General features: G+C 36.8%; 2 protein-coding genes, 1 non-coding gene and 3 pseudogenes across 4 annotated transcripts; 3 read left to right on the top strand and 3 right to left on the bottom strand.

Annotated features, from left to right (window-relative positions):
* The first annotated feature begins 12,200 nt into the window (after positions 1-12,200).
* LOC143572700 (peptide-N4-(N-acetyl-beta-glucosaminyl)asparagine amidase A-like) lies at positions 12,201-14,421 on the top strand (annotated as a pseudogene).
* Positions 14,422-15,902: 1,481 nt separating this feature from the next.
* Positions 15,903-18,289, top strand: LOC143572704 (peptide-N4-(N-acetyl-beta-glucosaminyl)asparagine amidase A pseudogene; annotated as a pseudogene).
* Positions 18,290-18,627: 338 nt separating this feature from the next.
* TRNAK-CUU (transfer RNA lysine (anticodon CUU)) lies at positions 18,628-18,700 on the bottom strand. The gene has a single exon. It is a non-coding gene; the product is annotated as a tRNA-Lys (tRNA).
* Positions 18,701-20,973: 2,273 nt separating this feature from the next.
* On the top strand, positions 20,974-24,370 carry LOC143572703 (putative apyrase 7; annotated as a pseudogene). The gene is made up of 3 exons (XR_013142309.1): positions 20,974-20,999; positions 21,916-23,970; positions 24,061-24,370. The product of XR_013142309.1 is annotated as a putative apyrase 7 (transcript).
* Positions 24,371-24,520: 150 nt separating this feature from the next.
* Positions 24,521-29,291, bottom strand: LOC143572701 (uncharacterized). Its single transcript, XM_077057780.1, has 11 exons — positions 29,164-29,291; positions 28,419-28,506; positions 28,043-28,336; positions 27,791-27,949; positions 27,462-27,602; positions 27,318-27,374; positions 27,084-27,222; positions 26,913-27,017; positions 26,633-26,823; positions 25,001-25,042; positions 24,521-24,868 (listed from the first exon to the last, which is right to left on the bottom strand). Exons 1-11 carry the CDS (start codon positions 29,283-29,285, stop codon positions 24,707-24,709), a joined length of 1,500 nt encoding a protein of 499 aa, XP_076913895.1. The 5' UTR covers positions 29,286-29,291; the 3' UTR covers positions 24,521-24,706.
* Positions 29,292-31,031: 1,740 nt separating this feature from the next.
* On the bottom strand, positions 31,032-33,493 carry LOC143572702 (ferritin-3, chloroplastic-like). Its single transcript, XM_077057781.1, has 8 exons — positions 33,216-33,493; positions 32,391-32,474; positions 32,239-32,299; positions 32,069-32,156; positions 31,886-31,947; positions 31,726-31,791; positions 31,590-31,653; positions 31,032-31,205 (listed from the first exon to the last, which is right to left on the bottom strand). The coding sequence occupies exons 1-8, from the start codon at positions 33,479-33,481 to the stop codon at positions 31,171-31,173; spliced, it is 726 nt and encodes a 241-aa protein (XP_076913896.1). The 5' UTR covers positions 33,482-33,493; the 3' UTR covers positions 31,032-31,170.
* Positions 33,494-72,089: the final 38,596 nt, after the last annotated feature.

The following is a 72,089-nucleotide window of genomic DNA, read 5'->3' as shown; positions in this document are numbered from 1 at the left end:
GCTATACAGTTAGTCGTGCACAGCTCAAGAAAGGAATAACTATAAACGGTGAACGTAACCGCATTCAGGTGAGTTTCTAGCCCCATTCCTTGTTATGTTTTCGGGGCTGTGTGCATACTCGATGTGATTAGTTAATACACTTATCCTAAGTGATAAGTCTATGCCATATATGTATTATGTGAAATGTATGAATGCTTTCTTGTCGATACATGAACGATCTTCGGATATTGCATGTACTGCCAGGTAACGGTTGATGTTATATGTATGTTGTAAGATGACGAATGAATGATGTATGTATGTGTGAAACTTACGACTATGTATATAGGAAGTATGTTAAGGAGGTATGGAAGAAAGGGTACCGGACCCTAATAATATCCGAGGATGAAGGGTGACCGGACCCTAATAATATCCGAGGATGAAGGGTGACCGGACCCTAATAATATCCGAGGATGGAGGGTACCAGACCCTAATAATATACGAGTTATGTAGGGCGAATGCTCTTTATAACGTAAGGTTAGTTATGTATGTGTATGAAAGATTGATGGACAGGTTAAGTATGTAATGCGTACCTTCGGGCACGTATATGTGTATGTAAAGTAAGTTATGTGATTAACTAGAACTCACTCAGCGTAGCTGACTATTAGTATGCACGCAAGCAAATAGGTTGAGGCAGCTCGCGTGATTGAAGACACATGGCATGGAATCGAAGATACTGGCATCTCGAAGAAATGTTGTGATGTTTAAAGACTAGGTTTTGTTTTAAATGACTATGAATGTTTTATAAGACAAGATTTGGAGGTTATGTAAGATATTATGGTTGAAGTTTTATATTCCGCGTAAAGTTTTAATTAACTCTGATTTGTAGAACTGTGTTTATGAGTAAATCCAACACCAAAGTAGGGCTACCGGTAACGAGGCCTTACATTCTACCATATTATATTACCTAAATAGTCAAAGTAATGCCTCTTAAAGAATTTTGTGGCATGGAGTTTCAATATTTATCTATACCGGTTATCACACTTGGCGCGTTGCGCCGAGCTGGTAAAATAGTGTGTGTTACGGTGGTGCATCGACACGAATTAAGTCATTATTGGTTTATGGTAACAAAACTAAACAAAAAGATAAACTTAACAACAAAAATGAAACATGGTTATCGGTTACTTTCATTATTGTACCCGAATTAAACTCAAAAAAGTAAATTCGTCAAATTAACACTTTAAAAAATAAATATTTAAACAACGTTCATTCGGTCGGTAATACCTGGGCGTCATGGCAGTGTGACGCGAAAACTTTTCTTAAGATGCTTGTACACATCCTTGGAAACTCATAATTGGAAAAAAAAACTAGTTCATAGGTCCACTGCCGAAAAAAAAAACCATTTAAACTCAAAAAATAAATTCGTCAAATTAACATTAAAAAAACAAATATTTAAAACAACGTTTATTCGGTCGGTAAAACTCAGGGGTTGGTAAAACCTGAGCGTCACGGCAGCGATTCGACGCAAAACTTTTCTTAAGATGCTTGTAAACATCTTGGAAACTCATAATCGGAAAAGAGCCAGTTTATAGGTGCACCGCTGAAGAAAAAAAAACATGGCAGAAAATAGAAAAAATAGAAAAGAACACCAACAGCATGATTCGAACTTGAGGAGAAGAGGATGGCAAGTGCTTTACATCCTATGCCAAAACCACCGGGGCAATGTATTAGATTTGTAGACTTTTGGCTATTGTTTCATTTAAAGTGCTAAATAATAGTATTGCGAGATTTTGTGGCACCGACAATCTAGTTTTTATCTTATACTAAGTGGCAAACTTGCCGCGTTGCGGCGCGGGCACATATTCGGTTGGTATCAGGTAGGTTTCGTACTGGTTCAAACATTAAACCTAAAAAACAAATTAGTAAATACCCATAACACTCGTATTGTCTATGATACAAAAAAAATTACCATATTTAAACGACGTTTATTTGGTTGGTAAAACACGGTTGTTGCAACATGGAGTCAAAGCGAATTTGGTAGGTATCGGCTATGTTTATTACGGTTGATAAGTAAACCCAAAAAATAGTTCCATCAAGCTAACATATTTAAAAGCAAAACATGGTCGTTCGACAATTAGTTGACGCGAATTCAACCAGTACCAATTAGGTTCATTATGGGTACGAGAAATTTACAAAAAAAAAAAGAAAATCGTCGGTGTATCATATCTACTATTATAATAAACAAAAACATTGTTGTGCCACATGTCACCTAATTGTTCTATTTTTGTGCCAAGAGACATCATTATTGTTTAACATTGAAAGTCAAAACTATCTAATTAAAACAATTATTAAATATTTTAAATCCATATTAATGATTTATCTATGATTTAATTGTAGTAAAAAAAATAAATAAAAGAATGCATGTAGAACTTTTGAAACTCATTTTATTGTGTGTAAATTCGTGTTGTATGTTTTTAGTGTATTAGTGATCAATTTAGAAGGTGTCACTATATGTCTTTACTCTGAGCAATACGAAAAAATGGTCCATCTCACTTGATTACTTTTTTACTTTTAATTCTAAATAATAAACTTTTTTACATGTATTGATAATTTTTGCTATAGTGACATGATTCAACATTCAAGGAGAATAATTTATTGATGATGGAGCATATTAGTTCTCTTTATTTTATATCTAATTATTATGTGAATTTTTTATGTCACATGTTAACTGATAGTGAAATTCATTGTGCTTATTATATTTTATTTGCAGGAAAGATATTATACAAACTTTGTATGAACTAGAGTTTCGGGCCAAACTGATATAATTATAGAGTTGTTTTAATCACCATAATACAGTAGTACCATAGTGAGTTTTTGTCTATATTCATAAAGCAAAATTTATATCTTCTTTGATGACTATCTGTGTTGTCTATTACTGGAACACTCACTTTTTTTGTTTATTTTTATTTTAAATCTTACAAGTTGAGACCATAAAGTATAATTGACTACTATAAATGATAGGGAAATTGTTGTAATTGCGGGTGTAGCAAAATTTATATCTTCTTTGATGACTATCTGTGTTGTCTATTACTGGAACAACACTCACTTTTTTTGTTTATTTTTATTTTAAATCTTGCAAGTTGAGACCATAAAGTATAATTGACTACTATAAATGATAGGGAAATTGTTGTAATTGTGGGTGTTGCATACCGATTCTATACAAAATCATTGTAAGATCATGAATAGGGCGTTTGAAATAATAATTAGTTTCTTTTAAGTTGGTTGTTTAATATTATGATTTATTTGTATTGTATCTTTCATACAAGAATCTTGAAATTGTTTGATATAAGGGAGGAGTGATGGTTTGGATTTTAGTGAGATACTTATTTGTTGTGAATAAAACATTTGCAACAATTTTATTACTCTGATTTACGTATTGGATTACAACAAATTCCACTTGAAACAGACCCACTATTAGTATGACTTGGAATACGTTAGGCAAGTTCAACTTGTATTTGACCCTTTAAGTAAACGGGTCAAATTTGCTACTTATGTTCTCTTATAGCTAGCAAATGGACGGGTCGTGTCCGTCGGCGCAACGCATAAGAACTGATTTGGTTAGTACACATTTTTTTTTAGTTTTACACACAAACATTAAACTCACTATAACCGTTAAGTTTCTTATATATTGCTGGATTTGAGTAAAATGTGTTAAGGTCATCCGAAGTTATAAGTTTAGTAAGATGACATGTTTGAAGTTGAAAAAAAAATTTGTTATAAAATACCTATCACTTTATTGGTATTACACTTTCTTTGCCGGTATTACCAAATATGTAGTTGTCATACTTATAAGTTTATAAAATAAGGCATGAATTATAAAAAAAAAAAAGACATGAAGTAAGCCACACAAGTTTATTTTTTATTAGTTATGGATGGTTAATAATTAATATCATTAAACCCCAAATTTGAATATTTTGGTAAGTTTTTTTACTAATAGAAACTATTGTAATTGTTAGTTCAATAGAAAGATATGTTAAGACTAAACGTACCACCCCTCTTCTACTTGTCATACCCTCTCCTCTAAACTTTTTATTCTTTTAACAATTTTATTTGACATATTACTTTCCTATAACATTTTTTTTACATTTTATAGTTTTCTTTTAAAATATCAAACCAAAAATTATAAAGTTTTTATTTTTATATTTTTTTTTGTATGTCACTCTTTTGTGCTTATTTTTCTTAATCATAATAATAATATTTTATTATTATCAGTGTCCATATATATATATATATATATATATATATATATATATATATATATATATGTGTGTGTGTGTGTGTGTATGTGTGTGTGTGTTTCGCCATATTCATGTAAATTAAAAAGCTACATTAGAAAACTTTCATAATATGAAATTTAATTTAAAAAAATACAAACTATCTCTAAGAACTATTAAAAAAGCAACTACCTTGATTTGACATGAGCGTAAAAAGGGTTCAAGAATTGATTTTCTTCTTATAAAGAAATAAAACAATTATTGAAAAACATATTTTTAAATAATAAGGAATATTTATTATAAATAAAAAAAGTGATGCTTGCTAACAAAATCATTTCTAAATATTAAAAAAAATAATAATAAAAAATAACAAAAAGACAAAAAAACACAAAAAAAAATGTTTGAATTCTATTAATGAAATACTTGAGAGTTACATTTAGTAAAAATGAGAGGGTATTGTACGTTTAGCATGACCCTTTGCAATATAAAGGACATAATTCATATAGTAAGATAATGAAAGAAATTTAATTTTTCAAACCCGTGTATTACACGGGTTTCTAACCTAGTTAGAAATAAACAAGGATGATGATCAAGAAAATAAAGTGGTTTAAGGATTGATTAGTTTTCGTTTTTTGTTTTTTTTTTCTTTATTCGGTAAGGAGATTAGTTTCGTTTTGTCCTCAAAAAATGCTATTTTGTTCTTTTGTTAAGTCACCAAACACTTATGTTTATATCAGTTTTAATTTGCTAGATAATACTGGATTCAACTCAATTTTACTTCAATTCCCTGCCTACTTTTTAAAAAATCTAGTAAAATTTACCCGCGCGTTGCTCGGCGATTTTGATCGTTAAAACTTAGACGTTGTAGTGACGAGTCAATGAAAATTCGGAAGTTACTGGCTACGTCCATTATGATACCGGAACTAAACCTAAAAAGTAAATTCTTCAAATTAACATATTTAAAACAAAAAAAAAGTATCGGTTATATGTTGTTTATTCGGTCGGTAAAACCTGAGCGTTGAGACCCGGACGTGGGTAAAAATCAAGCGCTACGACGGCGAGTCAGCTCGAATTTTGTCGGTATCGGTTATGTTTGTTACAATATCGGAATTAAAAAATGTATATATAGATTGAGACGGACCGACGGATAACGTCGGTCAATAAAACTCGAACGTTGTCGGTCCCGTATATTGAAACGGTAAGTCTACGTGAAGTTGGTCACTTACGTGAATTTAAAAAAGAAAATAAATCCAAGAATACCATAAAACGTGTTTAATATTCTACAAATACCAAAACTCTCTATTATATTATATATATATATATAATATTAAAAAGTAACTTTTAACCCACACACATAATTACTATTCATGAAAATATTGGTTTGCCTCACGGCAAGTGTCTCTCTTTTTTGTTTTTTTATGTGTTTCATACCTTATCTTTATTTATGGGGAAAATTTACAAAATGATTCAAAAGTGGAGAGAGAGGAAAAAACTGATTCTAATTAAATCAAGATTCCCAAAACAATCCAAGAAATATGTACTAAGGTGACGAATTGATAAAATAAACGACGGGATTTTTTAACCAATCAAAAGGTGACATGTGTAAAGCATCTGACATCTCCGATGAGATTTTTAAAAATCTCGGGGTTTCCGTCAATATTTCTAAGTTAAATAAATTTGAAAAAAACAATCATTGCAGACGGTTTTAATATGTTTCTTATCTGTTTCGTTCAAATTATTATTTTTTCTAACTTCATCTTCTTCGTCCTTATCTTCTATCTTCTTCATATTCTGTTCTTTCTTCAAGATTCCTCGTTTAGCAACAACTTTGTGTGAACACCATTCAAGATCAGAAGCCACATGCCCAGTTAGAAAAGACATCAAACCCATCACAAACAACATCACCCCACACACCACCGTCCATGAGATCCGCCACCTGCTACTTTCCGTGTGCGTCCATAACAAACAATGATGAACCTCAGCAGCAGCTTGTTTATTATTATTATTATTATTATTATTATTATTATTATTATTAGCCAAATCCAGCATTCTTCCAGTATATATCCAAGATTTAGCTTTAGCTACCCCCATTGAACAATAACAATAATAATGATTGGTTCAACAAGGAACTATATGGCATGTGATTAAGTATTCGTTAGTGGCCAAGACCCACCCCAAGACGAAGAAGATGAAGATAAAGATGAAGAAGATGAAGTTAGAAAAAATAATAATTTGAATGGATCAACATAAAAAAACTGTCTGGAGAGACTGTTTTTTTCAAATTGATTTAACTTAGAAATATGGACAGAAACCCCGAGATTTTTATCTTGTCGGAAATGTCAGATGTTTTACACATGTCACCTTTTGATTGGTTAAAAAATTTCGTCGTTTATTTTTCCAACTCGTCGCCTCAGTACATATTTCTTGGATTGTTTTGGAAATCTTGACTTAAACGTGGATAATTTTTTTTTCTCTTTCCACTTTTGAATCATTTTGGAATTTTCCCTTCTTTATATCTTAGTCAATCAATGGATTTCACCTTTTACCGTCCAACAACTCTCTCTCTCTCTCTAACCAGGTATGTTCCTCTGTCAAACGGCCACCTCCATCATTTCTTCTCCTCCGGCAACATCTAATCATCTTAGCTGTCTGCGGTAGTCGATGGCTGTTGTTCGACCTAGCCTAAGGTAGTTAATTGGGTTATCCAACTTTAATCTGGATTTGTTACATGTTACAGCAACTACTTTCTGAATATTATTTATACTAAAATATATTCCATCCATTTTATGATTTTAATAATAGAGGTAGCATGGCAGTGGCAAAAGAAAATCAGGTAATAGAAAGTGGACCAGTGGCAGTAATTTTTTTGTCTGCATATAACTAGGTCTAACAACCAAGACGTAGCCGCAATATACATCTTTGTTATCTACACGGGTTATCTATTTTAAATCATGAAGCTTCGGCTGTGTTAGTCATGTATCAGGTTATAAACTGAGCTACAAAGGCAATTGTGCTTTACTTTGATCTTACCATACAAAAGGCAAATGATACGAACTGTAAACACATAATAACCTCGCCGCCGCAACGCGCGGGTCAAAAAGCTTGTTTATCTACAAATGTCAAATAAGAAGCGGTATGAATTCTTTTCACCAGTCATCAAAGGCCAAAACACCAACTATAATGCTAATTAGCTACTTAAAGAAATACAGTATTTTCTTAAGAAATGTTGTACACAAAATAAAGTTGAAGTTGTACACATGATCAGACTTTTGTGAAGGTTGATTTGGATCGGTAGGGTTGGTCGGATGGGAATTTGGATCCGCATGTGTAGGTGGTGAGAAGTAGGAGACTGGTGGTGATGAGAGAGAAAGTAAAAAACTAAAAGGCTAAGCACATGATGACAAAGAATAAGAAATCAACAATTGTAACTCAAGCTTCAAAAGTTATACTAGTTTTGTGAGGGGAAGTGGATCTACTTTTTAATATATATAATAATTAAAAAAATACTTAAAAAACTAATAAAAACAAAAACCAAATATAGCTGACAAAAGTGGCAGAAGGTAAAGTTAATATTAAATTACATAAAGTCATAAGCGAACGTGGGCAGTCAAAGGAATTAAGGTGCTGTTTGTTTTTCCTCAAAATCACTTCTCTACTTATTTTGTCTGCACTGAGAAGAGGGCGCACAGACGTTGGACTCTGCAGTGTGTTTGTTTTACCGAAGACGTTTCATTAAAAAAGGTCTGCGCGCCCTCTTCTCCTAGAAGTGTTGGTATTGTTACTTCTCACCTCTTCTACCCCATTTTATTCCATAGTTCTTCTTCTTCATTCATCAGAGACTCCCAAATAACTTCTCCTCCTCCACCACTCCACCGCTTCCGCATCCGCTCTTCCACCGCCTCCTCCACTCCTCCACTGCGCCGCCTCCACTCCTCCACAGTCGCCGCTGCACACCACGTCGCCAACCACCAACCCTGCTGCACACTACCCTGTCACCGACCACCAACCTCGCTACACACCATCCTGTCACCGACCACCCTGTCACCATCCCGCCTACTCCGACGCCTTCTCCAGGTTTAGTAACTGTTAATTAGATATGTTAATTGATTAGTTTTTTTTAGGTTTTTGTTAATTGATTTGTTCAATTAGGGTATTGGGTTTTTGTTAATTTAATTCTTGTTAATTGATTGTTAATTCTTAATTGAGTTGTTAATTGATTGTTCTGTCTTTAGATACATTATATGTTTGAACTATCAAGTTGGGTTTGTTGTTCGGGCTTGGGTTCGAATATATGGTTTTCGGGTTTAGTTATAATGGAAAAAAAAGTGTTCAAGTAGTTCGGTTCTTGTGTTCATATATAATAATTAAAAAACGTGTTCGGGTTATATGGTTTCGGGCTTACACGAATTAATTAAAAAAATGTTTGGTTTATTCTTATTATCGGGTTTGGGATAGTTTGAGTCGTGATTGGGTTAGTTTGCGTCATGTTGTTTGGTTTTTGTTTGTGTTAGTACGTGTTATTTTAGGTTCTTCGGGTTATTCTAACATGTATTTATTTGTTTATTTATATAGATTTGACAAGACTCGATAACGGCTACACTTATGGGACTTGACAGTTTGATTACGAGATTAATGTCGGAACTTTTTTCATAGATTGTTTGTAAGAGCCTAACGATTCTCATACATGTTAAACTTGGATGATGTGTTTTGATGTTATTATTTTTAATTATAGACAATTTGTATTATTTTGTATAAATATTAGATTTATGTATTTTTAATTGTTGTTGGATAATTTTAGCAGTTTGCGGACGTTAAAAAACAAACAGTCTTCTTCTTGCAGACTGCAGAGATTTGGTCCACCTCTTCTGCTACAGATGTCTGCAGATGTGGTCCGCAGACTGTAGACATTTTAGCTCTTAAAAAACAAACAGCACCTAAGACGTAAGAATACACATTGAACCAACTTACCAGGCAACAATAATGATACTTTTGCGTGATACATATATCTTAAATAGCAACAAAAGGTATCTTTAACCAAATCTGTGACACCGACAAATTAAGATTTATCTTAGTATATAATAACTAGACGGGTGCCCGCGCGATGCAGCGGGAAAAGCATAATTTGGTAATCACGTAACAGATTTATGCCCGTTTATTGTTCTATTTGAAACAGTGAAATCGTTTGTTGGTATATGTAGACTAATAATTCTTATTTTAAACTCAATTTATTATCGAAATCGGAACCAAATCGTTGGTAATGATTCAGTTTGGTTGGTTTCAATTTTCAACGGTTCGGTTTCAGTTTTCAACGATAAAATACCATTACTAACGATGTGGCTCACATTTTAATTCAAAACCATCAAAAGCGGACCACAAACACCTATACATAAAATGTTATTTTTATAACTTAAACAAACTATGACAATATCATACTCAAATTAAAGAGAATAAAATGCTCGTTTTTATAGTGTAATTTTTTTAGAAAAATATTAGCGTACGAAAAAGTTATGACCGTTTAAAAATCGTGTGGGAAGTTGGGTTAAAAGTGAAATTAAAAAGAGTAGATATATAAAAGATAGAGGTTGAATTTGTAACTATTCTTTACATTTGCATATGGTTGGTTAAAATAGAGGGACTAAAATTGTAACTATATTGGTAAAATAAGAAATACACGTGATATTTGTGTTTAAAATGATCACTTTGTCCCTCTTCGAACTTGTACCATATGCTTAGGGAATTGTAAAACTCTTAAAATCATCGTCTTAATTTGCCCTTCACTCGTATATTATATATAGTAAAGATAAAACAAAAAAGTTAAAAACAAATGCTTAGATAAATACCCTACGTACTTACTCTGGCAGTCTAGCCATCTAATTTACTTAGATTTCTGCATGACTAAAACAATGGTCATCAGTTTTTCATTGGCGGGAAAGAGTCTCCGACAAAATAAAATACAATAAAAAACGGGGTTGACCTACAGAGTTTCCGCTTTACTCAACTAAACCGAAGTTGCTTTCGACTTTACTTGACTACTGTTGTTGCTTGATCAATCGTGCCTTCTGATATCAATTGATGTCTTTTAGATAAGTTCGATATGACAATACCGTCAAACGATGTGATAAATAAAAAAGAAAGAATGAGCAGCTGCTTCTGGTCACAATGATCGACTAAGGCCGATTTAAAGACTCGCCAAACCTAAGCCTATCGAAACTATAATTCCTATATAATAGAGAAACCAAATCAAACCAATTCTACTATCACAACTAACTAAGAGGTAAGCGTAATTTGCACATATGTGGTCAACACCAAAACACAGCTTGCAACCCCAGGTTTATTTTTTTGGCTTCTGGCACCCAACGTCTGCAAACTCACGCACTTTGAGCCCCCTTTTCCCGCTTCTAGCACCCAACAATGGACTCAAAAGTGCGTGAGTATACAGATGTTGGGGGTGCTAGAAGAGGAATAAAAGGGACTCAAAATGCGCGAGCTTACAGACGTCAGATGCCAGGAGCGGGAAAATGGACATGGGAGTTGCATCCTGCATTTTGGTTTCGACCAAAGTGGTGCGAATTGCACTTACCTTATTAAACAATTAAAACTTACTAATTAACCCTTCTAACTATTAAACAATGACAAAACTGAGACAAAACATTTTAGACTCAACCCCCCCCCCCCAGTCTGATTCGTTACACTTCTGAACACAATGATTAAGCACATTTGAGAAACTTAATTACATTGCTTAACAATTAGAGGCGGTGTCAGGGCCGGCCCAAAGGTGTAGCAGGGTAGTCGATGACCGCATGCCCGACACCTCGATGCGCCCGATATTTTTTTTTATAAAAGAATTGTATGTATTTTTATGCAAAAAAAATATATGTATAATTAATGTTTTAACACAAATACATAAACACTAGCATGGTCTAGTGCCAAAGAGGTATGACATCTAACTAAAAGGTTATGAGTTCTAGTCTTATTTGAGACAATTTTAAGTTTATTTTTATACAAAAGTTTTTTACACAACTCAAATCATAACCAAGTAATCCCACTTAAAATTAAATTGTTTATACCCAACAAAATGTTCCTTTTACTTAAAGCTCCAAAACTTTTTCGCCTTTGTCCCCAAAAAAATTCGTCTTCTCGGACCCAGCACTGGGCATTGTTGAAAAGCTTCAATGTTCCTCCAATTATCTTTACTCCTTCCATCTCCATTGTCATTCAATACCCCTTCCCTTTATACTATATTCATATTCAATGTTACATGTTTTTAAGAATTCCAGATTATACAACACAAGAAATTGGACACAAAGTGGGCTGATCCAACAGTTTAGTTAAAATCTAAGATAATTCCCTTTTCTAACTTTGCTTATGATGAGATTTCTGATTTTAATATTCTACTGTTGTAGATCTGATTCGTTTTTGTAAATGTTCTTCCATGTGCTAGCATAGCTTGTTTTGATAGAAATTAATTTCAACGAATCAGTGCCTAAACCATTGCCAAGTAATTTAACCATTTAAGATACCTAACAAAACAACAAAATGCTATCCCTAAGGCTATGTTTAACCTTTAATTTTATTTGTCACTAATATATATAAGTCCATACCCGAATAAGCATGAGTGTAATTAACTGTTTATTTTTTAACGTCTATGCACTATAAACAAGAGCTAAACGTGCGGCACAAAAGCGGAGCCAAACATGGGTCCGAACAAAACATACACAAAGGAATAAAGAAATTATAAGATTAATGATACACTGGACCTAGAATTAAGACAAAATGGAGATATAACTTCTAGAAACCACTTATCGTTAATTAAATACTGTCTCGTTCCAACTCACTACACGAAAAATACAAATTAAAATAAAAAAAACATACAAACAAAAACAAAGTGAAGATATTTTGTGTTTTGAGTTTGTTGCAAGTGTCAGGTGTTTCAGATGAATACTTCCAAAGTGTACACATTACACTAGTCAAAGCTACAACATATACACACTGGAATATTTAGGACCACCAAATCACTTTGATTATGGATGCACAACAGAATATATTTCACAACAAAAGATAAAATAAAAAGTAGTGTTTACATCGAAATAGAATGCAAACGAGCATAAGCTCAGTCAGGCTCTTCGTCTTCCTCCCTCTACTCTTCACCGTCACATTCCAATCCTCCCCCAAACCTCCGTTATCTCCGTCAAGTTCCGTTAACCAAAACTCAACTAACAACACAAATATTGAGACTCCTCTTCAACAATACTTCGAACTCACAATCCCACTTCCCGCCAACAACAATACACCGGCATGCTCCACCAGTATCCTAAACCACACCTTCACGAACACCACCTCCGGATACATGCGAATAGAACGTCGTCGTTCTAGACTTCCGAGTTGCGTGTAAAGGCGAACAACATGATAACGGCATTGCCGGAGTCTGGATTGACGGAGTAGAGCTCTTGCGGACGAGTACGGCTCAGCCGACTGATATCGGAGTCTTCTGGAACGTTAGGAAGGATGTCACTAGGTATTATTCGGTTATTACACAGCATAATCTCACACTATCTGTGTTCTTCCAAAGCCTGAACGACGAGTTTAACGTAAGTGTTTCATTTTTGTTTTACTCTGATACCGCGGAAGCTCATTCACTGAGTAGAAAACTGATTACGGTTAAGAATTATGAAAATGATGATAATTCCCCCGCGGATGTCATTATCCCGATATCTGGAAATGTTAACGATGGCTTTTGGTTTAAAATAGACGATGAGTCGGATATTCGAACGAAGGATGTTCGAATTTCTTCAAAAGCTTGCAAAGCGGTACTTGAATTGTACGTCTCGTTTCATGGAGATGATGAGTTCTGGTACATGAATCCTCCAGATTCATACATAAAAGCTAACGATCTACCGATAACAAGCGGTAAGGGGTCGTACCGTGAAGTATTGGTGACGATTGACGAGAAGTTAGTTGGAACTGTGATTCCGTTTCCGGTTATTTTCCCTGGAGGAATTAATCCTTTGTTTTGGAAGCCGGTTGTGTCCATTGGGGCTTTTGATCTTCCGTCTTATGATATCGATTTGACTTCGTATTTAGGGCTTTTTTCAGATTGCCACAATCATTCAATTGGGATTCAAATATCTAACGGTATATCTTTTTGGCTTGTGGATGCAAATCTGCATGTTTGGTTGGATAATTTGAATGTACAAGCGATTGTGGAGTATGAACCTCCGTCGATTGAGATTGGACACGAGTATGAATTTGAAGGTCTTGATGGTGAATTTGAGACGGAAGTAAAACGAAGCACATCGTCTACTCGTTTGGTACAATCAAGCAAAGGCATATTGAAAACCAAAGTGACAGAAGAAATTAAGTTTACAAGCAAGCTCAAATTCAAAGATTATGGAACTAGAAAAGAACTCGAGCAGAAGATCAAAACGAAGACGAAAGTGAAGATCACAGACAACAAGGGTCACTCGGTAGGAGCAACTATAACTGAAAAGACATATCCTCTAAAGATCACCGTAGCAGCCGGACTGGGATCATCTAAAGGTGGTTGGTTAGTGAACACGACGGTGATTCAAGGGCGGAATGAAAAATTTACCGATGAACTTGGTTCGGTTTCTAAGGTTTTGAATCATGATTTGAATTGTACGGGATGGATGATGATGGTGAAGGGTAATCCCATCATTTCGGGTTTTACAGAAAATCATCAGAGCTATAGTTACATGGATGGTTTTAAAGGGTGTTATTCTCGAAAGGTTGATGTGGTAGAGGGTGATGTTATTGCGGATGAAACGACATTGATTTGTGTCAATTAGCTCTATATTTTTCCACTGGAATCGTTTGGTAGTTTTTAAGTTGGTTTGTAATCTGAATAAATTCTAGTTTCTAAGTAACTTTTACTTTTCCTGTTGACTACGTTTATTTTATGGTAAATTAGTATAAAACTAACAAAAGTAGTGAATTATTACACAATTAAGTTGTTCAAAGATATTTCTAAATTGTGTATATAAAGTTAGTTATGACATTATCTAGTTTCAAAAACCATACGACCAAATAGCCGCTACAGCTATTGATGGTTAAGTTTTCGATTAGGAGATCATATCAATGTTCTCGATTTTTAAACAACCAGCTATGTAGCATGGAAACGGGTACAGGATTGGGATACAGAGACGTTGGTGTACAGGAAATGACGAAACTCAAAAATCCAAAATACGAGTACGGCAAAGATACGGTAAAATGAGGTATGCAAGCTAAATAAAATATATGTCCCTGCATAAATGATAATAAGAACTAAACAAATAATAATAATAATAATAATAATAATAATAATAATAATAATAATAATAATAATAATAAACATGTCTTATTATTAATAATAACAATAATAATAAACGTTTTTGACAAACTAAACATAAAGTGTAGTTATAACAATATATTTATTTTTGAAAAATTGGTTTTAAATAATCCCAACTATGTCCTATTGGTAAATATCAGTTCCAACTTTACACTTGCCTACTGGCAGTCTGGCAGTCACAACTATTTATGTATTTGTTTTTAACGGGCCGCGACTAACGGATGTTAACTCTGTTAGTCTTTGTCTGACGTGGTCATCCCTGCTGGCAGTCCCAACTATTTATGTATTTGTTTCTTATTCATTGTATACAACTTGATTTATTGATTTAATTACTTTAAACTCAAATCATTGCTAGTGTGATCAGCACTCCAAATCTGTCACTTTGTAATGTTGGAAATTAATTGCACGTTACACTAACCACATATTCATCGTGGTTTCACACCATACTTGCCCTAATTAATTTAAGGTGATTAAGAACACTTAATTATTCTTATTTTTTATTAAACCACGACAATCCACATCATGATGAAATTATAGTATTATAAAAAAAATATTAAAGGGCATAATATGTTATATAAAATTGTTAAAGAAAAATACGTTTAATAATAAAGAATATACATTTACGGATCCTAATTAAAAAGTTGGTATATTGGTTTTTATTAATCTAACTATTGTCTTTTGGTCATTACCGGTCCCAACTAATGGAATTGGCTACTAATGGTCCCAACTTTTAACGTATATGTTCATAACGGTCCACGACTAATAGAGTCTTAACACCGCTAGTTTTAGGTCGCCGGGAAAACTTTTTTGGCCGGAAAACTCAACATTTTCGTCCCAAACATATTTGTAACTTTGGATCGGACCTTTAGGAACCTTTTTCTAGTAAAAGCCTCAATTATTGAGGTCGCCAGAACCCAAGAACCATTGTCGGAATCGGTTAATGGTGCTCAAGTGGTGGTGGTTGGTTGGCAGTGAGTCAATTGGTGGTGATGGCGGTGTTCAGGTAGTGTTTTCTAGCAAAAAAAATGACTTTTCCGGCCAAAAACGTTTCTCCGGCAACTTGAAACTAACGGGCGTTAGGATTCTGTTTGTTGCGGAACGTTATGAACAAATATGTTAAAAGTTATGACTGTCAATAACCAATTCGTTAGTTGAAACCGACAATGACCAAAAAACAATAGTTATGATTAATAAAACCAAAATACGTTAAGAGTTTATATTCCCTAGTAAAATAAAAATCCAACTTTCTTAACTCTTAAGTTATTTTTTTTTTTCAAAAAAGAGAGTTTTCAATTTCATTGATAACTTTTAAACTCAAGTTTCGATGGTTTAAATCAAGCTCCTTACTAAAATGAGCTTCAGTTTGACTCGTGTTTTTCCATGACTCATTCGAACATGATACTAACAGAGCGAAGCGAATCAACAGCCTCCTTTCCATCCATGAAAATTGGTACACACACCACGTAAGCTTCCACTTCCTACTATAAATATCCATTTCTTTTATCTTCACACAATTATTATTATTATTAAAAACAATGAAACTCATCAATCTCCTCACCGTCATCCTCCCTCTATTCTTCACCATCCCCATCCAATCCTCACCATCACCGACACCGTTACCGTCACCGTCACCGTCACCGTTACATTTCGTCAAATCAATAAAAAAATACTCCAACAACGACACCAAACCACAACAATACTTCGAAGTGACACACCCACTTCCCACCGATGACGTCACTCCGTCATGCTCCGTCAGCCTACTCAACCACTCCTTCGCCAACACTTACGGCAGTCCACCCGTCACCGTCAACTACACGTCACCTCCATCCACGTGTACCTGGTCCCACGCAGTACTTGACTTCCAAGCTAAATGTAAAGGTGAACAGTACGACCGGATAGCCGGAGTTTGGATTAACGGAGTTGAGCTGTTGAGAACGAGTACGGCTCAGCCGACTGAAGCCGGAATCTTCTGGAAGGTTCGGAAGGATGTGAGTAAGTATTCCTCGGTTATCTCCAAACCTAATGGGATATTAACTGTCATGCTTGAGAATCTAGTTAATGATGAGCTCACTGGCGTGTACCATGTTAATGTTTCGTTGTTGTTTTATAATGAAACCTCGGTTAAGGTTCCGTTATCTGTCGTTCCGACACGATCTGAACCTCGTATGTTAAACAGAAAACTGATTTCTGTTAAGAATAATGAAATTGGGAGTAAGTTGGATAAGTTAGATGAATTAAGAGCATTGAAATCGTTGTATCCGTATAATAAGCCGGCGGATTTGATCGTGCCGGTATCGAGTTTTAATGGTGTGAAAGAGGGGTTTTGGTTTAGGATTCAGAATGAATCTGATGTGCGAATGAATGATATTTTAATATCTAATAAGACCTATAAAGCAGTGCTTGAATTATATGTTTCGTTTCACGGAAATGATGAGTTTTGGTATATGAATCCGTCGGATGCGTATATAAAAATGAATAATTTGACTACCGGAAGGGGTAATGGAGCGTACCGGGAAGTGTTGGTGACGATTGACGGGAAGTTAGTCGGAGGTGTGGTTCCGTTTCCGGTTATATTTACGGGTGGAGTGAATCCTTTGTTTTGGGAGCCGGTGGTGTCGATCGGGGCGTTTAATCTTCCGTTTTATGATGTTGATTTGACTCCGTTTTTGGGGCTTCTTTTGGATAATAAGAATCATTCGATCGGGATTCAGGTAGCTGACGGTATAGATTTTTGGCTTGTGGATGCGAATTTGCATTTATGGTTTGATAATTCGACGGTTAAAGGTGAGATTGCGAAAGCTAAGTTCCCGCCGATGGAGATTCAACGTGAGAATGAATTTGAACGGCTTGATGGAGAGTTTGAGATCGAAGGCGAGAGAGAAAGTCAAGTTACCGGGTGGATATCGTCAAGCACAGGCAATTTCCAGACTAAATTTACCGAAAAAATTAAGTTTAAGAACAAACTCAAGTTCAAAGATGAAGGTACCATTAAAGAACTTAAACAAAAGTACAAAAGGAAGATCAAAGTGAAGATCACGAATGAAATCGGTGATTTGGTTGAAAGTCTAGAAGTTAAAATCAAGTACCCGTTGAAGATCTCGATTGAGACGAAGCCCGGGACAGAGAATGGTACATCTGTGATGACGACAAAAGTGGTGCAAGGGCGGAGTGAGCGGTATTCTGGTGGTAAAGATGCTACGGTTTTGAACCATAAACAGAATTGTACTGGTTTGATGGTGGTGAAGGGTAGCTCTGTGTTGTCAGGTACAGCCGAAAATATTCAGAATTATAACTACAGTGATGGGTTCGGTTGTTATTCTCGGATGGTTGATGTGATTGATGGTGTTATTGTTGGAGATGATGCGAGCTCGGTTTGTGTCTGAGATATTGTTTAGCTTGGTAGTTGTGGTTAATGGGACTGAGCCAGTGGTCCGGATTGAGGGTAGCATCTACGGTCTCGTATGGTTGAATTTAATTGGTGTGCTATGTAAAATTTTCGAAGTGAGTCTAGATTATGCATGTCTTGATATGTCATGTGTTTATGACATAAATAAGTTTGTAAGTTTAATGTGTTTAGTTTTGGGTGTATTATATTGATTCGAACTAAACAATGTTTCAAGATTATCGTCGGTTCGACTTTTTAGGTCAAACACAATACTTATGAACTTACGAACAGCAGGTTCTGAACCTTGTTTAAGTGTTAAGAAAAAAGACACCTTAACCACACTAGTCATTATACAGACTGAATAATAAGGTGTAAGGTCAGGTATGCACAAAACATAAGTGGACTGGTTCGGGTCGGGCACAATTAAGCATGTTTTGGTTTTGAAGTTGGTTGCAACTCAATACTTTCGTGACTTTAAGTGACTTATATTGCATGATTGGTTTTTTGTACTCATGCTTCTTAAACTTTGAAAAGGATTATATGTATGACATTTTAGATGATTGTGCTGATGTATATACTCAATTAAGATTTTGATTCTGCCTTTTCTGGTTAAAAAGGAAAAAAGAGCCTAAGTCGCTAAAAGTTGACGCCCACCGTGGGGCTCGAACCCACGACCACAAGGTTAAGAGCCTTGCGCTCTACCAACTGAGCTAGACGGGCATTTTGTTCAGTCGTCGTTGATATTAAATTAATTACTTTTTTATAGTTCAAAACTTCTGTTTAAAAAGTTATACAAGGAGACTATCTAAATTCGTCTTTGTTCATTTATTTATGTTTGTATTTTCTAAATATTCTTACCATTTAATTATAAATGTTTACTACGTAATTTTATTACTCAAGAAAACTAGAGATCTAAAAACTAAAAAAATTGGTTTTTAAGGACAAAGATAAATATTTATATACCGGTATTGTTTGGGTAAATAAAATATGTATGTGTCAGTTATTCAGGTTAGGTATCATCTAATACCATAGTTGTCTAGTAACCGTGAAAAGCTTTTACACTAATCTCATGTGGACAAAACCAAGGAAGGGTCAATAGGGTCTCGATCATCATAATTTGTCAATTTTTTGCCTATAAAAGTCGGGATTGATTTAAGGAAAATATATGGCTTGCACCCTTTAGTTGTAGTTGAATTAGAAGAGAATCTTGTGATGACCACCTGGCTAAGAAACAACTGTTCCACTAGTGCAGTCTTTTACCGGTCTCATATCTACATACTCGTCCTAACTCCCAAATTTAGTTAGCCTGTCCTTAAAATAATTTCTCTAAATCCATCGTTTCTAAAAGATGTAACTTAATTGAAATTTCAAAATACATGATCACTTTTCCTGTTTCCCTTGACTTTCTTCTATTTTATTTTTATCTTTTTATTTATTATTTTTTTTATGTTGTGCTCTAAATAGTGTAAACAACTATGGAACGATTCATTGTCTTCATCAACTACGTAATCATATCCTCAGGATCATCATCAACTGATTGCAATTTATCAACAACTTATTTACAATTATAATTATTAGCGTTTAAATCCAACTCCAAACCAAAGAAAGGGTCAAAATCAGTCTTTATTGACCAACAACCACATCTTGTTCATACCATTTTAAAAGTAATTTCTTCAAACATGAATTTCTACCTAATTTGTTTGTTTTGAGGAGCTTCTCTTAAACTCTAGTGACCTATTTCATGGATAACAACCCTTGAAAATTGTGGTAGGGTTAAGTATTTAACTTAGTTTTGTCGAGTATTGTTGCACATAAATTAGTTTATATTCCATGAACATGACTGTATTGAACGAGGACGTAATATTATGAAGCTAGATATTCATATTCAATCGGTTATGATTATAAACGGTTAACTTAATTCAGTTATTAGAAAAATCGGTTTGTATTTGGGTGGATTCTAGTTTTAATTAACAAATCAAATTATATTAGGTTTTTTTCATTTTACTAAAAAACACTACACCATACTATTAATCTTTTTTCTAAACGTTCGTTATTTTGTTTATTTAGTCAAATTTTCGATCTGTTTTTTTTTTTCATTTTTTGAACAGTCAACTATCAATAAATTACAGAGAGAATGATAAGTAGTTATCCCCAAATTACAAACACCAAGAAAAAAACAAAATAATCAAAATAAAAACCTACACTATTCTTCTCATTCTATCCCGACCATCTTCCCACTATGTTTCACCCATATAAATGAGAGACGTCTAATGTCTTCCTTTAATCTATTCACCGATAGTATTGTGTTATTAAAAAGTGATTCATTATGTGCCTTTCACAAACACCAAAGCGCCTTTAGGATAATAATTCGGATGACTTTGTTTTTTTTTTTTTCAATCCTTGGATTTTAATGTTCTTTTAATATATCTCGTACCTCAAAAGCATTAACCGGGGGATTCGTCACCAACTATTATAAACTGTCAAATGACTAAAGCCACATAGCATGAGAGTAAAAAATGTTTCACCGACTCAAGTTCATCTTCTTCACATAATGAGCATACGCTAGTTATTTCTAGAGCACCATGTCTTTGGAGCGCATCCAATGTTTCTTAGCTTGAATTGGATTCATTTCGATTTCTATAAAAAAAAATGGCACCAAATAAGACGTAATAATAGAAACCTAAATGTAATCTGTCTGGGTTATAATTTTAGTGTATTGCCCATTTCGTACGCACAATAATAATAATAATAATAAAAGGCGAGTCAAAGTTTACTTAAATGAAAAGGAGTCGGAACGGAAGTGATCAACACGGAAGGGATATTATTATTACTCTTCTCTTCTTATTTCGCCATTTCGGATCCGATCAATACTAATATTATTATCCGACGGCTGATTCTGATCTCCGGAAACTCACTTCAATTCAATTACTTGTTTCAACTGCTGCTCTTTTCTCAATTAACAATTCATACTCTTGGCGCCAGATCTAAACCTTTAAACCCATTGCTCCGGAATCCCTAAGTACCCACTATTCATTTTATGTTATGTACTTCAATTTACTTGTGTTCACAGCTATCCAATCATGCTTTCAATTTCGATTGATTGTTTGTTTGTTGCATATTTTGAATTTGAAATACTAGTTTGATCGTTCAAAGCTTCTAGTTAAAAGGGAAAACAAATATATATTCAGAACTAATGCTTCCGGTTCTTGCAAATATATATTCCAATTTTGAACTTTTTATGTTTAGGTTTAATATGCCTCCTGGTATATATGATTTCTTTGTGTTCTTTATTTTGCATCAGAGTTCAGACATTGGCTTGGTCATATCAATTTCAAGTCTGTGGTTAAGTAACAAAAAAGGTCCATTTTGGCTCGGGTCACAACGGGTTTTGACATAAATGGGTACGGGACAAAATGGGTTGTTTTAAAAAATAATCAATTTGCTAACAAAGTTGTCCATGGAACATTCTTTGTATAGATCCTGTGATATGTTCCCGTGATAGCGAGAACAGTCAAGGCCAATAGCCATTCATAGCAGTACTAGATCACGTTTGTCGTTCATTTGTTGCTTGTCTTTGTTTTTAATATGAAAGTCTAGTAATGTAATATGGAGAAATTGCCCTTCTCGAATTGGCTTTTCTATCAAAACAAATCTTTTGTTGCTTCTTGATTTCTCGAGGTGCTAACATCCACTCATGGTTTTTGCATAAAAGTCACTCAAATCTTGCGGTTTAAACCGGTAATATCAAAAGTCAAAACAACAAGCAGCACTAAATTAAAATGACAAGTACACTCAAAACTCATTATTTTGACACATAGTGCAAGCTTTGATCTTTAGTATTCGTTGTTAGATGATTAATACATTTAAAAATGTTATGTGACAACTTATATGAATCCCATATCGTTCTCTTAGCTCTAACATTATAGTTTTTGCAGGTTTATCTGCGTATCTGACAGTTGATGTCACTACTCCTGCACATTCGTTTCATGAGTTCTATCATGTTTCGTGAAGATGCGATGTGAGTATCTATACTTATATTGGGAAGGCATATTACTTCCCTTAAACGTTCGTAAATCTCTACAAACATGGTGTTTAATGGAATCAAAGAAGCTTTATCCTCTATTACAACTCGTTTTTCATCTCCAAAACCGTTCACTACACCATACACGCCCTCTGGATTACCACCGAGTGGTCCACCTCGCGGGTCTGGTTTTTCCAACTCCAAATACAAAAGCAATCTAAGACTCTCGTCATCACTTCAAGATTTCTCCAAGTATAATCAGCTTGATCCAGAAGAAGGTAATTTTAACCCTCAGTTATTAAGAGAAAACAACGGTTTAAGTTTTTCAAAGGACAAATCGCCACCACGGGCCACTGTAAAACGAAAGTGGACCCGACCCGCAACAGTTTTCATCTGCTTGCTGGTTCTTACTTCTATTATCTATGGATTCTTGCATTTATACCCAAGCTGGTCTCAACAATCGACTCGGTTCTTCGTTGTACTCGATTGTGGTAGCACAGGAACACGGGTTTTTGTATATCAAGCATCCATAAACCGCCAAAAAGACGGAAATCTTCCGATTTTGTTAAAGTCATTACCAAGAGATCTTCAAAGTAAACCCAGTTCTCAAAGCGGGCGGGCTTATAATCGTAAGGAAACTGAGCCCGGGTTTGACAAACTGGTCCATAATGTAACGGGTTTGACCCAAGCCATAAACCCACTTCTTGGCTGGGCTGAAAAACAAATCCCTAAACACGCACATAAGACGACGTCATTGTTTCTTTACGCGACAGCTGGTGTGAGACGGTTACCGACTGCTGACTCAGACTGGTTGTTGACCAACGCGTGGTCAATTATGAAAAAGTCGTCGTTTGTGTGCGAACGAGAGTGGGTTAAGATTATTAGTGGCACCGAGGAAGCTTATTTTGGATGGATTGCATTAAATTATCATACACATATGTTGGGAGCTAGCCCAAACAAACAAACATATGGTGCACTTGATTTAGGTGGTTCGTCTTTACAGGTCACGTTTGAGAACCGTGATCGTGCTAATAACGAGACTAGCTTGAACCTAAACATTGGACCCGTGAACCATCGGTTAAGCGGCTATTCTCTTGCGGGTTATGGTCTTAACGATGCTTTTGATAAATCAGTTGTTTATTTACTAAAAACGAGTCGTGAGTTTACTAAACCGATGTAATCAATGGAAAAGCTGTCGTAAAGCATCCATGTTTACAGTCGGGTTACAACGAGAACTACAATTGCCCAATGTGCCAATCGGTTTTTCGACACGATAAAATCCCGAAAACCGGGATTCGGGTTCAGTTAATTGGTGCACCAAATTGGGAAGAATGCAGCAAGTTGGCAAGAATCAGTGTCAATGCATCAGAATGGTCAAATAAAAGTCAACCGATCGATTGTAAGTTGAACCCGTGTGCACTTCAAGATAACTTACCTCGTCCACGTGGACAGTTTTACGCAATGTCAGGTTTTTTCGTCGTTTACCGGTTTTTCAACTTGAGTGGTAATGCACCACTTGACGAGGTTTTAAAACATGGTCGGGAGTTTTGTGAAAAAACATGGGATGTGGCTAAGGTTAGTGTGCCAGCTCAGCCTTTTATAGAACAATATTGTTTCAGAGCACCATATGTTGTTTTGTTGTTGAGAGAAGGTTTGCATATAAAAGACAGTCAAGTGAATATTGGTTCTGGAGGGATAACGTGGACAGCCGGGGTTGCCTTGTTGGAGGGTGGAAAAGTACTTTCGACGAAAGTGAAGGGTTATAATTATAAATTGTTTCAGATTGAGATGCACCCTTTCACTCTTTCTGCCATTTTGGTGGTTTCTTTAGGTTTGTTAGTGTGCGCGTTAGCACGTGTTGGTAGGTGTGTGCCGCGTCTGTTTCATAGGCACCGAAATGCATCAGGGGCTTCTGTTATTAATATATCAAATCCTTTCAATTCTCAGCGATGGAGTCCTATTATAACAGGTAAAATATTTTAACACTAATTTCTAGTTAATATATACATAAGTATATATCATGTGTTACTGATTTTAGACATGTTTTATGGTGTTTCAGGAGAGGGAAGAATGAAGACGCCACTTAGTCCTGTGGCACGTGTACAAAAAAGGCCGTTTGGCAGCGATACACAGGTATCTGAGTCAGCACTATACGCATCATCATCGAGCAGTAATAGTAGCAGCATCACACATAGTATTTCATCAAGTAACTTGGGACAGATGCAATTTGACGGTGCATTCTACACCGCTCCTCACAGAAGTCAGATGCGGCTGCAAAGTAGGCGATCACAATCTAGAGAAGACCTCATATCTTCACTTCCCGACCCGACCCACATTTAATTTGGTTCTATTAATTGAGAATAAAAGATTGTTATACATAGTGGTCAGATAGAACAAGGCATTCTTTTTGTGCAATATTTTTTGTTTAGACCAGAATCTATACTTTATATTCTTTATGATAATTTTTATATAAGTTCAAGATTTCTTGTTTTCCATTTCTGTTAGATATAAAATGAGCCAAAAAAGGTTCGCATTAAAAACAATCAAAAACCCTAACAAGAGACTGAAACAAAAGTACTAGCAAATGAAAGCTTTCTGTTGCTAAAAACATGAACCAAATTGTTCTACAAACTATACTGATTTAGGCGTACAGGCACTGTCCTGCACGCGGGTTTTGGAAGTTAAGAAGTGGTGAACTGTTCTATTTATAGCTCTACTTTTGGAGGCACCTTATCCTTGCTCTTTCCAGACAAAATCCAGCTCAGCATTTCAAATAATTGGGTCGTGTATGACTTGCGTGGTTTTTCCACGCAGGCATTACATAGGTTATCATAGCTGTGCTTCAAGTGGACAGCTGCTATTTTTTCCTGGAGAAGAAAAGGTAAACAGTTATCCAACATACAAAACAAAATTGACAAACCAGAAGAGAGATATACACACACATATATATATACAGACATATATCTATCTCTGTGAGCGATTTAATGGGAGTAAAGTACCTTCAAAACTTGGAATGGACAGAAATCAGTACCCCCACATCCCTGTTGACAAGAGAATACATAGTATCAACAAAGAGAATGAACACTAGAAGCTTGATTAAAATATGAAGTTTCTAAGAGAAATTAGCTGCAAAAAAAGGACTAGTTAAGAGAACCTGATATTATTGCATTTACAACAAAATTTTCTGAAATAACTAATATTACAGTCTGTATTTGGGTATTCAATAGAATGCCCATCCACTATATCCTGAAAACACACCTAGCAGTAGCCCTATATTGATAACAGTTACAGCCGCCACTAACCATAAGACACAAAAAGCCTGTCCTGCCTAAACTAGTCTAAAACAGCCTAAAGCATGTTTAAACCTGGCCGGCAGGCAACTTTGATTACCAAGATACTAACTACTAAAATCATGTGGATAACAAAATATGATAACCACTCTCCAAAACATGCCCATTATTCTGACGACCATATTCGTTCCAGCATCATTCCTCCATCGCTATCTAAAATCATACAGCAAGTGGCTTTCAGCAACCAAATAAGGATATTCTCTAATGAAGACAATGGTGTGTTTAACTGCAATCATGATATCTTCACTCCCCGTGTATAGAAGAACATGCATGGGACTTCCTCAGCAAGCAATGTATTTCACCTCTGATTTGACCTTTTTAGAAGAAATTAATTCATGCACTTCAACTTTCTTCTTTGATTCGGCTTCTGCCTCTGGTGAAGAACTCAATGTTAAGATGAGGCAGGGGTACTTCTTCAAAAACACTACTCAGGTCAGCATATAAGGTTATTCATTAAAATGACACCTTAACTTATTATTCTAGCTAGAGACTCAGATTAGGGAGGTATGCACCAACGATTGGTTTATCAACATCAACAGGAGTTTACCTGGGCTTGGTTCAAATAGTCATCATCTTTGTTAAGGCTTACAAAACCGATTTGAGCAAAAATACTCCACTGAGCCAATCTTGGACTCGTGAAGTTTACTTTGACCAGTATTTTTAGAATTACTAAGTCAATAACTATTCCTGGAATTGTGATGCCATTTGACTTTGATTTGTCTCTAATGATGAACTTGTACCCAAGGCTGGATTAGAACTAGGTGATGGTAACAGATCAAGGATTCGTGATAGACTGATTACTGATTTTGAGAGACAAAGATCTAACCGGATTGTTAAACAAATATCGACTTAATTAAGCATACACAGACAACACATGAAAACAACTTACAAACTGAAATCAATAGCTGATTTAGTTGCAATCTTCAGTTATACAGTGTAATGACACAGAAACCCAACCCCCGAAGATAACTTTTGAACCCCGAAACAGAAAATGAGCCCACTATGGCCCAATAAAACTTAGAAGCAAAGCCTTATGACTTGGATCGAAACTGAATCAGCTAACCAACAAAAAACCAAATAACTCGATCGACTAAAGATCAGACTAATCGGTATGGTGGATGTATGAAGGCTCCATTACTACGAAAATATAACTAGGAATTAGTTCTTTGCATTTGTAATGATCTCTATTTATATAAAACATCAGGATAAATTTTGAAACTAACTCAAAACGCCAACACATATGCATTATCTCTAATTCTCTATAACAGAGAGAATACTTACAGCCATTGATATTGGTTTTTCGTTGTGTAGCACTTGCACAAAGTATTTATTCGTGTCATTTCCCGAACAGCTATATAAAACTAAAACATTATTCCCAGCAAATGGAGCCACCGTGCTGCCCCTCCATGTTCTTTTCTGTGGCGGTTTTTGGGGAGACTCCAACGGCTCTTCTCTTTGAATTTTGTCAAACTCTAAACACAATATCAAACAATTAAATATTAAAAAACAGACTTTAGCAAAATACATATTAAATCTTTAATTAAAAAGAGAAAACATTCACCAGATCCTTCAAGAAAGAGCCCAATCAAACATGAAAAAGGAACCAATGTCTCTGCATGAGCAAACCGTAATCTTGCCTTCTCATAACTACCAGGTGCATATCCTTCTGAAATATAGAGTTAATTACTTTAATATAATATTCAATGTCAAATGTTAACCTTTTTAATATTACCTTCTTTTGCTTTAATGGCCGTCTCCATGGACATAATGACATCATTCAACAACGGTACTCCCATTCGATAATTTAGTGAGTTACCATAACCCTTTACGATAAACATTTCCAGATCATCCGTCCATTCTAGCAATTTTATCTGCACATGCACATGTTACACATTTAGCTATCATTTTCATACATATAACTAATAATTACTTGCGTTATCATAATTCAGAACGAGTACAAATTTACCTCATCGTTACTGAAAAGACCACAGGCTTGATCAGTTTTGTCCAGCAAAGATGCTTCCTGCAAATTTTAATACCCCAGAAAAAAATCCTAAATAAATAATAATGTAAACTTCTATTGCACGAGACTCAAGAAACAGTAATTTACCTGCTTGCATAGAAACCAAAGTGTGGAAGTATCCTTTATTGTGAAATTAAGTTCATAACGTGCTGCTAATGAACGGGTAATTTCATCTAATACAGGCTCTTTAAGCTTATAAACAGCTGGTTCCTGTCGTTTCCTATAAACCTGCAACACAAAGGCATTATTTATGATAACAAAACAACATTATTATTATAGTAATGACTTCGATCTTTCACCAAAAACGGTTCACGAGGTTGTACACATTAAAAATAAACTTTTTAGCTAAAAAATTGTTGACCCGTTTGTGGATAATATACAACTCGATTGACCCGTCTATAGCAATAATTATGTACCTTGTAGTTTTGACAACAATCATGAAATCTCAGCATGATATCACTTGCACGACTTTCACTCAAAATCGCGAAAGCTCGATGATTTCCGGCTCCAAGATTCCCTCTCCCGCTAAACATCCCCATACCAAAAGCTACAGCACTAGCCGACGCGCGGGGAATCTATGCCATGATTAAAAAAGGATATTAAACTATTAACTTTTAAAAACTGAAACACCTTTAGAATTATATGGCTATAAACTATGAACCCCGAACCTGTGATGCCCGTATCTGATATATGTCCGGGTGATAATCATCACTAAACAATTGTTGAAACCGTTCTCTGATTCGGATTCCAAGATGATACATTTCCTCTTCTCCATGGATTATTAGCTCTCCGCCTTTGACTTTCCCCTTCCATGGAGAACTCCATGTCGACAACCATGAAGGAAGATTCTCCAAAGAAGAACCTTTTTGTTTTGCATTTTGGATAAGGGATTTTAATTGAGTGGATAATATTTCCAAATCTTTCATTCGTTTCTTGGTAGGTGCACGTGTTCCATGTCTTGCCTGCAAATATCACAACTTTCATCGTTTATTGCCAGTGATTCATTGTGCAGCATGCTATAAACAAATTAGATAATGGAAATACCACAAGATTTAGGTGGATTGGGTGACACTGGTCGGGAATTTTTGAAGATTCAAATGCGTTTTCTTTGATGTCTTTTGAGGCCTGGTATCTGCAACCGAAACATAAACCATTTGCTAAGCTTTACATCAACCAATCAGAATTCGATCATTCATGAAAGAATGTTGTTCAACTCTGTTGTGCACTTATAATAACATGAACACAGATTTATATAAACTAAATGTAATGTTTATAATGTTGGGTTTGTGGACGCCTGGCATCGGTTTGGGCCCGATAACTCTTTATTAGAGTGCGATTATGTTTCTTGTTCCCTAAGCTAGAAACCCTAGACTAGTCTCTATATTGTAATCATTGTACTGGTAATCTCTCACCAAGAGAGTAAAGAGCATAAAGACATTCCTAGTTGCAGCCCGTGGATCGAACCTTGTAAATGCTTGTGTTTCTGCATTTTGATTGTGTGTGTGTTTACTCTGAAATGAAAATCATTCAAATTCCTAATCTTATTATTATTATTTTTATTATTCCCAAATTAGAAAAAAGCAAAATATAATAAAAATATCATGAGTGCCCTAACTGAATATCTGTAATCTCCTTCTTACTATGATTTGTATCGAATGTCTAACCGCCAATCCTATACAAAAATCGCTCGTAAAATTGATCATGAGAAATTATTAACATTAATAAAAGAAAAGAAAAGAAAAGAAAAGAAAAGCTAATTAAAAGAAAGGATGAGAAGTTTATGAATAACCTTGTTACGGTAGAGAGGTGTTGACGAACGTCAAAGGTTTCTTCTTCAGCGATTGAAGAATTAAATGCGAGGCAATGCAAAATCAGTAGGATAAAAAGTAGTGTCTTCTTCTTCTTCGCCATGTGATTGTGATTGTGATTGTGATTGTGATTGTGACATACACACAAAGTGGACGGAAGTGGAGGAACAATACAAAGTGTTTCTGGGTTCTTTGGCTTTTGCTTTTGCTTTTGCTTTATACGAATCACTCGACCAATTGTAATTTCACTTTTACCTTTTATTTATATGTTTTCAGTGAATTTTTTTTATGTTAAAAATGGCAACCCCCACATTGTCTAATGTTAACTAAACATTTTTTATAATGACGAGTCTTAAACTTATACCCCTTACGATAGTTAGATTTTATCAATTAGGGGACACACAAATCTTCACATATCACGACTTCAGTGCCAGGCCAAGATCCCATATATGGCTTAGCGTACGTTTAGTGCATGATCTCGGTAGGAGTCTGAATTTAAAAAAAAAAGTTTATATTTATATAAAGCTTCATTCTTTTTAATATTACTAGGTAAATTGGGTTGATAAGAAACTAATAATGGCCTAAGAAAGAGCAAAATCATTAAACAATCTAACAATATATTATGGCCTTATGGGTCTAAACAATGAAGTAATGAATTTATAAATATATCCTACTAATGTGTTTCATTGGGCTTTCTAATTGTCTTGGGCAGTGAAGGTTCTATGCGACTTCACGTTGTATTCGTCTATCCACAACTACCAGATTATACACCCAATTAATCATAAATACTATCAATACAATTGGTGTGATTTATTGTTGTATGTCAAGTGCGACGAGGGGCAACTAACCTATTTCTAGATTTTAAAGTAAAACTTTAATGAAAAGCTTTTTAGTTGATAATTGATAGTGGTAAACTAAATATATTTCTTTTAAACAGATTAGCTAAACTTTTATAGTTTTCAAAGTTAAAATATTTTTTGCATGCTTGATTTTAACATTTTACAATCCAATTTTCAAACAATCATTAAAAAAGTAGAGAGCTATGATTTGATATCTTACCCTTCAAACAGTCATTTGACGAATTCTCAAACGGTTGTTTTAAGAGTAGGAAAGTTATGATTTGATATCCTAACCTTTTAAATGGCCATTTGACAAATCGTTATCATTATGATTTATATAGTTATGAGATAAAAAGGTTACTTATTTTGATGTGATGCATGCCTTAAGTTTATAATACATGTAATAGTGGCATGCCATTGAGATGTAACATGTACCTACAAAGTGTTATGTGTTTGAGGGGATAATGTAAATTTCACTAAGAAACTAGCAACATGGATCACTTCAAATTCAAATAAAGATATACTTGTTCGATTGGAAAATTGCATCAAATGAAACATCACCAACCGTAAAACAATTTAACTTTACATCCTCATCAGCCAAAAACAATTTAGCGTGCTCCTCTATCCGCGATTCATACTCGGACCAGAAATAAGTGCAATACCACATTTTTGCTTATCAGTCAACAAACAACCATCTGATAAACAATTAATATCCCTCTCAAAGTTGTTATAATAACTTTGTTGCATCCACCATTTCAAACCAGGTTCTTGTTAATATTAGATAAATTGCATATCATATGCTGTTAAAAAGATGCCTACTTCCATGAGGCATACAAGAAATGAACATCCTCTTGTCAACCAAGTTGTAATTATGTTCTTCAACAAACTAATAAATATGTGTATTACCATCAACTCATCAAGTGTTGCAAAGCCATACTATGAGCATGAGCCAGATAAATATGTTGTAATTATGAGCCAGAAATAACCGGCAATACCATCACCAAAACCAGACCAGGTTTGCTTCATTACACAAGATAAACACACAATAGAACCCACAACATTTCACATACCATTTATAACAAAGTTATAAATAACCACTAACATAGCAAATATAATCAACAAAACATTCCTCTATCAAGCAGCAACACCTTAATTCAAGAGCATCTGATCGAAGTGCCAAACACCTGAAATTTGAATAAAGTTACCACTTTTAGCAGGTAAAATCAAAAGGATCAAATGGATCAACAGCTCAAAAATCATTTTACGCAAAAGATTAGAATTTAAAGAACTAACATAACTTTTGTCACATTTTTTGACACGCTAACTGCTAAGTCGCTAACTATATATCAAGAAAACTTGGGGCAAATTTCTTTCCGGCCAAACCCAATCCAAACCGTTTCAGCCCATACAAAAATTACCAGTCTTGACCCATTACCAAACCCACCCACTATTCCAAATCCAAATTTTAGTAACTACCATATTAACACCTCAAATTACAAAGCACTTTGTGACCTACACATTTATAAATAAAATGAGAAAACTGAAATTTGAGTTTTTGAATATTATACCATGCCCTTTGCCAACTCTTCTCAGTTGAGCAACATACTCGGATATTTTCTTGATTGCTTCAACCTTTTCATAAAAAAATACACATCAGTATCATTCTAAACAACGGTTATATTAGAAGTAAAACTCAATATTCACCTGTTCACCAAGAAACTCGCTTTCTACAAAATCAACCAATTGCACATCATTGTTCCTGCTGGCTACCTGTTTACATCACAAATTTGCATCATAAACTTGAGTCTAGTTGTGATTATATAAACAATATTAATGAATACAAAAGGCAACAAGTATGTCACACCTCATGAAGGTTTAGGAGTTTCTCATTTGTCAACTTCTCCAATGACAACGCAAGCTCCATGGCTACAATCAGGTGCAGTTAAGTATAGTTAACAACTGGATCATAACTTAAAGCAGTTGACTATGACTATTCAAACTAGACTAAAATCATCCAATCAGGGATATACGAAAGTACAAAACTTACCATACAATGCATCTCCTTTTTCCTCATGGTCAAACTCAGACAATGGCATTATAATTGATTGCAACTTCACCTTCCCGCCTCGCTTGTTCTGAACATTTTAAAAAAATTATAACACTTTCAACCGTTTTCAAATATAAAACTAAAGACGGCTGATAAAAATGATCAAACACCTGGTATTCCATGAATTTTTCAGCGTGTTCCCTTTCCTCTTCGCTAGACTCTTTAAAGAACCTATAAAGGTTAATTTGTTATAGTTAATTATCGAATAAACTAGATTATTATGAGAAATGTGTAGATTTATAAAACAGTAGTGGTAACTTACTTGGCTAAGCCCTTGAGAGCAACATTGTCCCTATCAAAGTAGGCATACATAGCATGGTACACATAGGATACATTATACTCAACACTGAAAACAGAACAAAAAATTTCATCAGTTGTAATTAAACAAAAGCCCAAAACCACATATGACAAGAAACATAACTTGATATCCCAATCAAATCAAACAAAAAAAGAAAACATTTAACATAAAAGAAGAGCCTTCACTGATATCTAAAGAAGTGTGTATAAAGTCAAATCAATATTTTATCATGAGGTGTTGACCCTAAGGGTGCAAACAAATCGAGCTGTTTGAGGTCGGATCAGAATAAAAAGCTCAAAACAAGGTTTGATGAGTTCGAGCCCGAGCCTGAGCCTCAAATAAAGCTCGTTTTGTTATCAAGCCCGAGCTCTTGAGTAAAGTTTTCGCTCCTTTAAGGAGCTAGATGAGCTCTAGCCGAGCTTAGGCTTGATTAAGGTTTTTCCCGAAACATATAAAAAATAACTAAAGTCATATATAAACTAATTAATAAATAACAAACGAGACAAGCCCGATCTTGAAAAAACAACTCACGAGCCGAACTAAAGCCTAGTCAATCTCGATGGCTCGTTTACACACCAAATTGGCCCAGTAGATTTTGAGCTAGAGCTTTTATCATACACCTGGTGGGCAGTTTTATGCTTCACTCAAATTTCTAATTTTAAAACACAGTAACTCAATTTTCACATGCCAAATACAGTAAACAGTAAAATATTCACACTAAATAAACAAATTAACAGTATTATAAACAAAAAAACATATCCAATTAAAACAAAAATAAAAATAACTGACTTGATCTGTTCATTAATGGAAGCTTCAGAGTCATCAGCATAATTCTGACGAGCAAGAGACTGGTGATGAAGAGAAGGAACAAGATTAAGCTCTTTCTTGACCTCCTCAAAGGGTTCAAACACAACCCCAGTAAGCGGACGATGGTTCGAAGACCCACCTTTCACCGCCGCACAAACAGAAGAAGATGAAAACAGAGTACGGTTAGAGTTATCGCCGGCGGTGGGTCCGGTTAAGATAGTGGGAGTTAAAGGGGCTCTGAGAAACATGATTGATTTAATAAGAGGGGTTTCAGTTTCTGATTAGAGAAGATGAAGAGGGGGGTGTATTTGTAGAGATGAGAGTGGATCTGTGGCCGTTGAGTGGGGTGAGGTAGTGGCGTGTGGTTGCCTTGTGCCATATCTGGATTTGGAGTTTAGTGACTCCATGATGGTGACCAGTAACTACTGTTTATTTTATTAATTATTAGTAACTATATTGGTTTAACTATAGATATAGAAATACTTTTCAATATTGATCACTTAACTTTATTAAGTTGTGACTTACGACTTTGAAACTACTATCAATCATCCTTTAGATTTTTAGTCAAAATAGACGGATCTTTCTACTTTTGTATGTATGATTTGACCCGTAATCTTGATCATCTTGCTTTTCACAACCACCTTGAACATCATTTTAGCCTTGATCTTCGGGAACTCCTTTTGATCCAAAGTTGTGTTCTTTCGGTTCTCACGAACTCGACCACCTCTGTGACCTTGTCCCCGACTATTAGCTCAGTCGTATGAACTCGCATATCCACTCCCCGCGATTTTAGTTGTCTAACCAAGCCAACATTAGTCTTCCTTGATTTTCTTAGAAAGCAATCCGTGTAACTAGATCTTCTGATCTGAGCAAACAAGCAGAACCTAGAACAAGGTCTTGAAAAGATACGGGCAAATATTCCAGGTGATTTATTATAAGATAAAATATAACTAAGCTGTTTATATGTTTTAAAAATTTTAATACCAATGGGAACGATTCGAAGGGTAAAAAGATGTTGGCAAGTGATATGACCTTATGAGATAGATACAGTTGCCATCGAACTAATGTTGTTCCAAAAAAAATTAATAAATTGATTAAGATGTAGTAGCATGTCATAATTTTTTAAAATATAGAAAACTTGTATGGAATAGTAAAATAAAAATAATTATTAGACGACAAAGTCCCTAACGTCTCATGGTACAATGGTGTCGTGCCTGTCAAAGAAAAAAACATAAACACATGCTTGGTTGCTAAAATTAATTCATTAAAACCTTAACATATGTAACTTTTAAAAAAAGATCCATCGTCTGGTATGGAACTTATCATATGATAACAAAAAAGGGAACATAGTCATTGTCTACATAGAAAAGTAAGATAAAATATTAGTGTTCAATATTGTCTTGTTTACGTGTCCGCTTATGATACAAAAATGGAAAATGAAGAGAGTTTATTTTTTGAAAGGGAGCCAAATTATAAGAGTTAATCATTTGGTGGCTGAAAAACTTTTTTTTTTCAAAAGAAGGTTACTCGGGAAGATTGAAATATAGGGGTGTAGGTAGTGTTGTAAAAACTTTTGTAGGTATGAGGTATATCTCCTTCATGTGTAATAGCGGAGACTGCAAAAAGTAATGCCCCTTCATTTGTAATGGCGGAAGTAAAACGTCTTGCCGTTTACAAGTAATTTTATTAGCAAACAATCTTCTATTGAAATCTTGAAGAAAAGTTTAGGATAGTGAAGTTGTAAAGGAAAAATAATAAAGAGGGCACTGGTCAAATCGTATGGAGGGTTCAAAAACATAAGTTCTCATTGTATGCAAAGTCCTCTTTACCTTTTCAAACTCACCGCCATTACAAATAAAGGGGAGTTACTTTTCAGAGTCCCATCATTACAAATGGATGAGGGATATCTCGTACCTACAAAAACTCTTATGATCTTTGAACACTATCTGACACTCCTATATTTTCAAAACTCCACTCTACTACAAAGGAAGGTAACCCCCTTTAAAAAAAAGTATCCAACTCCCAAGTGATATAACTCGTAATTTAACCCCCTTTCAAAAAAAAAATTCAAATGAAGACAATGGTTAGTTAATTTATAAGCTAAACATTATTAATTTGAAACTTAACCACGCTAATTTTAACGTGATTCTAGATGCGTTATTTTTATTTTGATTTTTAAATTTAATAATGATGTAAAAAAACTAAAGTAGAAGTGAATACGCTATTCATTCAATATAGAAATGTAGAAATGTAATACGTTACATGCACGATTAAAAGCATAAATATCATAATCATCCTCAGTCCATTTCTCAATTATTACTTTATCTGTACGTTAAGTAAAAGTATTAGTAATGTCCACTACTTCAAACACCGGCTCAAGGGGCTTGATTGAGCCCGTTTTCATAATGACATTTTCAGCCCTTTTCCATACTTTAGTTGAGATTCCCTCTCTTCGTCCTCTTTAGTTAGAGGAAGGAATGTATAGTTAGTGTTGTATGGAGGAAGAACTCTATCAAATACAATCCCTTTACCCTTTTTATCTTTCCACTTTAATTGGGTCTCAATCATGTTTTCAACTACCTTACTAGAAACATCAAATTTCTTAAAGTATAAATATGCATTTTCAAATTTGATTTTTAAAATGTTTAGTTCGGCAGTAAGTTTAGCAATTTTGGCTTTGGTATCTAGATAAACACAACATTTTGCACTTAGGCCATTTTTAAGTTTAGCTATATCCTTTGACTAAGCATATATCTTTCCTTTATAGATCTTTTCATTCTTTTTAAGTGTATTACTTTCACGTTTGATATCCTCTATTTTCCTAACCAATTTGCTATTGTGAATTCTGTAAAGTCCTACTTTATAAACACAAGTAGGAGTGTAGAGCTGTAAGGCCCCGTTCCTAGTACCCTACTTTGGTGTTGGATTTACTCATTTACACATATCTAAATATAAGAGTTAATTAAAACTTTCGCGGAATAAAAAAAGTCAACCATTCGTTATACAAAACATTCAAATCTTGTCTTTTAAACATAACATAAAATATCTTATTAAAATATCATGACTAATCTTCTTCGGATGCCAGCTTCTTCTGATCATGCCATGTGTCTCCCTCAAGCTAGCTTCTTCAACCTATTTGTCACACCCCGACCAAAGGCTGCAGAACATGCCGAGGTGCAACGGATTGCTCAAGAACACAAGACACTAAACTGACAATATTTAAACAACTCATTCATTTCATTCAATCATCAAAAGTAACACAACTCGTTCATACAAAATAACACAAAATACAAGAAATAAATTGTTCATTCTTCTAATAACCTAAACGGTCTCAAAATAAGATAGTGTCTTTAAACTTCAATTAACCAATAATCAAACCTATAAAAATGCATAAAATATATTTTGACAACACGAATGTTGGTGAGCAATTCCATAGTTTTGAGTATATTTAATATGAGGCAAAATCCAAAACTCGTATATGAGACTATAAATAAAAGCAACAATTGCGGTATATAAATCATAAATAAATGAGGATCATTTCTAATTGATAACAACCAACATACTCGGATAATGAGGCCCTATTCTACTCGTACAAGGCTAAAATAGTTAAGGGTGCGTATGCTCATACTTATTGAGGCTCAACAACAACATCAAAATAAAAACTCGTGCACGTAAAGCACATGAAACATATAACACACAATCGGGCAAATTTTCTAAGTATCATACACCCTAGAGTTTGTGGTTTGAGAATCTAGTATCTTAAATCATTATTGTTTTGAATATGTATGCATGTTACCCCCAAAGTATAAAAGTGAAAACGGGGGATGAAATGTACTCACGTGAAATAAGTAACTTGGAGGATTAGTTTGCGATAAAACGAAAAGGTAAGTTCAACGAGCAAGACCTAGATTGAGAGGGTCTTGAGTTAGTAGGTGGTCTTAAAAGATTTAAAGTAAAGTAGCATGACTAGTAAGATAAATAATTAAAGTTTGAGGGTTAAAATGTAAATACATAAGAAATTAAAGTAATGGTTTTTGAAAAGTAAGTTTACTCAAAACCGGGTTTCGTTATTCTATTCATTAGTTTTACTTAACCTTTGTTAAGTAATTATTTGGGTATAATTGCGATATTGCAAGACCCTTTGTTAAATAGATACTAAAACGAGATTTTTCGAGTGTTCGGATTTGTCGATTCGAGTCTTGATAATTGGCCAATCCCGAAGCCGATATTCCAAAGTGATAAATGTTATGATATAACTCAATGACATCAAAAGAAACTTAACCAAGTATGTAGTTCTATTAGAAAGAACATCAACGTCCGTTAAGCGAGTGTTGGCTTTGTCGGTCCAAACTTGTTATAAGATCAAGTTGGATCCGAAACACCAAGTATTTTGAGAAAATAATTAAATTAGTTTATAATATAGTTTTAAGGAAAAATATCAGATTCGGTGGCCTGAAACACAACTAGCGTGTCTTAAGCGAGTGAACTCGGTTTAGTTCGGTCTTGGTTCGGTCCTTGACTCGGAATAAGACCGAGGATGGTTACCACATATCCAATACTATAGAACTTATTAAAATAAACTTGGAAATGATACTACTAAAGTCTTACATACAACATTTTAATAATAAAGTAGTTAAACAAAAGTTCAGTTTTGGTTCGGTCATTGACTCGGAATGAAACCGAGGATGGTTACCACATACCCAAATACCATTGTGCTATTAAAATGATTTGGAAACTAAAATAACTAGAAACTAAACAATAATAATAAGCTTAAACAAATTTAAAGTGTTAACAAGGACTATAATAGTCCTCCATGTAGTCTTGCCTTATAATAGAAATACACATAATCCGACCATGGCCGAAGAAGGGAAAGCTAAGGAAACAAGGGAATACATTTTAAACAAACTATAATAACAAGCTTTAATTACCAAGAACTAGTTAGAATCAAATATTAGCTTTAGTTTGACCTTGAGAAGTCAAATTATCAAGTGTTTGAAAGAAGAGACTTAGAACTTAGATGGAGAGTGTTTGAGGTGAATGAGCAACCAAAAATGGATGTATTGGACTTGTTTTTATAGGGGAAGAGTGTAAGAGTTATCCATAATGTCACTATCAAGGAATGCATGCACTTTGATTGGTTTAGAGGGTCAAACAAGGTGCAAAACAAACAAAAACGAGCTGATGCAATCTGCAGACCCATGTAGGCGCTATGCGACCACCACAACTGTCACACCCCGACTTAGGGCCTTGAAGTGGGACCAATAGTTGGTACCTGTTTTGTAAATATATTAGAGTTTATGGTTTGATTTTAGTGGAAGAATCTAGGTTGATTTAAAATATTAATTTGCATTGAAAATTTACTTGGAAATTAAATACCCAAATATTCGTTTAAAAATACGTGTTTATATTACAAGGATTTTAATATCAAAATGTAAGCCATCTTGTAACGCACTTCTAACTCCATGACGATTCCAATCATTGCTACTTCTTATAAGTACTTAATTACCTGTATTGGGTTGGAAAAATACGTCAGCTATGTGCTGGTGAACACGTATGACTCCAAAATAATTAAATCACAGTTACAATACAAACATAGTTTTCTGTACAAGATCAACAGAAGTATTTATACTTCCGGGATTTGTACCACTACCCTACACACACAAAAGTGTTCCTCGAGCCACATAGCCCCTAATGGAGAACTAGTTATGACTGTTATCCCGCGACCACGTAGCCTTTGAATGTTTAGGCTGAATAGTTATGTATGGATCCAGACACATGTGTAATCGGCCCGAGTTGCTTTTATTTTCTACTTTGTATTATAACGTTTTATAGATCACATAATCTCATGTAAACGTTGACTAACTCTTTAAGACAAACAACTCGTTCATCTTATATAATATAAATATATTTTTACTGTTTGTTAGGTTAACGTATTCACATGTACCATTGTCGCGTTTGAAACCTTTCTTGATTGAGAATGACATTAACCTATACACAAAGAGGTTTTGTATAAATATTTGAATGGTATTTCTTGATTATGCTATTTCTCTTAAGCTTAACCTTGATAAAGCTTACAACTTTATTTGTGAATGAAAACACTTTGTTTTATGTGACGTTTGATATTGCATGCTTTGGCTTAATAGGTTCTAACACGTTGGTGAGTTTCTCCAGATAAGTAAATGGGTCCCGTGGTTGATTGAGATTTATACGAATTACTTTTCCTTAGGCAAGAAACTCACTACTTGCACAGACTTCGAGAAAACGGAACGTCGCAATTATGCAAGAATGGAGTGCATAGACGGCCGTCGTGTATCGCGGTGCCGCAATTATGCAAGAATGCCACGTAGTGACACGTGACATGTCAAAACGTACCACGTGTTGACACGTGGTTGGACACGTGTACCGGTTGCTTAATGAGGTCTTCGCGTATCGCGATAGTCCTATGGTTTAAGCCATCGCGTATCGCTACGCCGCCATAATATTGTTTTGTATGCAAGTCCATCGCGTTACGCAATGGGCCTATGATTACCTCGTCGCGTATCGCGATGTGTTAGAAGTTTAAAAAATTTTCATTTTAAGTCCCTAGACTTAAGAGATAAACATTTTTGGCTAAATTCTATGAGGGTAGTTTACGTGGTGTTACAACAGCCCTCATGGCCACGTGGCGCGGCGCCCATGTGACAATCGTCAATTTCAGGTTAACCCCGTTAACTCAACTCCGTCAATTCAAACTTTAAGATCGTTGAATCTATAACGCACACTTCATTACATTTAAACTAGGGTTTAAATGACGCTTAACACTTACTACATGTGTAGTCTTTCGGGATTTACACCGAAACGCAAACGAGTTGACGCGAACGATTGATAAATAAACGATAAACGTCAAAGCACTAATTATGTGATAATTATGTGTTAGGTATATGTGTGTTACTTGATTGTTATGTGGAATGTTAAACAAGAAACAAGAACCAACTAGTTTAGGCTAGAGATGTAACACTTGAAAGATTAGGGACTAGAGTGTAACTTGTATTATTATAAATATAACCTTAACACTAAACCCTAACTTATTATTATTAACCTACAAGACCGATCGGCCTCCCTCCTTGCTCCCTCACGGCTGCCGTCCACAAGAACACACACATACACACATCAAATCAAGTGATTAATCCAAGAACTAGGTGCTAGGAAGGTATACTTGATCATCCCTTACCTCCTTGTTGTTTAATTTTGATGTTTAAGGGGTTAATCAAAAACCCTAGGCAGCCGATTTGCTTGTGTATGTATAAGTTAACATGATGGTTGTTGAATTCATGATGATTGATAACTAGTATTGATGTTGATGCATGATTCATTGTTGTCTTTGATTTGAGTTAAAACACAAACCCTAATCTTGTATGTATGGTGTAATTGAGTTGCATGGATAGTAGTATTAGTGTCTAGCATGTTATATGATTTATTTGTGATCCATGGCTAGTGAAATTGTTAAGTTTTGATGTGAACAGAATCTGGACAGAATGTATGTACGATGTTCAAGTGACTGTAACGAAGTGTAAACGTGAAAATTGGTTGAGATTGTGGGTACTGCAGTAAACTAGGTTGAGTCTTGTTTTCATGAAGTATAAGTTTGTAATTTTTGGACAAGTATAAGTGTGCTTTTATGATTTTACAAAAACGTGGTGCAAAGCTGAGCTGTTAGACCTGCTGTAGGTTATGTTGTAAATGTTATATCTCATGAACTACGAGACCAATTGGGTTGGTTCCACTTATGGAAGTTGACTCATTGAGTTAGGAACCAAACCCAAGTGGTCTTGCATTTATTGGATTTTTCGTTTAACGGGAATTGCAAATAACATTCTGTTGCGCATGAATCTGACTGATATGAGTTTGCTGTAATGTTTTGGTCATTATACGAAAAATATGTGGAATAAAAATAAGATAAAATATGTTCTGGAAACCTAAGATATGTATGCTTCTGTGGTGATTTTTGGTGAATTAATTGAGATGTTATGATCGGTGAACTAGTGCAATCTTTCAAGTAAAAATTCTGTCATAATGAAACTAGCTGCTGAGTTGTGTAAAAATGCATGAAATATGATAGTTTTTATGTAATTGTTGTGTTTTGACCAAAATACCCTTGCGGGGAATAGTTGTTAATTGATTGCCATGAATTGACCAAATTGCCCTTATGGGGAATAATGGTTAGTTAATCTTTGTTTGTTGACCAAAATGCCCTTACGGGGATAATTGCTAGTAAAGTATGTTATTAGTACGTGACACGAAAGTAATTGCTCACTCATGTATCGTATCACAATTGTACTTGTTTAAGTCACACACAATTCACAAACGAAACACGAAATCTGTTACGTGCATAGGTATTATGTGCCGAGTCTAGAGACTCGTTAAACGTACCGATACTTAGAAAATCTCTTTGTTATTTAGAACGCAAGAGAGTTTCTACGACGCGCATCACTTGGTGATCTAGATCGGGATATTCTTCGCAAACAGTGAGTTTCACTTACCCCGCTCTTTGAACTGTTTTCAAACGTTTTTCACTTGGGGGAGATAACATACTCCGATAAACGTATTTTCTGAGATAAACGCATATTTAAGATTTTGTTATAAATTATATATCACTTGTAAAGGCTAAGCGGCAAACGTAACATTTGAAGTCCCACACATCGGACCGGTTAATATTTGGAATAGCGAGTCACTGTTGAGTAGTACTACTGGGTTTGACAAACCCCACCCGACGCTAAGCTCAACTGGAGGTTGAGTGGGTGTAATTTTGGCTAACACTTACCATGGTCTGGATTGACCTGGTGACGGGCACTTGATAAACAGTCAGCTTCGGTCGCGAACCACTTAGCGATACTTGTTGTATAGATTAGCTACCTATCGATATATAATTTGACATAACACTATCTGGTAATGCAACACTTAAACGTCGTAACGGGGTTACGCAACACTTAAACGTCGTAACGGGGTTACGCAACACTTAAACGTCGTAACGGGGTTACGCAACACTTAAACGCCGTAACGTGGTTACGCAACACTTAAACGCCGTAACGAGGTTACGCAAAACGCTAAACGATTTATCTTATTTAACTTGTGAACTCACCAACCTTGTGTTGACACTTTTAGTATGTTATTCTCAGGTAGCCGAGGGGGGGCGCGCGGTTTAGGAGCATGCATTAATTGAAAACATCTTTATTCTGCAAACTTAATTTTAACAGTTATATTTGGTTTTAAGTCGTCCTGCGTGACGCAACTTTTGAATTAAGGTTTTACGCTTCCGCACCTATTTACATTTAAACGTTTTTCTTTGGTTTGATTATAACTAATGATTCCGATCCTGCCAGTTCACACCCTCTGACGGTAAAACTCCGTTAGTGGATTCTGAGGGTGTGTCCGCGGATGGTGGATCCGCCGAGCAAGAGGATAGAGATGTACATTGATGGGTTAGCACCACAGATTCAGGGTATGGTGACGTCTTCCAGACCAGCCACGATCCAGCAAGCGATCCGTTTGGCTCACAAACTGACGGATCAGGCTGTGACCTAGGGTGTGTTACCACTGAGGGGTTCGACTGTTAAAGCCCGTGACAACCCGAGTAATGACCACGTCAGCAACAGTAACAACAACAGCAACCCGAACAGCGGGAAGAGAAAGTTTGACAACACCAGATCTTCATCCTCAAACCTCCCACCGCAACACCACTACCGTAAGCCCGAATTTACTCGGAGTTTCAACACTCAGAATCACAACAACAACAACAACGGTAGCGGGCAGGTTTCGAGCGGATATGCTGGGAAATATCCAAAGTGCAACAGGTGCAACTTTCATCATGTTGGTCAGTGTGACCGTGTCAAGTGTCAAAGATGCGGAAAGATAGGTCACCAGGCGAAGGAATGTAGAGTTGACCTTGCGGCGAAGGGTGCTCCTAAGCCACCGATGACGACTAAGGGATGTTTTGAATGTGGACAGGAAGGCCATTTCCGGAAGGATTGCCCCAAGCTGAAACAGAATGACAACAATGGGGGTAATGGAAGTGGCAGTAATGGTGGAGGAAATGGCAAAGGAAGAGCGTTTGTGATTGGATCGGGTCAAGCCCGCAATGATCCGCATGTGGTGTCTGGTAAGTTCCCTGTAAACGATTGTTTTGCTTCTGTTTTGTTTGACACTGGAGCTGATAGGAGTTTTGTGTCAAAAGCTTTTAGCCAACTTTTAGACCTTACTCCAACCCCGTTAGACGCTAAGTTTCCTGTTGAATTAGCTAACGGTAAAACTGTAGTAACAACTCATATACTTGCGGGATGTAAGTTGAAACTGTCAGGTCATGTCTTTGACATCGACCTTATTCCTTTTACGCTTAGTAGTTTCGATGTCGTTGTCGGCATGGACTGGTTATCCGAGAACCGAGCGGAGATTATATGCCATGATAAGATAGTCCATATTACCACCCCTTCCGGCGAGATCGTTTCGGTCCGAGGCGAGAGAAGCGGCATGACCACCAGCGTCATTACCCTTTTGAAGGCACTGAAGTATCTACGAAAGGGTCATCCGGCAATTTTGGCGCAGATTGTTGAGAAACCCGCGGAGGAGAAACGAATTGAAGACATACCGGTTGTGCGAGACTTTCCGGAAGTTTTCCCGGAGGATTTGCCCGGACTCCCTCCTATTCGTCAAGTCGAATTTCAAATCGAGTTGACACCCGGTGCAGCACCCATAGCACGAGCCCCGTATCGGCTCGCACCGGCGGAACTTCAGGAGTTGTCCACACAGTTGCAAGATTTGTTGGATAAAGGTTTTATCCGACCTAGCTCATCGCCATGGGGAGCCCCTGTCTTGTTTGTCCGAAAGAAAGACGGGACTTTCCGAATGTGCATCGACTACCGGGAGTTGAACAAGGTGACGGTCAAGAACCGTTATCCTTTACCCTGAATTGATGATTTGTTTGACCAGCTTCAGGGATCGAGTTACTACTCGAAGATCGATCTACGATCCGGTTACCACCAGCTGAGAGTGCGCGAAGAAGATATTTCAAAGACGGCTTTCAGAACACGGTATGGTCACTACGAGTTTTCGGTTATGCCTTTTGGCCTAACCAACGCGCCAGCCGTATTTATGGATCTCATGAATCGAGTATGCAAGGCGTACCTCGACAAGTTTGTGATTGTTTTCATTGATGATATTCTCGTCTACTCCAAGAACGAGACTGACCACGAAGAGCACTTAAGGGTAATTCTGGAACTATTGAAGAAGGAACAACTGTATGCTAAACTCTCGAAATGTGAATTTTGGCTTCGCGAGGTTCACTTTTTAGGACATGTGATCAACGAGAATGGTATCCATGTCGATCCCGGTAAGGTAGAGGCCATCAAAAACTGGGAAGCACCTAAGACTCCGACTGAGGTGCGACAATTCCTAGGACTGGCCGGCTACTACCGGCGTTTCATCGAGGGATTTTCAAAGATTGCTCAACCCCTCACCGCTTTGACTCACAAGGGCACTAAGTACAATTGGGGTGACGCGCAAGAATCCGCTTTTCAACTGTTGAAAACCAAGCTTTGTAGCGCCCCTATTTTAGCCCTCCCCGAGGGAACGGAAAATTTTGAGGTACACTGTGACGCATCTATACAAGGTCTCGGTTATGTGCTGATGCAACTCGAGAAGGTTATAGCCTACGCCTCTAGACAACTACGGGTTCACGAGAAGAACTACACGACCCATGATTTGGAACTCGGAGCTGTAGTGTTTGCTCTTAAGATATGGAGGCATTACTTGTACGGTACCAAGTTTACCATTTACACCGACCACAAGAGTCTCCAACATATCTACGATCAGAAGGAGCTGAACATGCGACAGCGTCGTTGGGTCGAGCTGCTTAAAGATTATGATTGTGCCATCAAGTACCACCCTGGCAAGGCCAACGTGGTGGCCGACGCCCTCAGCAGAAAAGAAACAGATAAACCCAGACGGGTGAGAGCATTGCAACTCACGATTCATGCCAGCTTACCCGATCAGATTCGCGATGCGCAACTGGAAGCTTTGAAAGATAATAATCTTCCATCGGAACTCATGCGGGGCATGAGCAAGCAACTTGAAACCAGATCGGACGGGGTCCGATATTTTGAGAACCGGATTTGGGTCCCACGATACGGAGAGTTGAGAACTCTAGTAATGGACGAAGCTCACAAGTCCCGATATTCTATCCACCCTGGCTCAGATAAAATGTATCATGATTTAAAGGCACTTTACTGGTGGCCGAACATGAAAGCCGACATTGCCACCTACGTGAGCAAATGTTTGACTTGTGCCAGAGTCAAGATAGAATACCAGAAACCATCTGGTCTACTGCAACAACCGGAACTCCCAATGTGGAAATGGGAACACATCTCAATGGACTTTATTACGGGTTTGCCTAAGACACCGACGGGATGCGACACCATCTGGGTGATCGTTGACCGGTTGACTAAATCGGCACACTTCCTAGCAATTAAGGAAACAGACAAAATGGAAAGACTGACTCGAGTATACATGAAAGAAGTGGTGTCTAGACACGGAGTGCCTGTCTCGATCATTTCCGATCGAGATTTTCGTTTCACCTCGCACTTTTGGAAGTCGCTGCAAAGCGCACTGGGCACCCGTCTCGATATGAGTACAGCATACCATCCTCAGACGGATGGGCAAAGTGAACGGACTATTCAGACCCTGGAGGATATGTTGCGTGCATGCGTTTTAGATTTCGGAAAAAGTTGGGAACCCCACTTACCCTTGGTAGAGTTTTCGTATAATAACAGCTACCACGCAAGTATTAAGGCAGCGCCGTTTGAAGCGCTGTACGGACGGAAGTGTCGATCACCACTCTGCTGGGCAGAGGTGGGTGACAGCCAAATCACTGGTCCGGAACTGGTACTCGAAACCTCGGAAAAGATTGTTCAAATCCGAAACCGCATGGCAGCAGCACGAGATCGCCAAAAGAGTTACGCCGACAAGCACCGAAAACCTCTCGAATTTCAAGTGAACGATCGGGTGTTACTCAAAGTCTCATCTTGGAAAGGTGTGGTTCGCTTTGGGAAGCGAAACAAACTCAACCCATGATATGTTGGTCCGTACCGGATAACTGAGCGCATTGGTCCGGTGGCGTACCGACTGGACCTACCAACAGAACTCAGTGGCGTACACGATGTATTCCACGTATCAAATTTGAAGAAATGCCTGTCTGATGAAACCCAAGTAGTCCCTTTGGAGGAACTACAAGTTGATGAACAGTTACGGTTCATTGAGGAACCAGTCGAGGTTTTGGATTGGGAAACCAAAACGCTCAAACACAGCAAAATTTCAATCGTTAAGGTTCGTTGGAACTCGAGACGTGGACCGGAGTTCACGTGGGAACGCGAGGATCACATGATGAAAAAGTATCCTCACCTTTTTGAAGGGCTAACCAAACACCGAAAACCGCGAAACCCGGCAAACCGTCAAACATCACCGGAGGTATGAACTAAATTTCGGGACGAAATTTCTTTCTACTAGGGGATGATATAACAAACTGAAATTTTTTTTTCTTACTTTTTCAGACACTCATCACGACTTGACTCAATTTTCGGGACGAAAATTCTTTAACATGGGAATGATGTGACAATCGTCAATTTCAGGTTAACCCCGTTAACTCAACTCCGTCAATTCAAACTTTAAGATCGTTGAATCTATAACGCACACTTCATTACATTTAAACTAGGGTTTAAATGACGCTTAACACTTACTACATGTGTAGTCTTTAGGGATTTGCACCGAAACGCAAACGAGTTGACGCGAACGATTGATAAATAAACGACAAACGTCAAAACACTAATTATGTGATAATTATGTGTTAGGTATATGTGTGTTACTTGATTGTTATGTGGAATGTTAAACAAGAAACAAGAACCAACTAGTTTAGGCTAGAGATGTAACACTTGAAAGATTAGGGACTAGAGTGTAACTTGTATTATTATAAATATAACCTTAACACTAAACCCTAACTTATTATTATTAACCTACAAGACCGATCGGCCTCCCTCCTTGCTCCCTCACGGCTGCCGTCCACAAGAACACACACATACACACATCAAATCAAGTGATTAATCCAAGAACTAGGTGCTAGGAAGGTATACTTGATCATCCCTTACCTCCTTGTTGTTTAATTTTGATGTTTAAGGGGTTAATCAAAAACCCTAGGCAGCCGATTTGCTTGTGTATGTATGAGTTAACATGATGGTTGTTGAATTCATGATGATTGATAACTAGTATTGATGTTGATGCATGATTCATTGTTGTCTTTGATTTGAGTTAAAACACAAACCCTAATCTTGTATGTATGGTGTAATTGAGTTGCATGGATAGTAGTATTAGTGTCTAGCATGTTATATGATTTATTTGTGATCCATGGCTAGTGAAATTGTTAAGTTTTAATGTGAACAGAATCTGGACAGAATGTATGTACGATGTTCAAGTGACTGTAACGAAGTGTAAACGTGAAAATTGGTTGAGATTGTGGGTACTGCAGTAAACTAGGTTGAGTCTAGTTTTCATGAAGTATAAGTTTGTAATTTTTGGACAAGTATAAGTGTGCTTTTATGATTTTACAAAAACGTGGTGCAAAGCTGAGCTGTTAGACCTTCTGTAGGTTATGTTGTAAATGTTATATCTCATGAACTACGAGACCAATTGGGTTGGTTCCACTTCTGGAAGTTGACTCATTGAGTTAGGAACCAAACCCAAGTGGTCTTGCATTTATTGGATTTTTCGTTTAACGGGAATTGCAAATAACATTCTGTTGCGCATGAATCTGACTGATATGAGTTTGCTGTAATGTTTTGGTCATTATAAGAAAAATATGTGGAATAAAAATAAGATAAAATATGTTCTGGAAACCTAAGATATGTATGCTTCTGTGGTGATTTTTGGTGAATTAATTGAGACGTTATGATCGGTGAACTAGTGCAATCTTTCAAGTAAAAATTCTGTCATAATGAAACTAGCTGCTGAGTTGTGTAAAAATGCATGAAATATGATAGTTTTTATGTAATTGTTGTGTTTTGACCAAAATACCCTTGCGGGGAATAGTTGTTAATTGATTGCCATGAATTGACCAAATTGCCCTTATGGGGAATAATGGTTAGTTAATCTTTGTTTGTTGACCAAAATGCCCTTACGGGGATAATTGCTAGTAAAGTATGTTATTAGTACGTGACACGAAAGTAATTGCTCACTCATGTATCGTATCACAATTGTACTTGTTTAAGTCACACACAATTCACAAACGAAACACGAAATCTGTTACGTGCATAGGTATTATGTGCCGAGTCTAGAGACTCGTTAAACGTACCGATACTTAGAAAATCTCTTTGTTATTTAGAACGCTAGAGAGTTTCTACGACGCGCATCACTTGGTGATCTAGATCGGGATATTCTTCGAAAAACAGTGAGTTTCACTTACCCCGCTCTTTGAACTGTTTTCAAACGTTTTTCACTTGGGGGAGATAACATACTCCGATAAACGTATTTTCTGAGATAAACGCATATTTAAGATTTTGTTATAAATTATATATCACTTGTAAAGGCTAAGCGGCAAACGTAACATTTGAAGTCCCACACATCGGACCGGTTAATATTTGGAATAGCGAGTCACTGTTGAGTAGTACTACTGGGTTTGACAAACCCCACCCGACGCTAAGCTCAACTGGAGGTTGAGTGGGTGTAATTTTGGCTAACACTTACCATGGTCTGGATTGACCTGGTGACGGGCACTTGATAAACAGTCAGCTTCGGTCGCGAACCACTTAGCGATACTTGTTGTATAGATTAGCTACCTATCGATATATAATTTGACATAACACTATCTGGTAATGCAACACTTAAACGTCGTAACGGGGTTACGCAACACTTAAACGTCGTAACGGGGTTACGCAACACTTAAACGTCGTAACGGGGTTACGCAACACTTAAACGCCGTAACGTGGTTACGCAACACTTAAACGCCGTAACGAGGTTACGCAAAACGCTAAACGATTTATCTTATTTAACTTGTGAACTCACCAACCTTGTGTTGACACTTTTAGTATGTTATTCTCAGGTAGCCGAGGCGGGCGCGCGGTTTAGGAGCATGCATTAATTGAAAACATCTTTATTCTGCAAACTTAATTTTAACAGTTATATTTGGTTTTAAGTCGTCCTGCGTGACGCAACTTTTGAATTAAGGTTTTACGCTTCCGCACCTATTTACATTTAAACGTTTTTCTTTGGTTTGATTATAACTAATGATTCCGATCCTGCCAGTTCACACCCTCTGACGGTAAAACTCCGTTAGTGGATTCTGAGGGTGTGTCCGCGGATGGTGGATCCACCGAGCAAGAGGATAGAGATGTACATTGATGGGTTAGCACCACAGATTCAGGGTATGGTGACGTCTTCCAGACCAGCCACGATCCAGCAAGCGATCCGTTTGGCTCACAAACTGACGGATCAGGCTGTGACCTAGGGTGCGTTACCACCGAGGGGTTCGACTGTTAAAGCCCGTGACAACCCGAGTAATGACCACGTCAGCAACAGTAACAACAACAGCAACCCGAACAGCGGGAAGAGAAAGTTTGACAACACCAGATCTTCATCCTCAAACCTCCCACCGCAACACCACTACCGTAAGCCCGAATTTACTCGGAGTTTCAACACTCAGAATCACAACAACAACAACAACGGTAGCGGGCAGGTTTCGAGCGGATATGCTGGGAAATATCCAAAGTGCAACAGGTGCAACTTTCATCATGTTGGTCAGTGTGACCGTGTCAAGTGTCAAAGATGCGGAAAGATAGGTCACCAGGCGAAGGAATGTAGAGTTGACCTTGCGGCGAAGGGTGCTCCTAAGCCACCGATGACGACTAAGGGATGTTTTGAATGTGGACAGGAAGGCCATTTCCGGAAGGATTGCCCCAAGCTGAAACAGAATGACAACAATGGGGGTAATGGAAGTGGCAGTAATGGTGGAGGAAATGGCAAAGGAAGAGCGTTTGTGATTGGATCGGGTCAAGCCCGCAATGATCCGCATGTGGTGTCTGGTAAGTTCCCTGTAAACGATTGTTTTGCTTCTGTTTTGTTTGACACTGGAGCTGATAGGAGTTTTGTGTCAAAAGCTTTTGGCCAACTTTTAGACCTTAATCCAACCCCGTTAGACGCTAAGTTTCCTGTTGAATTAGCTAACGGTAAAACTGTAGTAACAACTCATATACTTGCGGGATGTAAGTTGAAACTGTCAGGTCATGTCTTTGACATCGACCTTATTCCTTTTACGCTTAGTAGTTTCGATGTCGTTGTCGGCATGGACTGGTTATCCGAGAACCGAGCGGAGATTATATGCCATGATAAGATAGTCCATATTACCACCCCTTCCGGCGAGATCGTTTCGGTCCGAGGCGAGAGAAGCGGCATGACCACCAGCGTCATTACCCTTTTGAAGGCACTGAAGTATCTACGAAAGGGTCATCCGGCAATTTTGGCGCAGATTGTTGAGAAACCCGCGGAGGAGAAACGAATTGAAGACATACCGGTTGTGCGAGACTTTCCGGAAGTTTTCCCGGAGGATTTGCCCGGACTCCCTCCTATTCGTCAAGTCGAATTTCAAATCGAGTTGACACCCGGTGCAGCACCCATAGCACGAGCCCCGTATCGGCTCGCACCGGCGGAACTTCAGGAGTTGTCCACACAGTTGCAAGATTTGTTGGATAAAGGTTTTATCCGACCTAGCTCATCGCCATGGGGAGCCCCTGTCTTGTTTGTCCGAAAGAAAGACGGGACTTTCCGAATGTGCATCGACTACCGGGAGTTGAACAAGGTGACGGTCAAGAACCGTTATCCTTTACCCCGAATTGATGATTTGTTTGACCAGCTTCAGGGATCGAGTTACTACTCGAAGATCGATCTACGATCCGGTTACCACCAGCTGAGAGTGCGCGAAGAAGATATTTCAAAGACGGCTTTCAGAACACGGTATGGTCACTACGAGTTTTCGGTTATGCCTTTTGGCCTAACCAACGCGCCAGCCGTATTTATGGATCTCATGAATCGAGTATGCAAGGCGTACCTCGACAAGTTTGTGATTGTTTTCATTGATGATATTCTCGTCTACTCCAAGAACGAGACTGACCACGAAGAGCACTTAAGGGTAATTCTGGAACTATTGAAGAAGGAACAACTGTATGCTAAACTCTCGAAATGTGAATTTTGGCTTCGCGAGGTTCACTTTTTAGGACATGTGATCAACGAGAATGGTATCCATGTCGATCCCGGTAAGGTAGAGGCCATCAAAAACTGGGAAGCACCTAAGACTCCGACTGAGGTGCGACAATTCCTAGGACTGGCCGGCTACTACCGGCGTTTCATCGAGGGATTTTCAAAGATTGCTCAACCCCTCACCGCTTTGACTCACAAGGGCACTAAGTACAATTGGGGTGACGCGCAAGAATCCGCTTTTCAACTGTTGAAAACCAAGCTTTGTAGCGCCCCTATTTTAGCCCTCCCCGAGGGAACGGAAAATTTTGAGGTACACTGTGACGCATCTATACAAGGTCTCGGTTATGTGCTGATGCAACTCGAGAAGGTTATAGCCTACGCCTCTAGACAACTACGGGTTCACGAGAAGAACTACACGACCCATGATTTGGAACTCGGAGCTGTAGTGTTTGCTCTTAAGATATGGAGGCATTACTTGTACGGTACCAAGTTTACCATTTACACCGACCACAAGAGTCTCCAACATATCTACGATCAGAAGGAGCTGAACATGCGACAGCGTCGTTGGGTCGAGCTGCTTAAAGATTATGATTGTGCCATCAAGTACCACCCTGGCAAGGCCAACGTGGTGGCCGACGCCCTCAGCAGAAAAGAAACAGATAAACCCAGACGGGTGAGAGCATTGCAACTCACGATTCATGCCAGCTTACCCGATCAGATTCGCGATGCGCAACTGGAAGCTTTGAAAGATAATAATCTTCCATCGGAACTCACGCGGGGCATGAGCAAGCAACTTGAAACCAGATCGGACGGGGTCCGATATTTTGAGAACCGGATTTGGGTCCCACGATACGGAGAGTTGAGAACTCTAGTAATGGACGAAGCTCACAAGTCCCGATATTCTATCCACCCTGGCTCAGATAAAATGTATCATGATTTAAAGGCACTTTACTGGTGGCCGAACATGAAAGCCGACATTGCCACCTACGTGAGCAAATGTTTGACTTGTGCCAGAGTCAAGATAGAATACCAGAAACCATCTGGTCTACTGCAACAACCGGAACTCCCAATGTGGAAATGGGAACACATCTCATTGGACTTTATTACGGGTTTGCCTAAGACACCGACGGGATGCGACACCATCTGGGTGATCGTTGACCGGTTGACTAAATCGGCACACTTCCTAGCAATTAAGGAAACAGACAAAATGGAAAGACTGACTCGAGTATACATGAAAGAAGTGGTGTCTAGACACGGAGTGCCTGTCTCGATCATTTCCGATCGAGATTCTCGTTTCACCTCGCACTTTTGGAAGTCGCTGCAAAGCGCACTGGGCACCCGTCTCGATATGAGTACAGCATACCATCCTCAGACGGATGGGCAAAGTGAACGGACTATTCAGACCCTGGAGGATATGTTGCGTGCATGCGTTTTAGATTTCGGAAAAAGTTGGGAACCCCACTTACCCTTGGTAGAGTTTTCGTATAATAACAGCTACCACGCAAGTATTAAGGCAGCGCCGTTTGAAGCGCTGTACGGACGGAAGTGTCGATCACCACTCTGCTGGGCAGAGGTGGGTGACAGCCAAATCACTGGTCCGGAACTGGTACTCGAAACCTCGGAAAAGATTGTTCAAATCCGAAACCGCATGGCAGCAGCACGAGATCGCCAAAAGAGTTACGCCGACAAGCACCGAAAACCTCTCGAATTTCAAGTGAACGATCGGGTGTTACTCAAAGTCTCATCTTGGAAAGGTGTGGTTCGCTTTGGGAAGCGAAACAAACTCAACCCATGATATGTTGGTCCGTACCGGATAACTGAGCGCATTGGTCCGGTGGCGTACCGACTGGACCTACCAACAGAACTCAGTGGCGTACACGATGTATTCCACGTATCAAATTTGAAGAAATGCCTGTCTGATGAAACCCAAGTAGTCCCTTTGGAGGAACTACAAGTTGATGAACAGTTACGGTTCATTGAGGAACCAGTCGAGGTTTTGGATTGGGAAACCAAAACGCTCAAACACAGCAAAATTTCAATCGTTAAGGTTCGTTGGAACTCGAGACGTGGACCGGAGTTCACGTGGGAACGCGAGGATCACATGATGAAAAAGTATCCTCACCTTTTTGAAGGGCTAACCAAACACCGAAAACCGCGAAACCCGGCAAACCGTCAAACATCACCGGAGGTATGAACTAAATTTCGGGACGAAATTTCTTTCTACTAGGGGATGATATAACAAACTGAAATTTTTTTTTTCTTACTTTTTCAGACACTCATCACGACTTGACTCAATTTTCGGGACGAAAATTCTTTAACATGGGAATGATGTGACAATCGTCAATTTCAGGTTAACCCCGTTAACTCAACTCCGTCAATTCAAACTTTAAGATCGTTGAATCTATAACGCACACTTCATTACATTTAAACTAGGGTTTAAATGACGCTTAACACTTACTACATGTGTAGTCTTTCGGGATTTGCACCGAAACGCAAACGAGTTGACGCGAACGATTGATAAATAAACGACAAACGTCAAAACACTAATTATGTGATAATTATGTGTTAGGTATATGTGTGTTACTTGATTGTTATGTGGAATGTTAAACAAGAAACAAGAACCAACTAGTTTAGGCTAGAGATGTAACACTTGAAAGATTAGGGACTAGAGTGTAACTTGTATTATTATAAATATAACCTTAACACTAAACCCTAACTTATTATTATTAACCTACAAGACCGATCGGCCTCCCTCCTTGCTCCCTCACGGCTGCCGTCCACAAGAACACACACATACACACATCAAATCAAGTGATTAATCCAAGAACTAGGTGCTAGGAAGGTATACTTGATCATCCCTTACCTCCTTGTTGTTTAATTTTGATGTTTAAGGGGTTAATAAAAAACCCTAGGCAGCCGATTTGCTTGTGTATGTATGAGTTAACATGATGGTTGTTGAATTCATGATGATTGATAACTAGTATTGATGTTGATGCATGATTCATTGTTGTCTTTGATTTGAGTTAAAACACAAACCCTAATCTTGTATGTATGGTGTAATTGAGTTGCATGGATAGTAGTATTAGTGTCTAGCATGTTATATGATTTATTTGTGATCCATGGCTAGTGAAATTGTTAAGTTTTGATGTGAACAGAATCTGGACAGAATGTATGTACGATGTTCAAGTGACTGTAACGAAGTGTAAACGTGAAAATTGGTTGAGATTGTGGGTACTGCAGTAAACTAGGTTGAGTCTAGTTTTCATGAAGTATAAGTTTGTAATTTTTGGACAAGTATAAGTGTGCTTTTATGATTTTACAAAAACGTGGTGCAAAGCTGAGCTGTTAGACCTTCTGTAGGTTATGTTGTAAATGTTATATCTCATGAACTACGAGACCAATTGGGTTGGTTCCACTTCTGGAAGTTGACTCATTGAGTTAGGAACCAAACCCAAGTGGTCTTGCATTTATTGGATTTTTCGTTTAACGGGAATTGCAAATAACATTCTGTTGCGCATGAATCTGACTGATATGAGTTTGCTGTAATGTTTTGGTCATTATAAGAAAAATATGTGGAATAAAAATAAGATAAAATATGTTCTGGAAACCTAAGATATGTATGCTTCTGTGGTGATTTTTGGTGAATTAATTGAGACGTTATGATCGGTGAACTAGTGCAATCTTTCAAGTAAAAATTCTGTCATAATGAAACTAGCTGCTGAGTTGTGTAAAAATGCATGAAATATGATAGTTTTTATGTAATTGTTGTGTTTTGACCAAAATACCCTTGCGGGGAATAGTTGTTAATTGATTGCCATGAATTGACCAAATTGCCCTTATGGGGAATAATGGTTAGTTAATCTTTGTTTGTTGACCAAAATGCCCTTACGGGGATAATTGCTAGTAAAGTATGTTATTAGTACGTGACACGAAAGTAATTGCTCACTCATGTATCGTATCACAATTGTACTTGTTTAAGTCACACACAATTCACAAACGAAACACGAAATCTGTTACGTGCATAGGTATTATGTGCCGAGTCTAGAGACTCGTTAAACGTACCGATACTTAGAAAATCTCTTTGTTATTTAGAACGCTAGAGAGTTTCTACGACGCGCATCACTTGGTGATCTAGATCGGGATATTCTTCGCAAACAGTGAGTTTCACTTACCCCGCTCTTTGAACTGTTTTCAAACGTTTTTCACTTGGGGGAGATAACATACTCCGATAAACGTATTTTCTGAGATAAACGCATATTTAAGATTTTGTTATAAATTATATATCACTTGTAAAGGCTAAGCGGCAAACGTAACATTTGAAGTCCCACACATCGGACCGGTTAATATTTGGAATAGCGAGTCACTGTTGAGTAGTACTACTGGGTTTGACAAACCCCACCCGACGCTAAGCTCAACTGGAGGTTGAGTGGGTGTAATTTTGGCTAACACTTACCATGGTCTGGATTGACCTGGTGACGGGCACTTGATAAACAGTCAGCTTCGGTCGCGAACCACTTAGCGATACTTGTTGTATAGATTAGCTACCTATCGATATATAATTTGACATAACACTATCTGGTAATGCAACACTTAAACGTCGTAACGGGGTTACGCAACACTTAAACGTCGTAACGGGGTTACGCAACACTTAAACGTCGTAACGGGGTTACGCAACACTTAAACGCCGTAACGGGGTTACGCAACACTTAAACGCCGTAACGAGGTTACGCAAAACGCTAAACGATTTATCTTATTTAACTTGTGAACTCACCAACCTTGTGTTGACACTTTTAGTATGTTATTCTCAGGTAGCCGAGGCGGGCGCGCGGTTTAGGAGCATGCATTAATTGAAAACATCTTTATTCTGCAAACTTAATTTTAACAGTTATATTTGGTTTTAAGTCGTCCTGCGTGACGCAACTTTTGAATTAAGGTTTTACGCTTCCGCACCTATTTACATTTAAACGTTTTTCTTTGGTTTGATTATAACTAATGATTCCGATCCTGCCAGTTCACACCCTCTGACGGTAAAACTCGGTTAGTGGATTCTGAGGGTGTGTCCGCGGATGGTGGATCCGCCGAGCAAGAGGATAGAGATGTACATTGATGGGTTAGCACCACAGATTCAGGGTATGGTGACGTCTTCCAGACCAGCCACGATCCAGCAAGCGATCCGTTTGGCTCACAAACTGACGGATCAGGCTGTGACCTAGGGTGCGTTACCACCGAGGGGTTCGACTGTTAAAGCCCGTGACAACCCGAGTAATGACCACGTCAGCAACAGTAACAACAACAGCAACCCGAACAGCGGGAAGAGAAAGTTTGACAACACCAGATCTTCATCCTCAAACCTCCCACCGCAACACCACTACCGTAAGCCCGAATTTACTCGGAGTTTCAACACTCAGAATCACAACAACAACAACAACGGTAGCGGGCAGGTTTCGAGCGGATATGCTGGGAAATATCCAAAGTGCAACAGGTGCAACTTTCATCATGTTGGTCAGTGTGACCGTGTCAAGTGTCAAAGATGCGGAAAGATAGGTCACCAGGCGAAGGAATGTAGAGTTGACCTTGCGGCGAAGGGTGCTCCTAAGCCACCGATGACGACTAAGGGATGTTTTGAATGTGGACAGGAAGGCCATTTCCGGAAGGATTGCCCCAAGCTGAAACAGAATGACAACAATGGGGGTAATGGAAGTGGCAGTAATGGTGGAGGAAATGGCAAAGGAAGAGCGTTTGTGATTGGATCGGGTCAAGCCCGCAATGATCCGCATGTGGTGTCTGGTAAGTTCCCTGTAAACGATTGTTTTGCTTCTGTTTTGTTTGACACTGGAGCTGATAGGAGTTTTGTGTCAAAAGCTTTTAGCCAACTTTTAGACCTTACTCCAACCCCGTTAGACGCTAAGTTTCCTGTTGAATTAGCTAACGGTAAAACTGTAGAAAAAAGGGCGAGAAAGTTTAGTGCAAGGTATGGCAAGGATAGATTCAAATTTAAAAGAAACAAAACTGCTATCAGCTCCGGTATCAAATAACATTGAAGCTAAATGCTCATTTACTAAAAACGTACCGTTCACCACGTCGTTGGCAACTTGAGCTTGATTGCCGTTCATCATAAAAGCACGCCCTTGGTTTTCGTGGTTGACTTGTTAAGTTGGATGATGAGGAAGAGGTTGCATTGCTTGCAGGAGTGGTGGAGGAGGAAGGGATTGCATTGCTTGAAGCGGTTGAGCCGAAGGAGCCAAGAGTTGCGGGACTTGAGGTTGATAGGTTTGAACTTGGTATATGCTTGGGTTTGGTAGTATGGTGTGGGCATGATTTGAGCTTGGTTAACAAACGCAAGTCAAGGACAAGCATTGCGGAAATGATTCGGATCTCCACAATTGAAACAAGCTCTGGGTTGAGGGGGAGTTTGAGCAAAAGGCATGGGACGGTTTTGGTTAGATGAAGCAAACCTTGGTGGAGCGGGTTGCCCACGAGAGGTTTCCCGACACATGTTGCTAAGGTGACCATAGCGGTTACATTTCGTGCAATGGCGACAAGCAGAGTAAACGGGATGATGGCGTTGGCCAGTGTTACACAAGGGATGAGAGCCGGGATACGGTTTTCAGTTTTGAGGTGCTTGGGATTGAGATTAAGATTGAGGTTGAGATGGGTGAGCTCGGTTTTGCTTTTCTTCTTGGAGTGGTGGGATGAGTTGGAGTAGCTTATGGATTGAGGTTGAGAGTCAACTTTGGTGAGGGTTTGTAACATCATGAAAAATTCGGACCAAAAATGCTAAATTCTAAAGTCCAAGGTCAAAAATGAAAATTCTGGTCAATCGCGATACGCGACTGCCCTAGGCTTAACGTCATCGCGTATCACGATGACGAGGTCTGACAGGGTGACACGTGTTCCGCCATGTGTCACTACATGGCAAACCTACAGGTGATTCACCAACCCTACGTCGCGATACGCGACGGGGTTCTTATCAGACCATCGCGTATCGCGATGGCCTGCACGATCAGTCTATAAATAGCAAGCTCCAACCCATTCCTTCATCACACCCATTTCACACAACTACTTTCTCTCTCTAAAACACACACACTCTCTACCTCGAAGTACGTGCAAACCCTCCTCGTAATTTGTGCCTAAACCGACGTTTCCTCGACTTTCATGCCATAACCCAACAATGTTATATTGAAGTCCAAGCCTTCCCAAGACGACCCAACGTCCTGCCTTGATAAACGTGCCGACGTGCTGTGAAGATTCATGTGCCTCGATTCGTGTGCCATGGAAGGGGTTGATCATGGAAGACTTAATTAACGAAAAAGCATTGAAGTGTTGCGCAAGTGTCTAGGGTTTTATAACCGAAACAAGGTAGGGATAATGCCCGAATAAAATAATAATAAAATATTAAAAGAATTAAACCCTAAGTCAAGGGTATACTCGATACCTCGAGAAATAGATAAATAAAAGAATAGATACGGAATAGGAATATTAAAAATTCTTTATTTATAATATTTTTATTATTATTTAAATTGTTTTTTGAATAATATTAAAGAAAGTAAAGTATACGTTTCTTCAAGAAGAAGAAATGTAGTGTTAAGAGAGTAAAACAAGTTAAACTAAAGGTTTTAAACTTGTAAAATAAAGAAAAGTATTTTGAACTAAAGGTTTAAAAAGAAAATATAAGCGAGGTAAAGATTATACAAAAAGAGACTAAAGGTCTTAAGCCGGATTAACGATCTGGTATTAATAAAAGGTTATACTCGTACTGTAGGTCCGAGATAGCTAAGGAAGAACCGATCAGTGTATTGAAGCTGATCTTTTCAAAGAAAGGTGAATACGCACAACTTTATAAACTTGTATTAAACATGTCAAACAAATTGATTACATGAGATTACGTATCTCTAAAACATTATAAACAAAAGTAATGTTGGCCCTCAGGCTGTCGTGTACGTTTATTTGGATCCTTACATATGTGGTAAGCCGATGGGCACACCGCGCCACACCTGGTTATTAGCCTCCGACACGATGGGCCGGACCTAAGTTACGTCCGAGTGAGGGTAATCATGTGTATACTGATGGTATCTAAGTTATATCGAACGCTGCAGTGTTTGCTGAGTGATTTCGAGTATAGCTAAGTTTATTATTGTGTTTGTTTTAACTTGATTATTCCTAAGCCACAATGGGCCGGACCTAAGTTATGTCTCGAGGGATAATCAAGTAAAGAAAATATTTTATGCGTCAGCTTATTCACCAGCATGTGTTGCTGACGTATTTTCAAACATTTTTACAGGTAACGAAGGTTAGCCGCGCTTAAAGAATCGAAGTTGATGGTAGATGATCTGATGGCTCAGATCCTTTTTAATAAACTTTAAAATATATGTAAATGGTGGTTTATGAAACAAGTAATCATTTTGTAAACATTAACGGGTATATTTTAAAATCACGTGTTTTGATTATGTAAATATAATATTTTAATCCACGCTAATATTTCTGCATTAAACACGTAACTCTGATATAATTACAAAGAAGGTACCAACATTTGGGTCACATGCCTAGTCCGTAGTTTGGGGTGTGAAAGGGTTGTTGGTTCGGGTGTACTCTTTTCATTGGGTTTCTTGGAGCTTTTGATAGTGAGAGTACCGACTTTGACATGGTTCTCGGAAAGAGCATCGGATAAGGTAATTGCATCATGGAGTGTTTGCGGTTTACTACTCATCATCGAGTCTTGGATTTGCATAGGCAAACCACCAACATACTTTTCAATCTCCCGCTCGAGGGGAGTGACCAAGTGAGGAACCAAGAGACTAAGCTCATGAAAGCGGTTGGAGTAGGCGGAGTTGTCACCACTCTCTTGCTAAAGTTCCCAAAATTCAGATTTGAGTTTTTGGAGTTCATGTTTTGGGTAAAATTTCTTCATCATGACTTCCTTGAGCTTGGTCCATGAGTAGGCCATAGCTACTTCCGCCACATTCGCGTATATTTTGCTATTCCACCAAGTGCGGGTGGTTTCCTCGAACATGCTTAAGGCATACGTGGTTTTCTTGGATTTGGAGCATTCACAAAGACTGAAAACACTTTCTATCTTTTCGAACCATTGCAACAAGGTAGTGGCACAGTTCTTTCATAAAACGAAGATGGCTTGGCACGGGTGAATTGTTTCAAGGCGAAAGGTGCGGGGTTAGGCATGGCTTGGGTAACAGTGGGTTGGATGGCTTGAATTTGGGTTATTAGTCTGGGAATCACATCGGCAATATCTTTAGCATCCATAGTGGCCATCCGACGACCAGAGTTAGGCTTGCGAGTGTGACGACGAAAAGGAGGCATTCTAAAATAATAATAGAGAAATGATATAAGTTTGGGTAATTAATATAAGTATGAGGATGATATGTAAACATGGAGTGTTAATGATTGTGAGTTCTAGAGGAGGATGAGGATGTTAAAAAAAAAATTCTTTTGTTAGTAAATAAAGTAAATATATGAAATGTTAAATAATTTTAAATCTTTGAAATTTTAAAATAATGTGTTAGGATTTAATAGCGGGAAACTTGCATGAACCACCATGACTTGTCCCAATATTAAATCTTAAAAATCGTGGTAAATTGGGGAGTTGAACATGTGCATGTATCACCGAGTTTTACACGTTTTGTCCTAAATATCATAATAATAACAATAACAAGTAAACAATGAGGCAATCGAGATGTTGAAAACATTAGTCCACGTATCACCGTGGCTCTTATGCTTCCAACAAAAATATAAGGAGGTAACCGGAACGCTTGCATTCGACAACTTAAAGTGTTGACATGTATACCATGGTTTGTTGGCCTGGAGGAAGAACACTACAATTCAATCATCCCAGGTAAGTAAATCACCTTCGATTCTTGGAATCTTTTTGTCAAATGATCGTTTCATAGTGTTTCGCCCCCTATGGTGGCTACAAACCCGATATAAATTCAACCTTAATAGGATCTTATAAAACGGGATCCAAATTAAGTTTGTGATCCATAAAAACATCATAAAAACCTATTTTTTTGCGGTAAGGTAATGATACCTTGGAATACTATGAGAGTGTGTGCATGTGTATATTTTTGGGATTGAATGAAATAAATAAGTAAATAAATAAATAAATGTAATGAACAATCAACTAGAGCAAACACGTATACGCGACACGTATAAGGACCCTAAAGCAAAAACTATACTCGGTCGTTACGTCTACCCGCTATCCTATAGTCATGGCTCTGATACCAATCTGTCACACCCCGAACAAAGGCGGAGGAACATGCCGGGGTGCAACGGATTGCTCAAGAACACAAGACACTATTAAAGTGACAATATTTAAACAATTCATGCATTTCATTCAATCATCAAAAGTAACACATCTCGTTTATAAAAAACAACACCAAATACAAGAAATAATTGTTCATTCTTCTAATAACCTAAACGGTCTCAAAATAAGATAGTGTCTTCAAGCTTTAATCAACCAATAATCAAACTTGTAACAATGCATAAAATATATTTGTAAACACAAATGTTGGTGAGAAATTCCATAGTTTTGAGTATATATAATATGAGGAAAAATTCACAACTCGTATACGAGACTATAAATAAAAGCAACAATTACGGTATATAAATCATAAATAAATGAGGATCCTTTCTAATCAGTAACAACCAACATATGCGGATAATGAGGCCCTATTCTACTAGCACAAGGCTAAAATAGTTAGGGGTGCGTATGATCATACTTTTTGAGGCTCAACAACAACATCAAATAAAAACACTCATGCACGTAAAGCATATGAAACATATAACACACGATCGGGCAAATATTCTATGTATCATACACCCTAGAGTTTGTGGTTTGAGAATGCAATATCTTAAATCATTCTTGTTTTGAATAGGTATGCATGTTACTCCCAAAGTTTAAAGTGAAAATGGGGGATGAAATGTACTCACGTGAAATAATTAACTTTGAGGATTAGTTTGCGATAAGACGGAAAGGTAAGTTCAACGAGCAAGACCTAGATTGAGAGGGTCTTGAGTTAGTAGGTGGTCTTAAAAGCTTTAAAGTAAAGTGGCATGACTAGTAAGATAAATAATTAAAGTTTGAGGGTTAAAGTGTAAATACATAAGAAATTAAAGTAATGGCTTTTGAAAAGTAAGTTTCCTTCAAATCGGGTTTCGGTATTCTATTCATTAGTTTTACTTAACCTTTGTTAAGTAATTATTTGGGTATAATTACGATATTGCAAGACCCTTTGTTAAATATATACTAAAACGAGTTTTTACGCGTGTTCGGATTTGTCGGTACGAGTCTTGATAATTGGCCAAGCCTGAAGCCGATATTCCAAAGTGATAAATGTTATGAGATAACTCAATGAAATCAAAAGAAACTTAACCAAGTGTGTAGTTCTATTAGGAAGAACATCAACGTCCGTTAAGCGAGTGTTTGGCTTTGTTGGTCCAAACTTTTTATAAGATCAAGTTGGATTCGACACACCAAGTATTTTGAGAATATAATTAAAATTAGTTTATAATATAGTTTTAAGGGAAAATATGAGATTCGGTGGCCTGAAACACAACTAGTGTGTCTTAAGCGAGTGAACTCGGTTTAGTTCGGTCCTTGACTCGGAATAAGACCGAGGATGGTTACCACATACCCAATACCATAGAACTTATTAAGATAAACTTGGAAATGATAATATTCAAGTCTTACATTTAACATGTTAATAATAAAGTATTTAAACAAAATTTCGGTTTTGGTTCGGTCATTGACTCGGAATGAAACCGAGGATGGTTACCACATCCCAAATACAATTGTGCTATTAAAATGATTTGGAAACTAAAATAACTAGAAACTAAACAATAATAATAAGCATAAACAAATTTAAAGTGTTAACAAGGACTATAATAGTCCTCCATGTAGTCTTGCCTTATAATAGAAATACACCTAATTCGACCATGGACGAAGAAGGGAAAGCCAACAAAACAAGGGGAATATATTTTAAACAAACTATAATAACAAGCTTTAATTACCAAGAACTAGTTAGAATAAAATATTAGCTTTAGTTTGACCTTGAAAAGTCAAACTATCAAGGGTTTGAAAGATGAGACTTAGAACTTAGATGAAGTGTTTTTGAGGTGAATGAGCAACCAAAAATGGATTTATTGGCCTTGTTTTTATAGGGGAAAATTGTAGCAGTTATCCATAATGTCACTATCAAGGAATGCATGCATTTTGATTGGTTTAGGGGGGTCAAACAAGGTGCAAAACAAACAAAAACGGGCTGATGCAATCTGCAGACCCATGTAGGCGCTGCGCGACCACCACAACCCTCATGGTCACGTGGCGCGACACCCATGGGGGGGGTGTGGTTGGTCTCCAGCTTTGGTTATATGTCGAGTTTGGACCCTGAAGTTCTTTTTAAATCGTTTTTTTGTCATAAAAGGGTGTTTTAAAAGGTACCGTAAAGGGTGTTTTCTTGATCCGACAATTGTATAACATAAATGAAACATGAAACACAATATTTTATTAATAATGAAGGATACTAAGGATAAAATGGGGCGGGTTTCCAATACAAATTCAAATACGAGTTAAACCAAAAATGACGAATGTCACACTATTCACCTGCGTGCATACTAAAAGTCAGCTACGCTACGTGAGTTCTAGTTAATCAGGTAACATACAATACATTCACATACTTATACATACGCAACCAAAGATACATATTATATACTTAACCTGCTTATCTTTCTTTCGTACATACATAAGTATATACCTTATTTCTTGCTTTCATCTTTCTTTCATACTTTACATTTATTCTTTCTTTACATACTTATACGTTTTAAAGAGCCATTCACCTTATAACCTCTCAGATATTATGAGGGTCTGGTCTCTATCCTATCAGATATTATAAGGGCCTGGTCCATATCCTCTAAGATATTATGAGGGACCGGTCCCTATCATCTCAGATATTATAAGGGTCTGGTCCCTCCTCATACCTTCATATCTTCATATGTTTCTTCATACTATCATTTATACAATTTCATACATACACTGCTATATCATTCATACATACTTTTTAAAAAAATCACATCTTCTAACGATTACCTTCCCTGGAGATACATGCAATATCTAAAGATCGTTCACGTACCGACAAGCATTCATTCGTAACCTCAATAACTATCACATAAATCATACATGGCATACACTTACCAGTTAAAGTAAGTGTATTAACTGATCACATCGGGTATGCACACAGCCCCGAAAACATAACAAAGGAAATGGGGCTAGAAACTCACCTTGGTCCGATTCCTTTCAGAGTTAATGGTAACTCCTTTCCTTAACTGGGCGTGGCTAACTATATAACAATTACATGTATCAATTAACTAGCCCTATCCATATCAAATTTCCAAGTTATTGTAACCCCTAGCTACCCGGGGGGGGGGGGGGCAGCGCCCCTGGCAGCAGAGTTCTAGGGGCCGCAGCCCCTAGCGGGGTCCAAGGGGCAGAGTCTGTGGTTGGGGTTAAGTTGGCAGGTTAGTTTGGAAAAATATTATTTTCATTAATAGGTCTTTACTAAAAACCTCATAAGAAAATTAAATTTCAATTATTTAATCAAATCAAATCTTCATTTTTAACGCTATCTTTAATTGTTAATTAATTACTTATCTTTAGTTCGTATATCATATAAGTTCATATCTATCGTTAGCTACGTATACGCTGTTTATCTTTCGTTTTATCTTGTAAAATCATTCAGGTGTATAAGTTGTCCTTATTGGCGTATAAGTCATCCAGCGTGTAAGTCTCCCCAGCGTATAAGTGGCCATGGCGTACAAGTCTATACATATACGTCCACATAATTATGCGTTACGTATACATACACGGCCATATGCATACATGCTATATACATATACGCCCTGTACATATGCGCTACATACATATACGGATTACATATACATATACGACATATACATATGCGCATGGAGATGGAAATGATTAGGGTTTAAGGGGGGTATTTATACTTTCTAAGCCCATGAACCTTAGGCCCATCTTCATTTTAAGTCCACCATCCTTTCATCTAATTATTTTATTATTTCTCTACTAACTTAAGTTAATTTCTCCAACGTAAATAATATATTTTATTATTTTAGAAATTTCGGGATGTTACAAGAGCTTAGAAATTACCTCTGTAGAGCTAGGAGTGGTAGAAACCATAAAAGCAAACTGAAGATCCTTCACTATGTCTTCAGTTTTTTTTCTCATATTCTTCATCATCAACTTGAGCCAAATTTGAAGTCTCATTACTCAAGTTCAGTGCATGCATATGATCTTCCCAGTCAAACGGCTTAGCCACTATTGCCCTCTCATTGTATTACCAGTTGCTCATGCATTCCCAAGTGGCACCATTTCCCTTTCCGGATTAGTCTTCTTGGTCGGGTTTGTACATTCACTAGCAAAATGACCCGGCTCATGACAGTTGTAACACCTCAGCTTTCCTTTGTTGAAATCCACCTTCTTGTTAGTAGGAAAGGTCTAGTTATTCTTCCCTATTTTCTTAGTGAAGTTCCCGGATTTGAAACACAGCCATAAAAATCTGCTAGGAAATAATATTGTCACACCCTCAAAATCCACTAACGGAGTTTTACCGTCAGAGGGTGTGAACTAACAGGATCGGAATCATTAGTTATAATCAAACCGTAAATAAAGCTTTCAAACCACGAAAACAGTTAAGTGTAAATAAGTACGGAAGCGTAAAAACCATAAGACAAAAGTTGCGTCACGCAGGACGACTTAAAACTCAGTTGATAACAGTTTAAGACAAGTTTGCATGATCAATAACGTTCAAAACAATGCATGATCCTATACCGCGCGCCCGCCTCGGCTACCTGAGAATAACATACTAAAAGTGTCAACACGAGGTTGGTGAATTCACAAGTTTATATAAAATAAAGCGTTCAGCGTTTTGCGTTACCAGATAGTGTTAAATCAATTATATATCAATAGGTAGCTAGCCTATACAACAAGTATTACTAAGTGTTCGACACCGAAGCTGACTGTTTATCATGTGCCTTGCCACCAGGTCTATCCCGACCATGGTAATGTGTTAGCCGAAATTACACCCACTCGACCTCCAGTCGAGCTTAGCGTTGGGTGGGGTTTGTCAAACCCAGTAGTACTACTCAACAGTGACTCGCTATTATCCAATACTAAACGGTTCGATGTGTAGGACTTCAGTTGTTTCGTTTGCCACTTAGCCTTTACAAGTGATATATAATCTAAATAACAAAATCTAAAAAGGTTTCGGAGTATGTATTCTCCCCCAAGTGAAAAACGTTTAAAAGAGTTAAAAGGGGAAACGTGAAACTCACTGTTTGCGAAGAATTCCAAAAACAAGTCACCCAAGTGATGCGCGTCACTGGAAAACCCTCACTAGCGTTCTAAAACAGCAAGGATATTTTCTAAGTGTTGGAACTATTATCGAGTCTCTAGACTCGGCACATAATTCCTATGCATAAAATAAGTTTCGAGTTTCGTTTGTGAATTGTGTGTGAACAACTACTTACATATCATGTATTAATATTGTACATTACTAGCAATTATTCCCCGCAAGGGCAATTTGGTCAAAACATAGCAATTATCTAGTACTTAGCACGTTTCATGTATTTTCACAAAGTTCAGCAGCTAGTTTCATCAAGACAGAATTCTACTTGAAAGATTACTCTATTCAACAGATCATAGCATCTCAATTAATTCACCAAAAATCATCACAAAAGCATACATGAATTATACTACTCCCATTAACAATCTCACAATCTCAATCCCACATTATAAAATTAATTTCTCTCTCTTCAATCTACAAAATTTAACTCACTCCAATCTTTTACTCTCATTAACAACCCAATCTCATCCTTTTTTTTATTAAATAAATTCAATTTATAATTAGTTTTGATTAACTATATAAATATAATTAAGTAATTATATTTTTTTTAAATATAAAATCGTGACATGTGGTGACGAAGATAATGTGAATATTTAATTTGTATTAAAAATGCAAATTTTGAAACGAACTTCGTTTTTTATAAAATTTATACCGGAATGTTCACAAAAAAAAAACTAAACAAGATTGTGTTTTTAAATTTTTTTAAAATTTTAAATATTATAAGTTATTTAAGAAAAATCAAATTATAATTAAAATGAATTATGTTAAGAGAAAAATAAAAAATAAAATAAAAAGCAACCAACCCAAGTGTGACACTTGGATTCCACTATCTCCAAACTTTTTTGCAATCTTGATCGTGGTCGTGAACTAGTCATGGCTTTTTTAATTTTTTTTTTGGTCCGATCTCTTAGGCAAAAATCACCAATGGGAGTAGTCTTAGGTTTCCAGAACATATTTTATTGTACTTTTATTCTACATATATTTCTCACAATGATCAAAACATTACAGCAGACTCACAGAAATCAAAATCATTCGCAACAGAATGTTATTTGTTATTCCCGTCACATGAAAAATCCAATTAATGCAAGACCAATTGGGTTAGGTTCTTAACTCAACAAGTTAACTTCCAGAAGTGGAACCAACCCATTTGGTCTCGTAGTTCATGAGATATGATATTTATAAAATAACTTAACAGCAGGCCTCACAACTCAGATTTGCACTTCAGTTTTGTAAAATCATAAAGATTAACTTTTACTCGTCCAAAAATTACAAACTTGGACTTTATAGAAACTAGACTCAACATAGCACCCTGTAGTGTTAACAACCTCAACCAATTTCTACATTAACAATTCGTTACAGTTGTCTAAACATAACTTACAATCTGTCCAGTACCAGTTTTGACCTTTAATCACATTTAAATCATTTGACTAACCAAAACATCTCCAAATTAGGCGTGGTTGGACTTTCTGAAAACTAGACTCAGAGTACTATCTTGTAGACTCATAATTAGCTCAGTTTGCTTTTATATTCAACAAGTTACACATCGTTCAGGTTTAACAATCACTGCTGTCAAAACTCAGCAAGCATAAACAATCATCTAACATGCATCCTTAGCATACGACATAACTCAAAACATGTAATACACATAATTAATCATAGAAATCAGTAGTAACCCTCTAGGGTTTTCAAACAATCAATGATTCAAAGATCTTTCACCGTTTAAAACCACATATGATCATCAATATCAATCACTAACACATAATCAATCATCCTCTAGCAATAATCAATCATAAAACACTTAATACATGATATTCAATAGTTAGGGTTTCATGTTTATACCTTAAAAACGCAGAAACAACCAAGAGAAATGTGAGAGATGCTTAGAAACGAGTGTAGGATGCTCCGATTATGAAAGATACGATCAAACGAAGGTGATATGTGTGTGTGTGTTGGTTGCCGATCGCAAGAGGGGGGGGGGGAGGCTGGCCGTCAGGTTTAGAGAGAGAGGGAGGGGAAAGAGTTAGGGTTTTATTGATATTATAAATAATAATATGTTACACCTTGGCCCCACAACTTTAATTTATTACTTTTCTAGCAAAAATAACTTGTTTGCATCTTGAGTTAGTGTTTTTATTAAATGTTATCACATAACACATAAGTCTAACACATAATTATCATATAATTATTGTTTTGATGTTTTTCGTTTATTCACTAATGGTTTGCGTCAACTCGTTTGCATTTCGGTGCAATTCCCGAAAGACTACACATGTAGTAATTGTCAAGCGTCATTTAAAACTCTATTTTAAATGAAATGAGATGTGCGTTATAGATCCAGTGATCTTAAGTTTGAATTGACGGAGTTTGAGTTAACGGAGTTAACCTGAAATTGACGAGTGTCACAAATATCCATCTTCACTACACCCAATGGATGCAGCTGATCTAGTTCGGCAATCATGAAAGGAGGTACTGAATCACCAACCTGGAAGGCATTGTAACAGTTCATAAAACCATCCATTAAAGCAATGTTTTCCTCAGTTTCTTTGGAGATGGAAGGAATCTGAGGAGGGGGCTTGGCAGTAGAACTGGCTGATGACTTAGAAGGATGAGCATTGTTTGAGATTTGGTTGGATTTCTGACTTGAATGGTAGATGGGTGGTGGAGCTGTTTGATTTAATGAAGATTTAAACATGGCAAAACCATCTTGAGTAGCAAAAGCATTAGTTGAAGTAATGAAGCCTACATTGTTGTAAGAAATGGCATGATTTATGGGATGTTGCCTGTCATTCATTTCTCAAAACTTGATTACAACCATCACTTTAGAAATTGTCACACCACAACCTAAAGCGGAAATGCCCCGCGAACTGATTGTTCACAGCTCACAAGGTACTATCATGCAATTGTAAGGTGACAATATTTAATTAATTATTTTAAATAAACAATTTACAAATCAGTACATCAATTCATAGAATATTACAAAACTAATCTAATAATCTTGAATAAGTTTTAAATCCTAAAATACATCTCTACGTGATCTTCATGTTGCTAAACAATCCAACCTGATAACCTGCAAATGCGTACAAAATATATATTTTTATCAACACGAGGTTGAGTGAGAAAATCATTAGTTTTAGAATACAACATAATAATATATAATAATATATAAATAAAGAACAAAACTGTTATGTGTGATTATAAACAATCAAACCATAGCATGTAATATTGCAAACAAATAAAGTTGAGCGGCTAAACCATTGCCATGCGAATCGGGCGTTGGTTACCATAATTGAGTTTTTGGTGAAACCATTATCATGCGATCAGACGCCGGCCACTACGACATGATGTGATAATAATGATAAATGATGGACCTCTCCGAATGCGATAAATAAATACATAAAAAATAACAAGTAGTTATTCAATTGATACACAACACAAATATTAACAGGTTTGCATTTGATAATATGATATAAAAATGTAACTTGATAATTGGTACACATAAGTCCCCAAAAGGTTTTAAAAAACTGTAAAATAGGGGAGTGATTACTTACCTGATTAGACGCACACAATACAAATGAGGATGTGAGAATGTTGAACCCTTCGGGATTTACCGTTAAGGATTCCTAGTTAAATAATATGATATTATGAGCTATTTATAAATGATATAACATGTAAAATGAATTTGAGATTTCGATGTGATTTGAGTACGTTTGTGATTAGAATGTCTATTTATTGATCGATAGATTTCTATTGTTATTATTATTGCAAAAACCAATATTATTGTTGTCAGTTGTTTGAAAGAATGATTACTTTTATTAATTACAAAATACAATCAATTTATACTTGATAAAATTAATAATTAAACAATTTAAATAAATAAATCTAATACCAAATATACTTAAAATAATAATAATATTTAAATAAATAATTAAATATATAAATTAAATAAAATGATTTGATTTGATTAAATATAAATTGAGATATAATATTTGAGTAAATATGATATAAATATATAAATACTTTAAAAAAATAATTATAACACAAACATTTTTTAATAAATAGTTTTAATAATAATATCTAAATAAATATGCATTTGAATCGTTAACGAAGTGTAATGATAAAAATATATCTAATAGGTTTGTTATATTTTTGTTAAAAAATAATACATATATATACACACATATATATATACACACACACATACATATATAATAAAAATAAAAAGAATAAGTTTGTAAAAACGTTTAACGACAAGAATCGTCAATAATGTTGTTGGGGTTTAATAAAATAAAGTTTATTATTAATATATACTTATAAAACATACATACATATATATAAATATACATATATATAAATATATATATATATATATAGGGGACGGATCTTGCGAGAAGTGATATTACAGCGAGAAGTGCGAGAAGTGAAGGTATAACTCCAGTAATCCCTAATTTCACTCCCTCTCATATGATGTTACATACATATATGTAGGTTGGTTGTATTTATGTCTTAATTACACATTCAAACCTACCTACAAACATATAAATGTACCGAGCCACATTCAAACCTATGTACCTACACACATACAAATATACGTACACATATAAAAACATACGTACCTACACACATACATGTGCACCTATACAACGCACCTACACATAAGAAAGGGAGTGAAATTAGGGATTAATGGAGTTCTACCTTCACTTCTCGCACTTCCCGCTGTAAAAAACTTCTAAAATGATCCAATACCAATATATGTATATATATATATACCTAACAAGTTTGTTATGACGTTCAATGATGAGAAAATGTGAACTAAAATGTGTCGGTTAAATAAAATAATATTTATTAAATATTTTATATTAATTATAATGATTTATAAACCATCTAAACAGTTAAAAATAAAATTAACAAAAAGAAACGAGCTGGCTGGGGTTTGAACCCATGCCTCAGCCTACACAATGATCTAGAACATACACACCAACCAACTGGGCCGGTGTGTCAGTTGTTTATAAGATGAAAATGATAATTTAAAAACATTAACTGATAAAACCCCAAAACGCTTATGAACCCTAGAACTTCAATTGGGTAATCAGCCTTATGTTTAATCAACTAACGTTGGGGTTAATGTTATATGATGAACAACGAACCAGAAGCACATAATGTATACCTG

This window comes from Bidens hawaiensis, unplaced genomic scaffold (genome assembly GCF_021521415.1).
Source record: "Bidens hawaiensis isolate Kalapana, Puna unplaced genomic scaffold, B.hawaiensis_p1.1 tig00025994_1, whole genome shotgun sequence".
Taxonomy (NCBI): domain Eukaryota; kingdom Viridiplantae; phylum Streptophyta; class Magnoliopsida; order Asterales; family Asteraceae; genus Bidens; species Bidens hawaiensis.
This window is presented reverse-complemented; position numbering and strand designations above follow the sequence as displayed.

Coding starts and splice junctions, on each gene's coding strand:
- LOC143572701 (XM_077057780.1), bottom strand. CDS start 29,285: ATGGCGAAGAAGAAGAAGACACTACTTTTTATCCTACTGATTTTGCAT. Junction 27,950..28,042: donor ATCAGATACGGGCATCACAG/GTTCGGGGTTCA, acceptor ATCATGGCATAG/ATTCCCCGCGCGTCGGCTAG. Junction 24,869..25,000: donor GTCCATTCCAAGTTTTGAAG/GTACTTTACTCC, acceptor TTTCTTCTCCAG/GAAAAAATAGCAGCTGTCCA.
- LOC143572702 (XM_077057781.1), bottom strand. CDS start 33,481: ATGTTTCTCAGAGCCCCTTTAACTCCCACTATCTTAACCGGACCCACC. Junction 32,300..32,390: donor GCTCTCAAGGGCTTAGCCAA/GTAAGTTACCAC, acceptor TAACCTTTATAG/GTTCTTTAAAGAGTCTAGCG. Junction 31,654..31,725: donor GCGAGTTTCTTGGTGAACAG/GTGAATATTGAG, acceptor TTTTATGAAAAG/GTTGAAGCAATCAAGAAAAT.